A 72,089-nucleotide genomic window follows, 5' to 3' on the forward strand; every position below is an offset into this window, starting at 1 on the left:
CTTTTTACTCCTTTGTAAATATCAGGTCTGATTGGTTAATTGTTCCAGAGCCAGTACACGTGCCTCGAAGAAGAGTTCCTCCCAACAGAGCCAGCATCACCTTGGCCAGATTCTCCTTCACGGGGTGGTTGCATAATGAGAGTGCACTTTGGTCATTCTTTCTAGACAGGAAACTTTTCCTCACTTGCTCATGTAGTAACTGTCGGTTTAGTTAACACTAGACGCCACTTGTGCACATTGCGTGTCCGCTTGACTGGGTGCACACACTGCGGGAGAGCGCGGGGTGCCGACAGCATGTGAGTGAGCGAGGTGCACTGCCAGACCCTGCGCGTGGGGAGGAAGAGCGCTCACCGGACTCCTGCCCGGACCGTGAACATGACAGCTCAGTCTTGGTTCTGCAATTCTCTCAACTATGCATAAAGTCGTTAAATCCCGGATAGCAAACATGATGTGGCTCCAGAGAGTTTTTGGGCAAAGTGACAGTACAGACTTAACTAGAACAATTTTCTTTTACAGTAAATATAACAATATCCTTTAATGGATGAATGAATAAGGAAACTGTGACATATACATTTAAATACACCCCCCCCTCCCCACAACACAGAGCATGGAATACTACTCTGCCACAAAAAAGAATGACATACTCCCATTTGCAACAACATGGATGAGCCTGGAGAAATTTATGTTGAGTGAAATAAGCAAAGCACAGAGGTATAAATATCACATGTGCTCACTTATGTAAGGAGCTGTGAGAGAAAGAAGGAAGGAAAGAAAGTCCATAGCAGTGTGTTGGACTTGCAGAGGGACAGAGCATTCCATGGGCTACAAAGTGGAGTAAGGGGGTTGAGGGAGGGAGAGGGAGTTCGGGCATTATCGGGTGGGGGACACAGGGTACAAATGCAATTTGTGGTAATGGGCGTGCTGCCAGTAGGAATCTGGCCCTCACATCATGGGCACAAGGGCTGACAATCAGCTTTCTATCTCATGAATATTCATAAACAATATTCTCTCTCTCTCTCTCTGTGTGTGTGTTTGTGTGTCTGTATATATGTATATATAAAAAATGTCTTCTAACCATGAAAAAAGTATGTATTGCAAAATGGGAAAAACTATACACACAAAAAACCCCGCATTCTTTTCCAGATTTCTTCGAATTTCTGTCTTTCCCTCAGGGTCACTAACTTCTTTTCTCTCATTTCACTTCTACCGACTCCAGTATGGTTTCTGCTTATTCGTTCTACAAACCAAATGTCACTAAGGTTGCCAGTACGGTCTATTTTCCAATGTAGTGGGCAGTTTGAGTTCACACCTTCTGTGGAATCTACTGATTCCTCTTCTCAGCACATTTATTGTTTAGAAAAGACATTTATCGTCTTTGTCTCCAAAGGGTGAGTCTTTATAATGGATGGCTATTCCATCTTCTTCATCTGTGGCTCTTCTGTCCACTTCCTTTAAAGTTTGAAGGTCCTTAGAATCCAGACAATGTCTGTTTCTCCCTCTGTCATCTCTTCCCACATGACCAACTTCATTTCTGCACTTTCAGTTGCCATTATGATCCTCCAGGCATTGAATTCCTTGCCAATTGCAAATTCCTGTGTCCAACTAGTGCTGGACATTTGCACTTACATGTCTAGCAATTTGTGGGGCGTATCGGTAATTTTATTTCTATTTCCTGACATGCTTCCATCTACCTTCTGCAGAGAGAATTTTATTGGTTGTTTCATTTTCTCATTATACTGTTTCACATAACTGATATTAAGTATGAGTGTGTTTCTTTTGAGCTCTCTTTCCCTCCAAGAATCAAAGATAGAAGAGAGCATGTTCACATCCGTATTCTGAGGGGAACAAACAACCTCTTTTAGGTGAAGTTCATTTTTACCGATAGCTCGAATACACTAATGTTGAGGAGATGAATTGTACCATCTGTCTTTACGTCAGGTTGTAGAGACAGGCTTGGACTTTCTTTTTAAAGAATAAACAAATACAAGCATTTTTCTATAGTAAAAATTTAATGCAGAAAGCAATATAATAGTTTCACAAAATACAAAGAATATATTTTGTTCTATGAAGCACAGTATAAAGGCGTATTGACAAAAACAATTTCAATCTTGTCAACAGTTAGATAAATAAACATTTAAATAAATAAATAGATAGATACATTTGCACGGTCGTCTGTAAGTACCAGTCCCTGCAGGGTTGAACATGACGCTGCTGAACACCCTGAAGGCATCTGACAAACTTGAGGCACTTCATGTCATGATTGTAGCAGAAGTGACAGTCTTGGCGACCGGAGAGCTCAGGAAAGTGCGATAGTGTGTACTCGTCCATGAGAGTCGTTTCCACGTCGGACCAGGTCTCATTGCCTCCTCCCTAATCTTCCCCGCATGTTTATTGATGAAGAGAAGGATCTCACGATTTCTGCTCTCACGACCTCCCAGGCGCAAGGGCTGTGCCTCTTCTCTTTCAGGTAGAGACTGATTCTTTGGAAGTATTTCCTCACGGCCAGTGCGAAGTCCTCGTTCACCAGGGGAGTCTCTTCCACCCCCACCTCCGGCATCAGACAGGCTTCCAGGTCGTCCAGCTGCTGATAGAGTCCAGTGCAGAGTTTGTCCAAGAGGCTCTCATCCCAAGCAGCCGATGAGCCCTCTGTGCAGAAGAGGTTGAAGCTCTGCTGGGTCATCTCATGGAGGACAGAGATGGCTCGGGCCTTCTGCAGCTGGTGGCCATCCAAGTCTTCCTGGGGGAATCCGAAGTCATTTCTGTCCTTCAGGCAGGACAGAGGGGAGATTCTCCTCATTCGTCCCAGGAGTATCAAGGCCCTCCTGGTCCCCAGGCTGTGGGCCTGAGGCAGATCACAGCCCAGAGAGCAGGTCGCCTGGCAGCTGAGCACCAGCAGGGCCATCAGTAAAGGAAAGGGCAAGGCCATTGGGGATCTCGCAGATGCTGCTGGCCTGGCTGAGATGGGCGACTCTGAGCCTTAGCCGCTAGGTTCTCTGAAGAGCTTGCTTTGTGCATGTGTCTTAAATAGGGAACACACTAGTTTCCATTTTTTGGATGCCCGTGTCTTCCTTTCTACTTCTGTTTTTGCTTTCTTTATGCACTCTCTACATACTTTGAGAGCAGCGTTTCTCCACCTTTTTCTTTTCTCTTTTATTTCTTTCATGGTGGCCTGCTCATCCCTTTCCTCCAGAGCCTGGTTAAATTGTTTTTTCCGAATTGACCCTCCTGTGATAAGCTACAAAGGCGGGGGTATATCGTGCAATTATTTACGGACCGTATCTGTAGCTCAGGTTTATACGTAGAAAAGAAAGTGTGAAGTTAACTTTTTGCATTCAATGCATGTTTAAGAAGGTCTCTATAAAAATTTTAAGCCAAGACTTAAGTTTCAAAGTTATTGATTTGACTTGGCTTTATAAGTTTATTTGCTGAGCTCCTTTTTGTGTCATCTATTGACTTATATAAATTGTAATGAGTCAAATTTCACATGCAAATTCATGTTACAAAAATACACAATACCAATGTAATGACATACTTAAATATCTTTCAAAACTGCTAAAAATTATCTATCAATTCAATTATTTTCTTCCCATTAATTTCTAGTGTACCTAACTTTAAATTTTGTTCCATACGATAGAATACATTGTCACTGTGCCACCTCCCGGATGTTCCCCCAGGTGCGGTCAACTTTTATTTCTTTTTAGCACTCGACTTCATTATTGATGTGGCGAATAACTTTAGCAGAGCCACATAATAAAGCACAAATTCTTTGCATTTAATTCTCAAAGCCATTAACTCATTCAGTAGCACTCAGGAGCAAACCTCAGCTCCATCCACGAGACAGCCAAAGGCAGTCCATATGTATTCGTGTGGAGGCCACATCTCGAGACATGATTTTGAGATCAAGCGATCGTCTATTCACCGTAGGCTTGTATTGCTCATGCTGCATATGCTCTGTGGATCTTCCGAGAACTCAATGTCAGTGCTTCTTGATACACAAGAAAACCCGAGGGAAATAAAAATTAGTAATAAGGGACAGGTTTTCTTAGATTTGGGCTTTGGAGAACCACAAATTATTGTAATGACTAAGATTTGTTAACACCTCTAGGAACTAATTTTCACACTTTTGGGAGCAATACCATCCCAAGAAGAATGCACGATGGAGAGAACATCAATTTTATTTAAAAAGAAAATTTTGTTTTGCACCGAAGTTCAAATTTCCAACCAAACATCAGTCGGAGATTCCAATTCTAATGGAATCTTATTAAACCAAAGGAAGCCATCTTTGTCATAAATGGCAACAATGGGATGTAGGTGTGATGAAAATAAATGGCTGTTCAATTGTTGTGTACCGCTGGCGAGACACCAGAGATCTTTCTTTCCCATTTCCTTTTACATAGAAAGGAAAGTTGCTGCATTTTCCCTCCCAAGGAATGGGAATACCAAGAAAGCCAATATATGTACCTCAGTGTGATCAAACGTCACAAGGAAAGCAATATCCCACTGCAAAGGACACGACGAAGGATAATTTAGCTAAATTGAGCCCAGCCAAGGGGCAGATGAGGGGATGCGGCAGGGCAGAAGAAAAGTGGTGGAAGGGACGCAGGTCAAAGGTAGCAAACGGGCATGGGCTCCAGGAAAAGCAATCACTGCTGGTCCAGGGGTTGGTTTCAGCTTTGCTGGATCCAGCTTTCAAGAGAGTCAAGGGAGACACAACAACCACAAGAGTTTACACACAGAAAAGGCAAACTTGTGAGAGTGCAATATGCTCTCTGGATAACGGGGAAGCGAGAAATGCATCCCTTGTTTTCTCCTTGTGGATAAATGGACTCAGAAGTTGACTCATCGTCTTGTCATGTCTCCAGCAAGAAGCAAGGGAATTCACAATTTCAAAGGACACCCCTTCTTTACACATGGCTATATTATTTCTCCTAGCTGTCAGAGATGATGTCTTTATTACACTGAACCTTCGAATGAACTTCGTCCTAAGAATATAGGTCGCCATGAGTCCGTAAGTTACTCTTGGCCAGAGGAGTCGTCTTATGCGGTCTTGTTTCCTGGGCATCTTAGCCTAGTTCCTATCATTTCCGGAGCTCAGTCAATATTTATGAAAGGAATAATCATTATAATAACAGTGGAAAGAATAATACCAATACATACTGGAGACATGAATTGGGAAGACAATAGATCTAAAGAATTTGTAAGCTCTTCCCGCTTCATGCAGGGAAATTGTAATGGAAGATTTTGTGACGATTTAAAAAACAAAACACAAACACTTGATTGTAGAGATGCTTTCTTCCCATTTGTAGTTTTAATATTTAGAACCTCAGGATGTGCCACAGGGCCTGGTTGCAAATGGAAGACCCACCTTCCACTTTTACTTCAGTGCCCCTCAAGGAAGCGCAACGCCTTGCCTGATCGCACATTCCTTGTCTTTTCCGATAATACGGAGACGATGTGAATGTTACAATGTGTTTGGGGACCTTGTCCCTATACACTTGTCTGTTTTTCAATTTTGGCCTGTGCCTTTGGGAATCACTTAACTCTTCCCAAGATTCAGTCAGTGTCGCTGTGAACTTTAATGAATGACATCCGTGTCGTTTTCCCTGAGTCTAAATTGTGGAATCAGCGTTGGCATCAGATTTTGAAATAAACTGTGCCTAGCAAGAATGCCAGTTAATTTTCTCTTACAAATACTGTTAGTACACACAGTGTGAAAATAAAGAGTGGTCTTATTCAAAGAACATATATTCTCTTCTCACTAATCCCCCAGTCGGACTCTCTTTCCCCTCTCCTTTGCACTTAGGTATCCGACGAGCATGAATCCAGGCTGAGTAAATACGGGTGGAAGTGATGTTCACCCTGTGCAGCATGGGTCCTTCAAAGCATCCTACAAGTGATCCACCATATAATTTTTTCCATATCGACTGAGCACAGTAGCCTCAAGCGTCGCAAACCTGTTTGAACTTATATGTTGATGATGGCAAAGCTGCAAAATAGTAGGTTGTGAGGTCCCTGAAACCCCGCTCAGAGGAGGCCAACACTGAGCTCTTCTATAAAGGAAAGATAAGTTTGTATTATCATCTAACTACTGGTGGTTTTCTTTTGTTCTGTTACAGGAGCGAGCATCAACTTGACTGACAAATGCCCTTCACCAAATTCTAGACTGAAGAACCATGTCTGTAAACAATTAAACTTCCAACTTCGGAAACAACAAGCACCACTCAAGAATTGAAACAGATAATGAAAATTATAAATCATGACAGTATTTATTTAGGACAAGACACCATGTTATTCTCTCTAATCATTCTACTGTAAATTCACGATGTAGAACGTATGTTTTACATAATCCCATGATTTAGGATTCAGATGTTTTTCAGCTGGTGCAAATGTGTGAGTTTAGCTTGCTTTGGGGGGCCTGGTAAACAATCGTGTAATTGGTTAGGGAGGGTCCTGAGTATAACTTCTACGTCATTTCCTGACGTTGCTCTGAAGGCGGTGAATGAGGACTAAGCGCACCTCAATTTCCACTCTGACCACCTCCCAGGCACAGGGGCTGTATTTCTTTTCCCTCAGATAACCAATCATTTCTTGGAAATACTTCCGAACGTCATTTCCCAAATCAGGACAAGAGAGAGTTTCTCCATTTGTCATCTGCACTTGTCGCAGGCTCTTCTCAAGGCTGAAGAGTAGTTTATCGAGGAGGATCGCATCCCAAGCAGCATGGCTGTTCTCTCTTTTGAGGAGGCTGAGGATCTGCTGGAGCATCTGACCACGGAAACAGGTGGCATGTGTCTTCTGGATTGGGGTGATATTTTCTCCTGTCCAAGGAAAATTGAAGTTCTTCCTGTCCTTGAAGCATGAGTGAGATGGGATCTTTTTCATCCGTCTCACTAGCATGATGGCTTGCCGGTTTTCCAGGCCATGGCTGGAAGGCATGCCCCAGACAGATGAGCAGGCAGGGACGGAGCAGAGCACCACTCCCGCCATGAGCAGGCAGATGTGGACCATTGAGAATTTCAGTGATTCTCGAGGCGGCCGCGAGAGGGCGCGCGAACGGCCTTTTCTGAGCCTCCGGTTCCGGAAACGCGGACGGACTCGGCCGCTTTTGGTTTCAGAGGGTGCCACAGCCCGAGAGAGCAGACGTCGCCGCTTGTCGCGCCGAACCGGTGCTGCTTAAATAGTGTGGAGAACATTTTCCTCCGATGGCTGCGGAGAGAGCTCCGCCGCGGCTTGGCGCGACCCAGTTTTCTTCGGTGAGGGCCGTGAGTGTCTGAGCTGCTCCCTGTGCTCGGGGCTTTCTTTCGCGTAGAAGCCGCAGCGAGACTGAGTTTGACGGGGAAACCCATTGAGTCGGGACCCGAGGGCTCGCGACCGCACGGGCTGTGATGGTCACAGATTCCGCAGGAGTGGGGGACGCGAGGCCGGGACAGCCTGGGAAAGGGGAGCCGGGTAGACAGCGGGTCCGGGAGCAGCCCTAGTGCGGGAGCCTCGGGCGAGTGAGCGGGGACGACGGCGGTGATACCGCCGGGACCGTGACTGGGGCCGGGACCGGGGCCGGGGCCGGGGCCGGGCCGGGCCGGGCCGGGAACAGGGACGGAGCCGGGGCCGGGGCCGGGGCCGGGACCGGGGTCGGGGCCGGGGCCGGGGCTGGGGCCGGGAACAGGGATGGAGTCGGGGCCGGGGCCGGGGCCGGGGCCGGGGCCGGGAGGAGGGACGTGCGCCCCCCTGTGGGGTCGTCGGAGTTTTCAGTGGCCCATGTTTCTGAGTCAGGACGTTCAAGTCTTTGAAAAAAGGAATCTAGGCAAATTAAAGCGGCATTATTTGATTTAGATCGTTTTTATGTAATTTTACTTTCCTAGCATTAAAGGAGGGAAACTCCACGATATTTGCAAGGTGCTACTTTACTTTTCAACGGACAGAACTGCCATGTTTAGGTTTCTTGTGATTCAGGATTAATCTTCGATCATTGCTCTTTCACCTGAGGTTGCTGAAACTTCTTTCGCAGAACGCCACCGTGACTTGTGTTGCTAGGAAGAAAAAGGAGCAGTGTCGTGTAGGAGCAGTTGAGGGCATTTAGCCGGTCAGAACCTTCAACGCTCTTGGGTGAGAGTGGCATAGAGTGAGTGCAATTTGCCACACTTGATGACCATGCAATTGCCACAGTCTCCCTTCTCCCTGGTGAGACTCTGAGGGATTTGCAAGTGCACGGTCATTTCTGGTCTTTACTTAAAATTGTATGACTTTGTTTCTCCTGGATAGTTTTTCACTAATTTTCATTTTTCATACGGCATGGAAATATCATTTGTGTCGATTCCTTAGATTGCGGCCTCCTTAAATTTTTGGCTTGAGGAAAGTACTCCCTAATTCCAGCCCAGGAAACAGCTTTTGAATTAGTATTGTGATTATCCGTGGTTGAAAATCAAGGAATGTCCACTCACCCTCCCTTCAAAAAAAGCCCCAATACAAATAACTTATATATTTAAATGCATTTTATATATGCTTAAAATTATATATATTTTATATGCATAGGTAATTATATGTCAATGTAAATACTTTGTTTATATTATATGTAAAGATAATTATACATACAGTATTACATATTATCTAATATTTATATATTTATAATGTTGGATTATATATGTATATACAGTTAGATTCATAGGTATACTTATGTTTACATATATTTACATATATATTATTTTAGAATAAGAAGAAAATAGATATACTACATGTATTTTTATACAATATATATACTCCGTATATTTTTAAACCTTTTTTCTGTCCTTTCCAATTTTCTTTTTTTAGATCCCTGCTTCAAAATATATCACCAAACGTGGGTGAAACTGACTGACTGTGAAGGACAGATTAGTATTTCGTTTGTAAACTGTTCACAGAGCAGCCATTTTCTGTCACTCGACTTCCTGCCACACCGGTTCCCCGGAAGGTGCTTCAAGGGTGCTGGGCAGTTTCTCTTCTGCACCAGGCACTGCTCTAACACTGGCAGCCTGGGCTCTGCTCCTGCACAGGCCTGCAGACGGTCCCCCTCGTGGAGTTTCCATTTGAGAGGCACCAATGTGACTGGCCCTGAGCGTGTCAAGGGAGCTGCACTGAAAGCTTCTCTTGGCTTGACTCGGTTGAATGCAGACTCTACAGAGGATTACGATATTTGTTATATCAATACTCACGGTAACTATTGTTTACTATGTTCAGATTCTCAGCAAGTAACTTGCAAGTTTATGTGATTTAATCTCTCCAATTTCCACTGGAAAACTAGTACTGACAACTACTAAAGTTTTCTCACAGTTTCCCTGTCTCAGTTATAACTGGATCCACATTGCCAAGCATGTTATCACTCATGTATATGCAGTCAACACATTACTGGTGACAGACGAAGAGAACTAATGAATTAATGCCTCAGCTCTATGCTGCTATTATCTATCGATTATGTCGGAAAATATGAGCTATGGCTCCTGTGAAGAAAGGTGGAAGACATCAAATCTAGTGAATGAGTCCTTTAATAGGGAAATGCAGACAGAGGAGGCAACTTGTATTTCAGTGCAATCGAAGAAATTTAATAATGCTGTACAGGATCAAATCTCTAAGTGCTAGAATTTGAAAAGAGACATATATTGAGACGTATTTATTTCAACATTGGTTCTCATTTGTATGAATATTTCCTACTGGATTGAGATTTCTTTCATTTTTGATGAACGTGTTGAACTTCCAGTGTAATAACACGAGCGCAGTGTTGAAGTCATGACATTATCTGAGGCTCGTAAATGGAAGACAAAGTGAAAGGAAGTGGAAACAAAACTGGGACAAGCCCAAAAGCTGCAAACCCTGGGCTCGCCGTGTCAGACTCTCACATGCAAGAAGGTGCTGATAGCAGCTGGGTCGATGCCCGACACCTCCATCCCCCCAGTGGCCGCGCTACCTCCTCCCTGGTGCATTGGCCCATTTTGTGTTGCTCTAAGAGAATATCTGAGACTAGGTAATTTGGAAAGAACAGAGGTTTGTTTGTCTTATGATTCTGGGACAGCTGATTCTGGCATGGACCTCAGGCTTCCTCTACTCATGGTGGAAAACGGCAGGCACTGGCGGGTACAAGCAGATCACATGGTGAGAGGAAGCAAGAGAGGCAGGGAGGAGATGCCAGGGTCTTTTATACAACCAGCTCTCCAGGGAACTAATAGAGCAAGATTTCACTAGGGCCCCACTTCCCCCAGGGAGAACATGAATCCATTCATGAGGGATCCGCCCCCCATGACTCAGCTTCCAGCACTGCCACATTGAGGACCAGATTTCCGCATGAGTTTCGGTGGGGACCACACATCCAAATTCTATCACCTGGTGACACTGAAGATGATGTGCTCCAGTTCTCTCTGCACCGTTCGCTGTGACCTGACCCAGGTCCGTGACCTGCCAAGGCAGGAGACCGACCTCCACAGTTCTGCACCCAGGTGGGAGAATCTTCCTTTTTTCCCATCCGAAGGAGGAGAACGTATTCAGTTCCCCTGGAGCAGCTGGATGGTGGCAAATTCCAAAAGGCTCAAGCCACCTCTGTTCCCCATGAGATTATCCAACAGATCTCCAACTTCCCCCGCACGAGGGCTGAAATTCCTCACTGGACTCGATGACTCACTAGAGTCTCTGGAGCCCTGTGTGGTGCAGGAGATGGAAGAGACCCTGGGCAGGAGGAGGAAAACATACATTCCGATTTTAAATAGCCTTTCTCGATCATTTTCATGTTTGCTTTTTACTCCTTTGTAAATATCAGGTCTGATTGGTTAATTGTTCCAGAGCCAGTACACGTGCCTCGAAGAAGAGTTCCTCCCAACAGAGCCAGCATCACCTTGGCCAGATTCTCCTTCACGGGGTGGTTGCATAATGAGAGTGCACTTTGGTCATTCTTTCTAGACAGGAAACTTTTCCTCACTTGCTCATGTAGTAACTGTCGGTTTAGTTAACACTAGACGCCACTTGTACACATTGCGTGTCCGCTTGACTGGGTGCACACACTGCGGGAGAGCGCGGGGTGCCGACAGCATGTGAGTGAGCGAGGTGCACTGCCAGACCCTGCGCGTGGGGAGGAAGAGCGCTCACCGGACTCCTGCCCGGACCGTGAACATGACAGCTCAGTCTTGGTTCTGCAATTCTCTCAACTATGCATAAAGTCGTTAAATCCCGGATAGCAAACATGATGTGGCTCCAGAGAGTTTTTGGGCAAAGTGACAGTACAGACTTAACTAGAACAATTTTCTTTTACAGTAAATATAACAATATCCTTTAATGGATGAATGAATAAGGAAACTGTGACATATACATTTAAATACACCCCCCCCTCCCCACAACACAGAGCATGGAATACTACTCTGCCACAAAAAAGAATGACATACTCCCATTTGCAACAACATGGATGAGCCTGGAGAAATTTATATTGAGTGAAATAAGCAAAGCACAGAGGTATAAATATCACATGTGCTCACTTATGTAAGGAGCTGTGAGAGAAAGAAGGAAGGAAAGAAAGTCCATAGCAGTGTGTTGGACTTGCAGAGGGACAGAGCATTCCATGGGCTACAAAGTGGAGTAAGGGGGTTGAGGGAGGGAGAGGGAGTTCGGGCATTATCGGGTGGGGAACACAGGGTACAAATGCAATTTGTGGTAATGGGCGTGCTGCCAGTAGGAATCTGGCCCTCACATCATGGGCACAAGGGCTGACAATCAGCTTTCTATCTCATGAATATTCATAAACAATATTCTCTCTCTCTCTCTCTCTGTGTGTGTGTGTGTGTGTGTGTGTGTGTGTGTCTGTATATATGTACATATAAAAAATGTCTTCTAACCATGAAAAAAGTATGTATTGCAAAATGGGAAAAACTATACACACAAAAAACCCCGCATTCTTTTCCAGATTTCTTCGAATTTCTGTCTTTCCCTCAGGGTCACTAACTTCTTTTCTCTCATTTCACTTCTACCGACTCCAGTATGGTTTCTGCTTATTCGTTCTACAAACCAAATGTCACTAAGGTTGCCAGTACGGTCTATTTTCCAATGTAGTGGGCAGTTTGAGTTCACACCTTCTGTGGAATCTACTGATTCCTCTTCTCAGCACATTTATTGTTTAGAAAAGACATTTATCGTCTTTGTCTCCAAAGGGTGAGTCTTTATAATGGATGGCTATTCCATCTTCTTCATCTGTGGCTCTTCTGTCCACTTCCTTTAAAGTTTGAAGGTCCTTAGAATCCAGACAATGTCTGTTTCTCCCTCTGTCATCTCTTCCCACATGACCAACTTCATTTCTGCACTTTCAGTTGCCATTATGATCCTCCAGGCATTGAATTCCTTGCCAATTGCAAATTCCTGTGTCCAACTAGTGCTGGACATTTGCACTTACATGTCTAGCAATTTGTGGGGCGTATCGGTAATTTTATTTCTATTTCCTGACATGCTTCCATCTACCTTCTGCAGAGAGAATTTTATTGGTTGTTTCATTTTCTCATTATACTGTTTCACATAACTGATATTAAGTATGAGTGTGTTTCTTTTGAGCTCTCTTTCCCTCCAAGAATCAAAGATAGAAGAGAGCATGTTCACATCCGTATTCTGAGGGGAACAAACAACCTCTTTTAGGTGAAGTTCATTTTTACCGATAGCTCGAATACACTAATGTTGAGGAGATGAATTGTACCATCTGTCTTTACGTCAGGTTGTAGAGACAGGCTTGGACTTTCTTTTTAAAGAATAAACAAATACAAGCATTTTTCTATAGTAAAAATTTAATGCAGAAAGCAATATAATAGTTTCACAAAATACAAAGAATATATTTTGTTCTATGAAGCACAGTATAAAGGCGTATTGACAAAAACAATTTCAATCTTGTCAACAGTTAGATAAATAAACATTTAAATAAATAAATAGATAGATACATTTGCACGGTCGTCTGTAAGTACCAGTCCCTGCAGGGTTGAACATGACGCTGCTGAACACCCTGAAGGCATCTGACAAACTTGAGGCACTTCATGTCATGATTGTAGCAGAAGTGACAGTCTTGGCGACCGGAGAGCTCAGGAAAGTGCGATAGTGTGTACTCGTCCATGAGAGTCGTTTCCACGTCGGACCAGGTCTCATTGCCTCCTCCCTAATCTTCCCCGCATGTTTATTGATGAAGAGAAGGATCTCACGATTTCTGCTCTCACGACCTCCCAGGCGCAAGGGCTGTGCCTCTTCTCTTTCAGGTAGAGACTGATTCTTTGGAAGTATTTCCTCACGGCCAGTGCGAAGTCCTCGTTCACCAGGGGAGTCTCTTCCACCCCCACCTCCGGCATCAGACAGGCTTCCAGGTCGTCCAGCTGCTGATAGAGTCCAGTGCAGAGTTTGTCCAAGAGGCTCTCATCCCAAGCAGCCGATGAGCCCTCTGTGCAGAAGAGGTTGAAGCTCTGCTGGGTCATCTCATGGAGGACAGAGATGGCTCGGGCCTTCTGCAGCTGGTGGCCATCCAAGTCTTCCTGGGGGAATCCGAAGTCATTTCTGTCCTTCAGGCAGGACAGAGGGGAGATTCTCCTCATTCGTCCCAGGAGTATCAAGGCCCTCCTGGTCCCCAGGCTGTGGGCCTGAGGCAGATCACAGCCCAGAGAGCAGGTCGCCTGGCAGCTGAGCACCAGCAGGGCCATCAGTAAAGGAAAGGGCAAGGCCATTGGGGATCTCGCAGATGCTGCTGGCCTGGCTGAGATGGGCGACTCTGAGCCTTAGCCGCTAGGTTCTCTGAAGAGCTTGCTTTGTGCATGTGTCTTAAATAGGGAACACACTAGTTTCCATTTTTTGGATGCCCGTGTCTTCCTTTCTACTTCTGTTTTTGCTTTCTTTATGCACTCTCTACATACTTTGAGAGCAGCGTTTCTCCACCTTTTTCTTTTCTCTTTTATTTCTTTCATGGTGGCCTGCTCATCCCTTTCCTCCAGAGCCTGGTTAAATTGTTTTTTCCGAATTGACCCTCCTGTGATAAGCTACAAAGGCGGGGGTATATCGTGCAATTATTTACGGACCGTATCTGTAGCTCAGGTTTATACGTAGAAAAGAAAGTGTGAAGTTAACTTTTTGCATTCAATGCATGTTTAAGAAGGTCTCTATAAAAATTTTAAGCCAAGACTTAAGTTTCAAAGTTATTGATTTGACTTGGCTTTATAAGTTTATTTGCTGAGCTCCTTTTTGTGTCATCTATTGACTTATATAAATTGTAATGAGTCAAATTTCACATGCAAATTCATGTTACAAAAATACACAATACCAATGTAATGACATACTTAAATATCTTTCAAAACTGCTAAAAATTATCTATCAATTCAATTATTTTCTTCCCATTAATTTCTAGTGTACCTAACTTTAAATTTTGTTCCATACGATAGAATACATTGTCACTGTGCCACCTCCCGGATGTTCCCCCAGGTGCGGTCAACTTTTATTTCTTTTTAGCACTCGACTTCATTATTGATGTGGCGAATAACTTTAGCAGAGCCACATAATAAAGCACAAATTCTTTGCATTTAATTCTCAAAGCCATTAACTCATTCAGTAGCACTCAGGAGCAAACCTCAGCTCCATCCACGAGACAGCCAAAGGCAGGCCATATGTATTCGTGTGGAGGCCACATCTCGAGACATGATTTTGAGATCAAGCGATCGTCTATTCACCGTAGGCTTGTATTGCTCATGCTGCATATGCTCTGTGGATCTTCCGAGAACTCAATGTCAGTGCTTCTTGATACACAAGAAAACCCGAGGGAAATAAAAATTAGTAATAAGGGACAGGTTTTCTTAGATTTGGGCTTTGGAGAACCACAAATTATTGTAATGACTAAGATTTGTTAACACCTCTAGGAACTAATTTTCACACTTTTGGGAGCAATACCATCCCAAGAAGAATGCACGATGGAGAGAACATCAATTTTATTTAAAAAGAAAATTTTGTTTTGCACCGAAGTTCAAATTTCCAACCAAACATCAGTCGGAGATTCCAATTCTAATGGAATCTTATTAAACCAAAGGAAGCCATCTTTGTCATAAATGGCAACAATGGGATGTAGGTGTGATGAAAATAAATGGCTGTTCAATTGTTGTGTACCGCTGGCGAGACACCAGAGATCTTTCTTTCCCATTTCCTTTTACATAGAAAGGAAAGTTGCTGCATTTTCCCTCCCAAGGAATGGGAATACCAAGAAAGCCAATATATGTACCTCAGTGTGATCAAACGTCACAAGGAAAGCAATATCCCACTGCAAAGGACACGACGAAGGATAATTTAGCTAAATTGAGCCCAGCCAAGGGGCAGATGAGGGGATGCGGCAGGGCAGAAGAAAAGTGGTGGAAGGGACGCAGGTCAAAGGTAGCAAACGGGCATGGGCTCCAGGAAAAGCAATCACTGCTGGTCCAGGGGTTGGTTTCAGCTTTGCTGGATCCAGCTTTCAAGAGAGTCAAGGGAGACACAACAACCACAAGAGTTTACACACAGAAAAGGCAAACTTGTGAGAGTGCAATATGCTCTCTGGATAACGGGGAAGCGAGAAATGCATCCCTTGTTTTCTCCTTGTGGATAAATGGACTCAGAAGTTGACTCATCGTCTTGTCATGTCTCCAGCAAGAAGCAAGGGAATTCACAATTTCAAAGGACACCCCTTCTTTACACATGGCTATATTATTTCTCCTAGCTGTCAGAGATGATGTCTTTATTACACTGAACCTTCGAGTGAACTTCGTCCTAAGAATATAGGTCGCCATGAGTCCGTAAGTTACTCTTGGCCAGAGGAGTCGTCTTATGCGGTCTTGTTTCCTGGGCATCTTAGCCTAGTTCCTATCATTTCCGGAGCTCAGTCAATATTTATGAAAGGAATAATCATTATAATAACAGTGGAAAGAATAATACCAATACATACTGGAGACATGAATTGGGAAGACAATAGATCTAAAGAATTTGTAAGCTCTTCCCGCTTCATGCAGGGAAATTGTAATGGAAGATTTTGTGACGATTTAAAAAACAAAACACAAACACTTGATTGTAGAGATGCTTTCTTCCCATTTGTAGTTTTAATATTTAGAACCTCAGGATGTGCCACAGGGCCTGGTTGCAAATGGAAGACCCACCTTCCACTTTTACTTCAGTGCCCCTCAAGGAAGCGCAACGCCTTGCCTGATCGCACATTCCTTGTCTTTTCCGATAATACGGAGACGATGTGAATGTTACAATGTGTTTGGGGACCTTGTCCCTATACACTTGTCTGTTTTTCAATTTTGGCCTGTGCCTTTGGGAATCACTTAACTCTTCCCAAGATTCAGTCAGTGTCGCTGTGAACTTTAATGAATGACATCCGTGTCGTTTTCCCTGAGTCTAAATTGTGGAATCAGAGTTGGCATCAGATTTTGAAATAAACTGTGCCTAGCAAGAATGCCAGTTAATTTTCTCTTACAAATACTGTTAGTACACACAGTGTGAAAATAAAGAGTGGTCTTATTCAAAGAACATATATTCTCTTCTCACTAATCCCCCAGTCGGACTCTCTTTCCCCTCTCCTTTGCACTTAGGTATCCGACGAGCATGAATCCAGGCTGAGTAAATACGGGTGGAAGTGATGTTCACCCTGTGCAGCATGGGTCCTTCAAAGCATCCTACAAGTGATCCACCATATAATTTTTTCCATATCGACTGAGCACAGTAGCCTCAAGCGTCGCAAACCTGTTTGAACTTATATGTTGATGATGGCAAAGCTGCAAAATAGTAGGTTGTGAGGTCCCTGAAACCCCGCTCAGAGGAGGCCAACACTGAGCTCTTCTATAAAGGAAAGATAAGTTTGTATTATCATCTAACTACTGGTGGTTTTCTTTTGTTCTGTTACAGGAGCGAGCATCAACTTGACTGACAAATGCCCTTCACCAAATTCTAGACTGAAGAACCATGTCTGTAAACAATTAAACTTCCAACTTCGGAAACAACAAGCACCACTCAAGAATTGAAACAGATAATGAAAATTATAAATCATGACAGTATTTATTTAGGACAAGACACCATGTTATTCTCTCTAATCATTCTACTGTAAATTCACGATGTAGAACGTATGTTTTACATAATCCCATGATTTAGGATTCAGATGTTTTTCAGCTGGTGCAAATGTGTGAGTTTAGCTTGCTTTGGGGGGCCTGGTAAACAATCGTGTAATTGGTTAGGGAGGGTCCTGAGTATAACTTCTACGTCATTTCCTGACGTTGCTCTGAAGGCGGTGAATGAGGACTAAGCAGCACCTCAATTTCCACTCTGACCACCTCCCAGGCACAGGGGCTGTATTTCTTTTCCCTCAGATAACCAATCATTTCTTGGAAATACTTCCGAACGTCATTTCCCAAATCAGGACAAGAGAGAGTTTCTCCATTTGTCATCTGCACTTGTCGCAGGCTCTTCTCAAGGCTGAAGAGTAGTTTATCGAGGAGGATCGCATCCCAAGCAGCATGGCTGTTCTCTCTTTTGAGGAGGCTGAGGATCTGCTGGAGCATCTGACCACGGAAACAGGTGGCATGTGTCTTCTGGATTGGGGTGATATTTTCTCCTGTCCAAGGAAAATTGAAGTTCTTCCTGTCCTTGAAGCATGAGTGAGATGGGATCTTTTTCATCCGTCTCACTAGCATGATGGCTTGCCGGTTTTCCAGGCCATGGCTGGAAGGCATGCCCCAGACAGATGAGCAGGCAGGGACGGAGCAGAGCACCACTCCCGCCATGAGCAGGCAGATGTGGACCATTGAGAATTTCAGTGATTCTCGAGGCGGCCGCGAGAGGGCGCGCGAACGGCCTTTTCTGAGCCTCCGGTTCCGGAAACGCGGACGGACTCGGCCGCTTTTGGTTTCAGAGGGTGCCACAGCCCGAGAGAGCAGACGTCGCCGCTTGTCGCGCCGAACCGGTGCTGCTTAAATAGTGTGGAGAACATTTTCCTCCGATGGCTGCGGAGAGAGCTCCGCCGCGGCTTGGCGCGACCCAGTTTTCTTCGGTGAGGGCCGTGAGTGTCTGAGCTGCTCCCTGTGCTCGGGGCTTTCTTTCGCGTAGAAGCCGCAGCGAGACTGAGTTTGACGGGGAAACCCATTGAGTCGGGACCCGAGGGCTCGCGACCGCACGGGCTGTGATGGTCACAGATTCCGCAGGAGTGGGGGACGCGAGGCCGGGACAGCCTGGGAAAGGGGAGCCGGGTAGACAGCGGGTCCGGGAGCAGCCCTAGTGCGGGAGCCTCGGGCGAGTGAGCGGGGACGACGGCGGTGATACCGCCGGGACCGTGACTGGGGCCGGGACCGGGGCCGGGGCCGGGGCCGGGCCGGGCCGGGCCGGGAACAGGGACGGAGCCGGGGCCGGGGCCGGGGCCGGGACCGGGGTCGGGGCCGGGGCCGGGGCTGGGGCCGGGAACAGGGATGGAGTCGGGGCCGGGGCCGGGAGGAGGGACGTGCGCCCCCCTGTGGGGTCGTCGGAGTTTTCAGTGGCCCATGTTTCTGAGTCAGGACGTTCAAGTCTTTGAAAAAAGGAATCTAGGCAAATTAAAGCGGCATTATTTGATTTAGATCGTTTTTATGTAATTTTACTTTCCTAGCATTAAAGGAGGGAAACTCCACGATATTTGCAAGGTGCTACTTTACTTTTCAACGGACAGAACTGCCATGTTTAGGTTTCTTGTGATTCAGGATTAATCTTCGATCATTGCTCTTTCACCTGAGGTTGCTGAAACTTCTTTCGCAGAACGCCACCGTGACTTGTGTTGCTAGGAAGAAAAAGGAGCAGTGTCGTGTAGGAGCAGTTGAGGGCATTTAGCCGGTCAGAACCTTCAACGCTCTTGGGTGAGAGTGGCATAGAGTGAGTGCAATTTGCCACACTTGATGACCATGCAATTGCCACAGTCTCCCTTCTCCCTGGTGAGACTCTGAGGGATTTGCAAGTGCACGGTCATTTCTGGTCTTTACTTAAAATTGTATGACTTTGTTTCTCCTGGATAGTTTTTCACTAATTTTCATTTTTCATACGGCATGGAAATATCATTTGTGTCGATTCCTTAGATTGCGGCCTCCTTAAATTTTTGGCTTGAGGAAAGTACTCCCTAATTCCAGCCCAGGAAACAGCTTTTGAATTAGTATTGTGATTATCCGTGGTTGAAAATCAAGGAATGTCCACTCACCCTCCCTTCAAAAAAAGCCCCAATACAAATAACTTATATATTTAAATGCATTTTATATATGCTTAAAATTATATATATTTTATATGCATAGGTAATTATATGTCAATGTAAATACTTTGTTTATATTATATGTAAAGATAATTATACATACAGTATTACATATTATCTAATATTTATATATTTATAATGTTGGATTATATATGTATATACAGTTAGATTCATAGGTATACTTATGTTTACATATATTTACATATATATTATTTTAGAATAAGAAGAAAATAGATATACTACATGTATTTTTATACAATATATATACTCCGTATATTTTTAAACCTTTTTTCTGTCCTTTCCAATTTTCTTTTTTTAGATCCCTGCTTCAAAATATATCACCAAACGTGGGTGAAACTGACTGACTGTGAAGGACAGATTAGTATTTCGTTTGTAAACTGTTCACAGAGCAGCCATTTTCTGTCACTCGACTTCCTGCCACACCGGTTCCCCGGAAGGTGCTTCAAGGGTGCTGGGCAGTTTCTCTTCTGCACCAGGCACTGCTCTAACACTGGCAGCCTGGGCTCTGCTCCTGCACAGGCCTGCAGACGGTCCCCCTCGTGGAGTTTCCATTTGAGAGGCACCAATGTGACTGGCCCTGAGCGTGTCAAGGGAGCTGCACTGAAAGCTTCTCTTGGCTTGACTCGGTTGAATGCAGACTCTACAGAGGATTACGATATTTGTTATATCAATACTCACGGTAACTATTGTTTACTATGTTCAGATTCTCAGCAAGTAACTTGCAAGTTTATGTGATTTAATCTCTCCAATTTCCACTGGAAAACTAGTACTGACAACTACTAAAGTTTTCTCACAGTTTCCCTGTCTCAGTTATAACTGGATCCACATTGCCAAGCATGTTATCACTCATGTATATGCAGTCAACACATTACTGGTGACAGACGAAGAGAACTAATGAATTAATGCCTCAGCTCTATGCTGCTATTATCTATCGATTATGTCGGAAAATATGAGCTATGGCTCCTGTGAAGAAAGGTGGAAGACATCAAATCTAGTGAATGAGTCCTTTAATAGGGAAATGCAGACAGAGGAGGCAACTTGTATTTCAGTGCAATCGAAGAAATTTAATAATGCTGTACAGGATCAAATCTCTAAGTGCTAGAATTTGAAAAGAGACATATATTGAGACGTATTTATTTCAACATTGGTTCTCATTTGTATGAATATTTCCTACTGGATTGAGATTTCTTTCATTTTTGATGAACGTGTTGAACTTCCAGTGTAATAACACGAGCGCAGTGTTGAAGTCATGACATTATCTGAGGCTCGTAAATGGAAGACAAAGTGAAAGGAAGTGGAAACAAAACTGGGACAAGCCCAAAAGCTGCAAACCCTGGGCTCGCCGTGTCAGACTCTCACATGCAAGAAGGTGCTGATAGCAGCTGGGTCGATGCCCGACACCTCCATCCCCCCAGTGGCCGCGCTACCTCCTCCCTGGTGCATTGGCCCATTTTGTGTTGCTCTAAGAGAATATCTGAGACTAGGTAATTTGGAAAGAACAGAGGTTTGTTTGTCTTATGATTCTGGGACAGCTGATTCTGGCATGGACCTCAGGCTTCCTCTACTCATGGTGGAAAACGGCAGGCACTGGCGGGTACAAGCAGATCACATGGTGAGAGGAAGCAAGAGAGGCAGGGAGGAGATGCCAGGGTCTTTTATACAACCAGCTCTCCAGGGAACTAATAGAGCAAGATTTCACTAGGGCCCCACTTCCCCCAGGGAGAACATGAATCCATTCATGAGGGATCCGCCCCCCATGACTCAGCTTCCAGCACTGCCACATTGAGGACCAGATTTCCGCATGAGTTTCGGTGGGGACCACACATCCAAATTCTATCACCTGGTGACACTGAAGATGATGTGCTCCAGTTCTCTCTGCACCGTTCGCTGTGACCTGACCCAGGTCCGTGACCTGCCAAGGCAGGAGACCGACCTCCACAGTTCTGCACCCAGGTGGGAGAATCTTCCTTTTTTCCCATCCGAAGGAGGAGAACGTATTCAGTTCCCCTGGAGCAGCTGGATGGTGGCAAATTCCAAAAGGCTCAAGCCACCTCTGTTCCCCATGAGATTATCCAACAGATCTCCAACTTCCCCCGCACGAGGGCTGAAATTCCTCACTGGACTCGATGACTCACTAGAGTCTCTGGAGCCCTGTGTGGTGCAGGAGATGGAAGAGACCCTGGGCAGGAGGAGGAAAACATACATTCCGATTTTAAATAGCCTTTCTCGATCATTTTCATGTTTGCTTTTTACTCCTTTGTAAATATCAGGTCTGATTGGTTAATTGTTCCAGAGCCAGTACACGTGCCTCGAAGAAGAGTTCCTCCCAACAGAGCCAGCATCACCTTGGCCAGATTCTCCTTCACGGGGTGGTTGCATAATGAGAGTGCACTTTGGTCATTCTTTCTAGACAGGAAACTTTTCCTCACTTGCTCATGTAGTAACTGTCGGTTTAGTTAACACTAGACGCCACTTGTACACATTGCGTGTCCGCTTGACTGGGTGCACACACTGCGGGAGAGCGCGGGGTGCCGACAGCATGTGAGTGAGCGAGGTGCACTGCCAGACCCTGCGCGTGGGGAGGAAGAGCGCTCACCGGACTCCTGCCCGGACCGTGAACATGACAGCTCAGTCTTGGTTCTGCAATTCTCTCAACTATGCATAAAGTCGTTAAATCCCGGATAGCAAACATGATGTGGCTCCAGAGAGTTTTTGGGCAAAGTGACAGTACAGACTTAACTAGAACAATTTTCTTTTACAGTAAATATAACAATATCCTTTAATGGATGAATGAATAAGGAAACTGTGACATATACATTTAAATACACCCCCCCCTCCCCACAACACAGAGCATGGAATACTACTCTGCCACAAAAAAGAATGACATACTCCCATTTGCAACAACATGGATGAGCCTGGAGAAATTTATGTTGAGTGAAATAAGCAAAGCACAGAGGTATAAATATCACATGTGCTCACTTATGTAAGGAGCTGTGAGAGAAAGAAGGAAGGAAAGAAAGTCCATAGCAGTGTGTTGGACTTGCAGAGGGACAGAGCATTCCATGGGCTACAAAGTGGAGTAAGGGGGTTGAGGGAGGGAGAGGGAGTTCGGGCATTATCGGGTGGGGAACACAGGGTACAAATGCAATTTGTGGTAATGGGCGTGCTGCCAGTAGGAATCTGGCCCTCACATCATGGGCACAAGGGCTGACAATCAGCTTTCTATCTCATGAATATTCATAAACAATATTCTCTCTCTCTCTCTCTGTGTGTGTGTTTGTGTGTCTGTATATATGTATATATAAAAAATGTCTTCTAACCATGAAAAATGTATGTATTGCAAAATGGGAAAAACTATACACACAAAAAACCCCGCATTCTTTTCCAGATTTCTTCGAATTTCTGTCTTTCCCTCAGGGTCACTAACTTCTTTTCTCTCATTTCACTTCTACCGACTCCAGTATGGTTTCTGCTTATTCGTTCTACAAACCAAATGTCACTAAGGTTGCCAGTACGGTCTATTTTCCAATGTAGTGGGCAGTTTGAGTTCACACCTTCTGTGGAATCTACTGATTCCTCTTCTCAGCACATTTATTGTTTAGAAAAGACATTTATCGTCTTTGTCTCCAAAGGGTGAGTCTTTATAATGGATGGCTATTCCATCTTCTTCATCTGTGGCTCTTCTGTCCACTTCCTTTAAAGTTTGAAGGTCCTTAGAATCCAGACAATGTCTGTTTCTCCCTCTGTCATCTCTTCCCACATGACCAACTTCATTTCTGCACTTTCAGTTGCCATTATGATCCTCCAGGCATTGAATTCCTTGCCAATTGCAAATTCCTGTGTCCAACTAGTGCTGGACATTTGCACTTACATGTCTAGCAATTTGTGGGGCGTATCGGTAATTTTATTTCTATTTCCTGACATGCTTCCATCTACCTTCTGCAGAGAGAATTTTATTGGTTGTTTCATTTTCTCATTATACTGTTTCACATAACTGATATTAAGTATGAGTGTGTTTCTTTTGAGCTCTCTTTCCCTCCAAGAATCAAAGATAGAAGAGAGCATGTTCACATCCGTATTCTGAGGGGAACAAACAACCTCTTTTAGGTGAAGTTCATTTTTACCGATAGCTCGAATACACTAATGTTGAGGAGATGAATTGTACCATCTGTCTTTACGTCAGGTTGTAGAGACAGGCTTGGACTTTCTTTTTAAAGAATAAACAAATACAAGCATTTTTCTATAGTAAAAATTTAATGCAGAAAGCAATATAATAGTTTCACAAAATACAAAGAATATATTTTGTTCTATGAAGCACAGTATAAAGGCGTATTGACAAAAACAATTTCAATCTTGTCAACAGTTAGATAAATAAACATTTAAATAAATAAATAGATAGATACATTTGCACGGTCGTCTGTAAGTACCAGTCCCTGCAGGGTTGAACATGACGCTGCTGAACACCCTGAAGGCATCTGACAAACTTGAGGCACTTCATGTCATGATTGTAGCAGAAGTGACAGTCTTGGCGACCGGAGAGCTCAGGAAAGTGCGATAGTGTGTACTCGTCCATGAGAGTCGTTTCCACGTCGGACCAGGTCTCATTGCCTCCTCCCTAATCTTCCCCGCATGTTTATTGATGAAGAGAAGGATCTCACGATTTCTGCTCTCACGACCTCCCAGGCGCAAGGGCTGTGCCTCTTCTCTTTCAGGTAGAGACTGATTCTTTGGAAGTATTTCCTCACGGCCAGTGCGAAGTCCTCGTTCACCAGGGGAGTCTCTTCCACCCCCACCTCCGGCATCAGACAGGCTTCCAGGTCGTCCAGCTGCTGATAGAGTCCAGTGCAGAGTTTGTCCAAGAGGCTCTCATCCCAAGCAGCCGATGAGCCCTCTGTGCAGAAGAGGTTGAAGCTCTGCTGGGTCATCTCATGGAGGACAGAGATGGCTCGGGCCTTCTGCAGCTGGTGGCCATCCAAGTCTTCCTGGGGGAATCCGAAGTCATTTCTGTCCTTCAGGCAGGACAGAGGGGAGATTCTCCTCATTCGTCCCAGGAGTATCAAGGCCCTCCTGGTCCCCAGGCTGTGGGCCTGAGGCAGATCACAGCCCAGAGAGCAGGTCGCCTGGCAGCTGAGCACCAGCAGGGCCATCAGTAAAGGAAAGGGCAAGGCCATTGGGGATCTCGCAGATGCTGCTGGCCTGGCTGAGATGGGCGACTCTGAGCCTTAGCCGCTAGGTTCTCTGAAGAGCTTGCTTTGTGCATGTGTCTTAAATAGGGAACACACTAGTTTCCATTTTTTGGATGCCCGTGTCTTCCTTTCTACTTCTGTTTTTGCTTTCTTTATGCACTCTCTACATACTTTGAGAGCAGCGTTTCTCCACCTTTTTCTTTTCTCTTTTATTTCTTTCATGGTGGCCTGCTCATCCCTTTCCTCCAGAGCCTGGTTAAATTGTTTTTTCCGAATTGACCCTCCTGTGATAAGCTACAAAGGCGGGGGTATATCGTGCAATTATTTACGGACCGTATCTGTAGCTCAGGTTTATACGTAGAAAAGAAAGTGTGAAGTTAACTTTTTGCATTCAATGCATGTTTAAGAAGGTCTCTATAAAAATTTTAAGCCAAGACTTAAGTTTCAAAGTTATTGATTTGACTTGGCTTTATAAGTTTATTTGCTGAGCTCCTTTTTGTGTCATCTATTGACTTATATAAATTGTAATGAGTCAAATTTCACATGCAAATTCATGTTACAAAAATACACAATACCAATGTAATGACATACTTAAATATCTTTCAAAACTGCTAAAAATTATCTATCAATTCAATTATTTTCTTCCCATTAATTTCTAGTGTACCTAACTTTAAATTTTGTTCCATACGATAGAATACATTGTCACTGTGCCACCTCCCGGATGTTCCCCCAGGTGCGGTCAACTTTTATTTCTTTTTAGCACTCGACTTCATTATTGATGTGGCGAATAACTTTAGCAGAGCCACATAATAAAGCACAAATTCTTTGCATTTAATTCTCAAAGCCATTAACTCATTCAGTAGCACTCAGGAGCAAACCTCAGCTCCATCCACGAGACAGCCAAAGGCAGTCCATATGTATTCGTGTGGAGGCCACATCTCGAGACATGATTTTGAGATCAAGCGATCGTCTATTCACCGTAGGCTTGTATTGCTCATGCTGCATATGCTCTGTGGATCTTCCGAGAACTCAATGTCAATGCTTCTTGATACACAAGAAAACCCGAGGGAAATAAAAATTAGTAATAAGGGACAGGTTTTCTTAGATTTGGGCTTTGGAGAACCACAAATTATTGTAATGACTAAGATTTGTTAACACCTCTAGGAACTAATTTTCACACTTTTGGGAGCAATACCATCCCAAGAAGAATGCACGATGGAGAGAACATCAATTTTATTTAAAAAGAAAATTTTGTTTTGCACCGAAGTTCAAATTTCCAACCAAACATCAGTCGGAGATTCCAATTCTAATGGAATCTTATTAAACCAAAGGAAGCCATCTTTGTCATAAATGGCAACAATGGGATGTAGGTGTGATGAAAATAAATGGCTGTTCAATTGTTGTGTACCGCTGGCGAGACACCAGAGATCTTTCTTTCCCATTTCCTTTTACATAGAAAGGAAAGTTGCTGCATTTTCCCTCCCAAGGAATGGGAATACCAAGAAAGCCAATATATGTACCTCAGTGTGATCAAACGTCACAAGGAAAGCAATATCCCACTGCAAAGGACACGACGAAGGATAATTTAGCTAAATTGAGCCCAGCCAAGGGGCAGATGAGGGGATGCGGCAGAGCAGAAGAAAAGTGGTGGAAGGGACGCAGGTCAAAGGTAGCAAACGGGCATGGGCTCCAGGAAAAGCAATCACTGCTGGTCCAGGGGTTGGTTTCAGCTTTGCTGGATCCAGCTTTCAAGAGAGTCAAGGGAGACACAACAACCACAAGAGTTTACACACAGAAAAGGCAAACTTGTGAGAGTGCAATATGCTCTCTGGATAACGGGGAAGCGAGAAATGCATCCCTTGTTTTCTCCTTGTGGATAAATGGACTCAGAAGTTGACTCATCGTCTTGTCATGTCTCCAGCAAGAAGCAAGGGAATTCACAATTTCAAAGGACACCCCTTCTTTACACATGGCTATATTATTTCTCCTAGCTGTCAGAGATGATGTCTTTATTACACTGAACCTTCGAATGAACTTCGTCCTAAGAATATAGGTCGCCATGAGTCCGTAAGTTACTCTTGGCCAGAGGAGTCGTCTTATGCGGTCTTGTTTCCTGGGCATCTTAGCCTAGTTCCTATCATTTCCGGAGCTCAGTCAATATTTATGAAAGGAATAATCATTATAATAACAGTGGAAAGAATAATACCAATACATACTGGAGACATGAATTGGGAAGACAATAGATCTAAAGAATTTGTAAGCTCTTCCCGCTTCATGCAGGGAAATTGTAATGGAAGATTTTGTGACGATTTAAAAAACAAAACACAAACACTTGATTGTAGAGATGCTTTCTTCCCATTTGTAGTTTTAATATTTAGAACCTCAGGATGTGCCACAGGGCCTGGTTGCAAATGGAAGACCCACCTTCCACTTTTACTTCAGTGCCCCTCAAGGAAGCGCAACGCCTTGCCTGATCGCACATTCCTTGTCTTTTCCGATAATACGGAGACGATGTGAATGTTACAATGTGTTTGGGGACCTTGTCCCTATACACTTGTCTGTTTTTCAATTTTGGCCTGTGCCTTTGGGAATCACTTAACTCTTCCCAAGATTCAGTCAGTGTCGCTGTGAACTTTAATGAATGACATCCGTGTCGTTTTCCCTGAGTCTAAATTGTGGAATCAGAGTTGGCATCAGATTTTGAAATAAACTGTGCCTAGCAAGAATGCCAGTTAATTTTCTCTTACAAATACTGTTAGTACACACAGTGTGAAAATAAAGAGTGGTCTTATTCAAAGAACATATATTCTCTTCTCACTAATCCCCCAGTCGGACTCTCTTTCCCCTCTCCTTTGCACTTAGGTATCCGACGAGCATGAATCCAGGCTGAGTAAATACGGGTGGAAGTGATGTTCACCCTGTGCAGCATGGGTCCTTCAAAGCATCCTACAAGTGATCCACCATATAATTTTTTCCATATCGACTGAGCACAGTAGCCTCAAGCGTCGCAAACCTGTTTGAACTTATATGTTGATGATGGCAAAGCTGCAAAATAGTAGGTTGTGAGGTCCCTGAAACCCCGCTCAGAGGAGGCCAACACTGAGCTCTTCTATAAAGGAAAGATAAGTTTGTATTATCATCTAACTACTGGTGGTTTTCTTTTGTTCTGTTACAGGAGCGAGCATCAACTTGACTGACAAATGCCCTTCACCAAATTCTAGACTGAAGAACCATGTCTGTAAACAATTAAACTTCCAACTTCGGAAACAACAAGCACCACTCAAGAATTGAAACAGATAATGAAAATTATAAATCATGACAGTATTTATTTAGGACAAGACACCATGTTATTCTCTCTAATCATTCTACTGTAAATTCACGATGTAGAACGTATGTTTTACATAATCCCATGATTTAGGATTCAGATGTTTTTCAGCTGGTGCAAATGTGTGAGTTTAGCTTGCTTTGGGGGGCCTGGTAAACAATCGTGTAATTGGTTAGGGAGGGTCCTGAGTATAACTTCTACGTCATTTCCTGACGTTGCTCTGAAGGCGGTGAATGAGGACTAAGCAGCACCTCAATTTCCACTCTGACCACCTCCCAGGCACAGGGGCTGTATTTCTTTTCCCTCAGATAACCAATCATTTCTTGGAAATACTTCCGAACGTCATTTCCCAAATCAGGACAAGAGAGAGTTTCTCCATTTGTCATCTGCACTTGTCGCAGGCTCTTCTCAAGGCTGAAGAGTAGTTTATCGAGGAGGATCGCATCCCAAGCAGCATGGCTGTTCTCTCTTTTGAGGAGGCTGAGGATCTGCTGGAGCATCTGACCACGGAAACAGGTGGCATGTGTCTTCTGGATTGGGGTGATATTTTCTCCTGTCCAAGGAAAATTGAAGTTCTTCCTGTCCTTGAAGCATGAGTGAGATGGGATCTTTTTCATCCGTCTCACTAGCATGATGGCTTGCCGGTTTTCCAGGCCATGGCTGGAAGGCATGCCCCAGACAGATGAGCAGGCAGGGACGGAGCAGAGCACCACTCCCGCCATGAGCAGGCAGATGTGGACCATTGAGAATTTCAGTGATTCTCGAGGCGGCCGCGAGAGGGCGCGCGAACGGCCTTTTCTGAGCCTCCGGTTCCGGAAACGCGGACGGACTCGGCCGCTTTTGGTTTCAGAGGGTGCCACAGCCCGAGAGAGCAGACGTCGCCGCTTGTCGCGCCGAACCGGTGCTGCTTAAATAGTGTGGAGAACATTTTCCTCCGATGGCTGCGGAGAGAGCTCCGCCGCGGCTTGGCGCGACCCAGTTTTCTTCGGTGAGGGCCGTGAGTGTCTGAGCTGCTCCCTGTGCTCGGGGCTTTCTTTCGCGTAGAAGCCGCAGCGAGACTGAGTTTGACGGGGAAACCCATTGAGTCGGGACCCGAGGGCTCGCGACCGCACGGGCTGTGATGGTCACAGATTCCGCAGGAGTGGGGGACGCGAGGCCGGGACAGCCTGGGAAAGGGGAGCCGGGTAGACAGCGGGTCCGGGAGCAGCCCTAGTGCGGGAGCCTCGGGCGAGTGAGCGGGGACGACGGCGGTGATACCGCCGGGACCGTGACTGGGGCCGGGACCGGGGCCGGGGCCGGGGCCGGGCCGGGCCGGGCCGGGAACAGGGACGGAGCCGGGGCCGGGGCCGGGGCCGGGACCGGGGTCGGGGCCGGGGCCGGGGCTGGGGCCGGGAACAGGGATGGAGTCGGGGCCGGGGCCGGGAGGAGGGACGTGCGCCCCCCTGTGGGGTCGTCGGAGTTTTCAGTGGCCCATGTTTCTGAGTCAGGACGTTCAAGTCTTTGAAAAAAGGAATCTAGGCAAATTAAAGCGGCATTATTTGATTTAGATCGTTTTTATGTAATTTTACTTTCCTAGCATTAAAGGAGGGAAACTCCACGATATTTGCAAGGTGCTACTTTACTTTTCAACGGACAGAACTGCCATGTTTAGGTTTCTTGTGATTCAGGATTAATCTTCGATCATTGCTCTTTCACCTGAGGTTGCTGAAACTTCTTTCGCAGAACGCCACCGTGACTTGTGTTGCTAGGAAGAAAAAGGAGCAGTGTCGTGTAGGAGCAGTTGAGGGCATTTAGCCGGTCAGAACCTTCAACGCTCTTGGGTGAGAGTGGCATAGAGTGAGTGCAATTTGCCGCACTTGATGACCATGCAATTGCCACAGTCTCCCTTCTCCCTGGTGAGACTCTGAGGGATTTGCAAGTGCACGGTCATTTCTGGTCTTTACTTAAAATTGTATTACTTTGTTTCTCCTGGATTGTTTTTCACTAATTTTCATTTTTCATACGGCATGGAAATATCATTTGTGTCGATTCCTTAGATTGCGGCCTCCTTAAATTTTTGGCTTGAGGAAAGTACTCCCTAATTCCAGCCCAGGAAACAGCTTTTGAATTAGTATTGTGATTATCCGTGGTTGAAAATCAAGGAATGTCCACTCACCCTCCCTTCAAAAAAAGCCCCAATACAAATAACTTATATATTTAAATGCATTTTATATATGCTTAAAATTATATATATTTTATATGCATAGGTAATTATATGTCAATGTAAATACTTTGTTTATATTATATGTAAAGATAATTATACATACAGTATTACATATTATCTAATATTTATATATTTATAATGTTGGATTATATATGTATATACAGTTAGATTCATAGGTATACTTATGTTTACATATATTTACATATATATTATTTTAGAATAAGAAGAAAATAGATATACTACATGTATTTTTATACAATATATATACTCCGTATATTTTTAAACCTTTTTTCTGTCCTTTCCAATTTTCTTTTTTTAGATCCCTGCTTCAAAATATATCACCAAACGTGGGTGAAACTGACTGACTGTGAAGGACAGATTAGTATTTCGTTTGTAAACTGTTCACAGAGCAGCCATTTTCTGTCACTCGACTTCCTGCCACACCGGTTCCCCGGAAGGTGCTTCAAGGGTGCTGGGCAGTTTCTCTTCTGCACCAGGCACTGCTCTAACACTGGCAGCCTGGGCTCTGCTCCTGCACAGGCCTGCAGACGGTCCCCCTCGTGGAGTTTCCATTTGAGAGGCACCAATGTGACTGGCCCTGAGCGTGTCAAGGGAGCTGCACTGAAAGCTTCTCTTGGCTTGACTCGGTTGAATGCAGACTCTACAGAGGATTACGATATTTGTTATATCAATACTCACGGTAACTATTGTTTACTATGTTCAGATTCTCAGCAAGTAACTTGCAAGTTTATGTGATTTAATCTCTCCAATTTCCACTGGAAAACTAGTACTGACAACTACTAAAGTTTTCTCACAGTTTCCCTGTCTCAGTTATAACTGGATCCACATTGCCAAGCATGTTATCACTCATGTATATGCAGTCAACACATTACTGGTGACAGACGAAGAGAACTAATGAATTAATGCCTCAGCTCTATGCTGCTATTATCTATCGATTATGTCGGAAAATATGAGCTATGGCTCCTGTGAAGAAAGGTGGAAGACATCAAATCTAGTGAATGAGTCCTTTAATAGGGAAATGCAGACAGAGGAGGCAACTTGTATTTCAGTGCAATCGAAGAAATTTAATAATGCTGTACAGGATCAAATCTCTAAGTGCTAGAATTTGAAAAGAGACATATATTGAGACGTATTTATTTCAACATTGGTTCTCATTTGTATGAATATTTCCTACTGGATTGAGATTTCTTTCATTTTTGATGAACGTGTTGAACTTCCAGTGTAATAACACGAGCGCAGTGTTGAAGTCATGACATTATCTGAGGCTCGTAAATGGAAGACAAAGTGAAAGGAAGTGGAAACAAAACTGGGACAAGCCCAAAAGCTGCAAACCCTGGGCTCGCCGTGTCAGACTCTCACATGCAAGAAGGTGCTGATAGCAGCTGGGTCGATGCCCGACACCTCCATCCCCCCAGTGGCCGCGCTACCTCCTCCCTGGTGCATTGGCCCATTTTGTGTTGCTCTAAGAGAATATCTGAGACTAGGTAATTTGGAAAGAACAGAGGTTTGTTTGTCTTATGATTCTGGGACAGCTGATTCTGGCATGGACCTCAGGCTTCCTCTACTCATGGTGGAAAACGGCAGGCACTGGCGGGTACAAGCAGATCACATGGTGAGAGGAAGCAAGAGAGGCAGGGAGGAGATGCCAGGGTCTTTTATACAACCAGCTCTCCAGGGAACTAATAGAGCAAGATTTCACTAGGGCCCCACTTCCCCCAGGGAGAACATGAATCCATTCATGAGGGATCCGCCCCCCATGACTCAGCTTCCAGCACTGCCACATTGAGGACCAGATTTCCGCATGAGTTTCGGTGGGGACCACACATCCAAATTCTATCACCTGGTGACACTGAAGATGATGTGCTCCAGTTCTCTCTGCACCGTTCGCTGTGACCTGACCCAGGTCCGTGACCTGCCAAGGCAGGAGACCGACCTCCACAGTTCTGCACCCAGGTGGGAGAATCTTCCTTTTTTCCCATCCGAAGGAGGAGAACGTATTCAGTTCCCCTGGAGCAGCTGGATGGTGGCAAATTCCAAAAGGCTCAAGCCACCTCTGTTCCCCATGAGATTATCCAACAGATCTCCAACTTCCCCCGCACGAGGGCTGAAATTCCTCACTGGACTCGATGACTCACTAGAGTCTCTGGAGCCCTGTGTGGTGCAGGAGATGGAAGAGACCCTGGGCAGGAGGAGGAAAACATACATTCCGATTTTAAATAGCCTTTCTCGATCATTTTCATGTTTGCTTTTTACTCCTTTGTAAATATCAGGTCTGATTGGTTAATTGTTCCAGAGCCAGTACACGTGCCTCGAAGAAGAGTTCCTCCCAACAGAGCCAGCATCACCTTGGCCAGATTCTCCTTCACGGGGTGGTTGCATAATGAGAGTGCACTTTGGTCATTCTTTCTAGACAGGAAACTTTTCCTCACTTGCTCATGTAGTAACTGTCGGTTTAGTTAACACTAGACGCCACTTGTACACATTGCGTGTCCGCTTGACTGGGTGCACACACTGCGGGAGAGCGCGGGGTGCCGACAGCATGTGAGTGAGCGAGGTGCACTGCCAGACCCTGCGCGTGGGGAGGAAGAGCGCTCACCGGACTCCTGCCCGGACCGTGAACATGACAGCTCAGTCTTGGTTCTGCAATTCTCTCAACTATGCATAAAGTCGTTAAATCCCGGATAGCAAACATGATGTGGCTCCAGAGAGTTTTTGGGCAAAGTGACAGTACAGACTTAACTAGAACAATTTTCTTTTACAGTAAATATAACAATATCCTTTAATGGATGAATGAATAAGGAAACTGTGACATATACATTTAAATACACCCCCCCCTCCCCACAACACAGAGCATGGAATACTACTCTGCCACAAAAAAGAATGACATACTCCCATTTGCAACAACATGGATGAGCCTGGAGAAATTTATGTTGAGTGAAATAAGCAAAGCACAGAGGTATAAATATCACATGTGCTCACTTATGTAAGGAGCTGTGAGAGAAAGAAGGAAGGAAAGAAAGTCCATAGCAGTGTGTTGGACTTGCAGAGGGACAGAGCATTCCATGGGCTACAAAGTGGAGTAAGGGGGTTGAGGGAGGGAGAGGGAGTTCGGGCATTATCGGGTGGGGAACACAGGGTACAAATGCAATTTGTGGTAATGGGCGTGCTGCCAGTAGGAATCTGGCCCTCACATCATGGGCACAAGGGCTGACAATCAGCTTTCTATCTCATGAATATTCATAAACAATATTCTCTCTCTCTCTCTCTCTGTGTGTGTTTGTGTGTCTGTATATATGTATATATAAAAAATGTCTTCTAACCATGAAAAAAGTATGTATTGCAAAATGGGAAAAACTATACACACAAAAAACCCCGCATTCTTTTCCAGATTTCTTCGAATTTCTGTCTTTCCCTCAGGGTCACTAACTTCTTTTCTCTCATTTCACTTCTACCGACTCCAGTATGGTTTCTGCTTATTCGTTCTACAAACCAAATGTCACTAAGGTTGCCAGTACGGTCTATTTTCCAATGTAGTGGGCAGTTTGAGTTCACACCTTCTGTGGAATCTACTGATTCCTCTTCTCAGCACATTTATTGTTTAGAAAAGACATTTATCGTCTTTGTCTCCAAAGGGTGAGTCTTTATAATGGATGGCTATTCCATCTTCTTCATCTGTGGCTCTTCTGTCCACTTCCTTTAAAGTTTGAAGGTCCTTAGAATCCAGACAATGTCTGTTTCTCCCTCTGTCATCTCTTCCCACATGACCAACTTCATTTCTGCACTTTCAGTTGCCATTATGATCCTCCAGGCATTGAATTCCTTGCCAATTGCAAATTCCTGTGTCCAACTAGTGCTGGACATTTGCACTTACATGTCTAGCAATTTGTGGGGCGTATCGGTAATTTTATTTCTATTTCCTGACATGCTTCCATCTACCTTCTGCAGAGAGAATTTTATTGGTTGTTTCATTTTCTCATTATACTGTTTCACATAACTGATATTAAGTATGAGTGTGTTTCTTTTGAGCTCTCTTTCCCTCCAAGAATCAAAGATAGAAGAGAGCATGTTCACATCCATATTCTGAGGGGAACAAACAACCTCTTTTAGGTGAAGTTCATTTTTACCGATAGCTCGAATACACTAATGTTGAGGAGATGAATTGTACCATCTGTCTTTACGTCAGGTTGTAGAGACAGGCTTGGACTTTCTTTTTAAAGAATAAACAAATACAAGCATTTTTCTATAGTAAAAATTTAATGCAGAAAGCAATATAATAGTTTCACAAAATACAAAGAATATATTTTGTTCTATGAAGCACAGTATAAAGGCGTATTGACAAAAACAATTTCAATCTTGTCAACAGTTAGATAAATAAACATTTAAATAAATAAATAGATAGATACATTTGCACGGTCGTCTGTAAGTACCAGTCCCTGCAGGGTTGAACATGACGCTGCTGAACACCCTGAAGGCATCTGACAAACTTGAGGCACTTCATGTCATGATTGTAGCAGAAGTGACAGTCTTGGCGACCGGAGAGCTCAGGAAAGTGCGATAGTGTGTACTCGTCCATGAGAGTCGTTTCCACGTCGGACCAGGTCTCATTGCCTCCTCCCTAATCTTCCCCGCATGTTTATTGATGAAGAGAAGGATCTCACGATTTCTGCTCTCACGACCTCCCAGGCGCAAGGGCTGTGCCTCTTCTCTTTCAGGTAGAGACTGATTCTTTGGAAGTATTTCCTCACGGCCAGTGCGAAGTCCTCGTTCACCAGGGGAGTCTCTTCCACCCCCACCTCCGGCATCAGACAGGCTTCCAGGTCGTCCAGCTGCTGATAGAGTCCAGTGCAGAGTTTGTCCAAGAGGCTCTCATCCCAAGCAGCCGATGAGCCCTCTGTGCAGAAGAGGTTGAAGCTCTGCTGGGTCATCTCATGGAGGACAGAGATGGCTCGGGCCTTCTGCAGCTGGTGGCCATCCAAGTCTTCCTGGGGGAATCCGAAGTCATTTCTGTCCTTCAGGCAGGACAGAGGGGAGATTCTCCTCATTCGTCCCAGGAGTATCAAGGCCCTCCTGGTCCCCAGGCTGTGGGCCTGAGGCAGATCACAGCCCAGAGAGCAGGTCGCCTGGCAGCTGAGCACCAGCAGGGCCATCAGTAAAGGAAAGGGCAAGGCCATTGGGGATCTCGCAGATGCTGCTGGCCTGGCTGAGATGGGCGACTCTGAGCCTTAGCCGCTAGGTTCTCTGAAGAGCTTGCTTTGTGCATGTGTCTTAAATAGGGAACACACTAGTTTCCATTTTTTGGATGCCCGTGTCTTCCTTTCTACTTCTGTTTTTGCTTTCTTTATGCACTCTCTACATACTTTGAGAGCAGCGTTTCTCCACCTTTTTCTTTTCTCTTTTATTTCTTTCATGGTGGCCTGCTCATCCCTTTCCTCCAGAGCCTGGTTAAATTGTTTTTTCCGAATTGACCCTCCTGTGATAAGCTACAAAGGCGGGGGTATATCGTGCAATTATTTACGGACCGTATCTGTAGCTCAGGTTTATACGTAGAAAAGAAAGTGTGAAGTTAACTTTTTGCATTCAATGCATGTTTAAGAAGGTCTCTATAAAAATTTTAAGCCAAGACTTAAGTTTCAAAGTTATTGATTTGACTTGGCTTTATAAGTTTATTTGCTGAGCTCCTTTTTGTGTCATCTATTGACTTATATAAATTGTAATGAGTCAAATTTCACATGCAAATTCATGTTACAAAAATACACAATACCAATGTAATGACATACTTAAATATCTTTCAAAACTGCTAAAAATTATCTATCAATTCAATTATTTTCTTCCCATTAATTTCTAGTGTACCTAACTTTAAATTTTGTTCCATACGATAGAATACATTGTCACTGTGCCACCTCCCGGATGTTCCCCCAGGTGCGGTCAACTTTTATTTCTTTTTAGCACTCGACTTCATTATTGATGTGGCGAATAACTTTAGCAGAGCCACATAATAAAGCACAAATTCTTTGCATTTAATTCTCAAAGCCATTAACTCATTCAGTAGCACTCAGGAGCAAACCTCAGCTCCATCCACGAGACAGCCAAAGGCAGGCCATATGTATTCGTGTGGAGGCCACATCTCGAGACATGATTTTGAGATCAAGCGATCGTCTATTCACCGTAGGCTTGTATTGCTCATGCTGCATATGCTCTGTGGATCTTCCAAGAACTCAATGTCAATGCTTCTTGATACACAAGAAAACCCGAGGGAAATAAAAATTAGTAATAAGGGACAGGTTTTCTTAGATTTGGGCTTTGGAGAACCACAAATTATTGTAATGACTAAGATTTGTTAACACCTCTAGGAACTAATTTTCACACTTTTGGGAGCAATACCATCCCAAGAAGAATGCACGATGGAGAGAACATCAATTTTATTTAAAAAGAAAATTTTGTTTTGCACCGAAGTTCAAATTTCCAACCAAACATCAGTCGGAGATTCCAATTCTAATGGAATCTTATTAAACCAAAGGAAGCCATCTTTGTCATAAATGGCAACAATGGGATGTAGGTGTGATGAAAATAAATGGCTGTTCAATTGTTGTGTACCGCTGGCGAGACACCAGAGATCTTTCTTTCCCATTTCCTTTTACATAGAAGGGAAAGTTGCTGCATTTTCCCTCCCAAGGAATGGGAATACCAAGAAAGCCAATATATGTACCTCAGTGTGATCAAACGTCACAAGGAAAGCAATATCCCACTGCAAAGGACACGACGAAGGATAATTTAGCTAAATTGAGCCCAGCCAAGGGGCAGATGAGGGGATGCGGCAGAGCAGAAGAAAAGTGGTGGAAGGGACGCAGGTCAAAGGTAGCAAACGGGCATGGGCTCCAGGAAAAGCAATCACTGCTGGTCCAGGGGTTGGTTTCAGCTTTGCTGGATCCAGCTTTCAAGAGAGTCAAGGGAGACACAACAACCACAAGAGTTTACACACAGAAAAGGCAAACTTGTGAGAGTGCAATATGCTCTCTGGATAACGGGGAAGCGAGAAATGCATCCCTTGTTTTCTCCTTGTGGATAAATGGACTCAGAAGTTGACTCATCGTCTTGTCATGTCTCCAGCAAGAAGCAAGGGAATTCACAATTTCAAAGGACACCCCTTCTTTACACATGGCTATATTATTTCTCCTAGCTGTCAGAGATGATGTCTTTATTACACTGAACCTTCGAATGAACTTCGTCCTAAGAATATAGGTCGCCATGAGTCCGTAAGTTACTCTTGGCCAGAGGAGTCGTCTTATGCGGTCTTGTTTCCTGGGCATCTTAGCCTAGTTCCTATCATTTCCGGAGCTCAGTCAATATTTATGAAAGGAATAATCATTATAATAACAGTGGAAAGAATAATACCAATACATACTGGAGACATGAATTGGGAAGACAATAGATCTAAAGAATTTGTAAGCTCTTCCCGCTTCATGCAGGGAAATTGTAATGGAAGATTTTGTGACGATTTAAAAAACAAAACACAAACACTTGATTGTAGAGATGCTTTCTTCCCATTTGTAGTTTTAATATTTAGAACCTCAGGATGTGCCACAGGGCCTGGTTGCAAATGGAAGACCCACCTTCCACTTTTACTTCAGTGCCCCTCAAGGAAGCGCAACGCCTTGCCTGATCGCACATTCCTTGTCTTTTCCGATAATACGGAGACGATGTGAATGTTACAATGTGTTTGGGGACCTTGTCCCTATACACTTGTCTGTTTTTCAATTTTGGCCTGTGCCTTTGGGAATCACTTAACTCTTCCCAAGATTCAGTCAGTGTCGCTGTGAACTTTAATGAATGACATCCGTGTCGTTTTCCCTGAGTCTAAATTGTGGAATCAGAGTTGGCATCAGATTTTGAAATAAACTGTGCCTAGCAAGAATGCCAGTTAATTTTCTCTTACAAATACTGTTAGTACACACAGTGTGAAAATAAAGAGTGGTCTTATTCAAAGAACATATATTCTCTTCTCACTAATCCCCCAGTCGGACTCTCTTTCCCCTCTCCTTTGCACTTAGGTATCCGACGAGCATGAATCCAGGCTGAGTAAATACGGGTGGAAGTGATGTTCACCCTGTGCAGCATGGGTCCTTCAAAGCATCCTACAAGTGATCCACCATATAATTTTTTCCATATCGACTGAGCACAGTAGCCTCAAGCGTCGCAAACCTGTTTGAACTTATATGTTGATGATGGCAAAGCTGCAAAATAGTAGGTTGTGAGGTCCCTGAAACCCCGCTCAGAGGAGGCCAACACTGAGCTCTTCTATAAAGGAAAGATAAGTTTGTATTATCATCTAACTACTGGTGGTTTTCTTTTGTTCTGTTACAGGAGCGAGCATCAACTTGACTGACAAATGCCCTTCACCAAATTCTAGACTGAAGAACCATGTCTGTAAACAATTAAACTTCCAACTTCGGAAACAACAAGCACCACTCAAGAATTGAAACAGATAATGAAAATTATAAATCATGACAGTATTTATTTAGGACAAGACACCATGTTATTCTCTCTAATCATTCTACTGTAAATTCACGATGTAGAACGTATGTTTTACATAATCCCATGATTTAGGATTCAGATGTTTTTCAGCTGGTGCAAATGTGTGAGTTTAGCTTGCTTTGGGGGGCCTGGTAAACAATCGTGTAATTGGTTAGGGAGGGTCCTGAGTATAACTTCTACGTCATTTCCTGACGTTGCTCTGAAGGCGGTGAATGAGGACTAAGCAGCACCTCAATTTCCACTCTGACCACCTCCCAGGCACAGGGGCTGTATTTCTTTTCCCTCAGATAACCAATCATTTCTTGGAAATACTTCCGAACGTCATTTCCCAAATCAGGACAAGAGAGAGTTTCTCCATTTGTCATCTGCACTTGTCGCAGGCTCTTCTCAAGGCTGAAGAGTAGTTTATCGAGGAGGATCGCATCCCAAGCAGCATGGCTGTTCTCTCTTTTGAGGAGGCTGAGGATCTGCTGGAGCATCTGACCACGGAAACAGGTGGCATGTGTCTTCTGGATTGGGGTGATATTTTCTCCTGTCCAAGGAAAATTGAAGTTCTTCCTGTCCTTGAAGCATGAGTGAGATGGGATCTTTTTCATCCGTCTCACTAGCATGATGGCTTGCCGGTTTTCCAGGCCATGGCTGGAAGGCATGCCCCAGACAGATGAGCAGGCAGGGACGGAGCAGAGCACCACTCCCGCCATGAGCAGGCAGATGTGGACCATTGAGAATTTCAGTGATTCTCGAGGCGGCCGCGAGAGGGCGCGCGAACGGCCTTTTCTGAGCCTCCGGTTCCGGAAACGCGGACGGACTCGGCCGCTTTTGGTTTCAGAGGGTGCCACAGCCCGAGAGAGCAGACGTCGCCGCTTGTCGCGCCGAACCGGTGCTGCTTAAATAGTGTGGAGAACATTTTCCTCCGATGGCTGCGGAGAGAGCTCCGCCGCGGCTTGGCGCGACCCAGTTTTCTTCGGTGAGGGCCGTGAGTGTCTGAGCTGCTCCCTGTGCTCGGGGCTTTCTTTCGCGTAGAAGCCGCAGCGAGACTGAGTTTGACGGGGAAACCCATTGAGTCGGGACCCGAGGGCTCGCGACCGCACGGGCTGTGATGGTCACAGATTCCGCAGGAGTGGGGGACGCGAGGCCGGGACAGCCTGGGAAAGGGGAGCCGGGTAGACAGCGGGTCCGGGAGCAGCCCTAGTGCGGGAGCCTCGGGCGAGTGAGCGGGGACGACGGCGGTGATACCGCCGGGACCGTGACTGGGGCCGGGACCGGGGCCGGGGCCGGGGCCGGGCCGGGCCGGGCCGGGAACAGGGACGGAGCCGGGGCCGGGGCCGGGGCCGGGACCGGGGTCGGGGCCGGGGCCGGGGCTGGGGCCGGGAACAGGGATGGAGTCGGGGCCGGGGCCGGGAGGAGGGACGTGCGCCCCCCTGTGGGGTCGTCGGAGTTTTCAGTGGCCCATGTTTCTGAGTCAGGACGTTCAAGTCTTTGAAAAAAGGAATCTAGGCAAATTAAAGCGGCATTATTTGATTTAGATCGTTTTTATGTAATTTTACTTTCCTAGCATTAAAGGAGGGAAACTCCACGATATTTGCAAGGTGCTACTTTACTTTTCAACGGACAGAACTGCCATGTTTAGGTTTCTTGTGATTCAGGATTAATCTTCGATCATTGCTCTTTCACCTGAGGTTGCTGAAACTTCTTTCGCAGAACGCCACCGTGACTTGTGTTGCTAGGAAGAAAAAGGAGCAGTGTCGTGTAGGAGCAGTTGAGGGCATTTAGCCGGTCAGAACCTTCAACGCTCTTGGGTGAGAGTGGCATAGAGTGAGTGCAATTTGCCGCACTTGATGACCATGCAATTGCCACAGTCTCCCTTCTCCCTGGTGAGACTCTGAGGGATTTGCAAGTGCACGGTCATTTCTGGTCTTTACTTAAAATTGTATTACTTTGTTTCTCCTGGATTGTTTTTCACTAATTTTCATTTTTCATACGGCATGGAAATATCATTTGTGTCGATTCCTTAGATTGCGGCCTCCTTAAATTTTTGGCTTGAGGAAAGTACTCCCTAATTCCAGCCCAGGAAACAGCTTTTGAATTAGTATTGTGATTATCCGTGGTTGAAAATCAAGGAATGTCCACTCACCCTCCCTTCAAAAAAAGCCCCAATACAAATAACTTATATATTTAAATGCATTTTATATATGCTTAAAATTATATATATTTTATATGCATAGGTAATTATATGTCAATGTAAATACTTTGTTTATATTATATGTAAAGATAATTATACATACAGTATTACATATTATCTAATATTTATATATTTATAATGTTGGATTATATATGTATATACAGTTAGATTCATAGGTATACTTATGTTTACATATATTTACATATATATTATTTTAGAATAAGAAGAAAATAGATATACTACATGTATTTTTATACAATATATATACTCCGTATATTTTTAAACCTTTTTTCTGTCCTTTCCAATTTTCTTTTTTTAGATCCCTGCTTCAAAATATATCACCAAACGTGGGTGAAACTGACTGACTGTGAAGGACAGATTAGTATTTCGTTTGTAAACTGTTCACAGAGCAGCCATTTTCTGTCACTCGACTTCCTGCCACACCGGTTCCCCGGAAGGTGCTTCAAGGGTGCTGGGCAGTTTCTCTTCTGCACCAGGCACTGCTCTAACACTGGCAGCCTGGGCTCTGCTCCTGCACAGGCCTGCAGACGGTCCCCCTCGTGGAGTTTCCATTTGAGAGGCACCAATGTGACTGGCCCTGAGCGTGTCAAGGGAGCTGCACTGAAAGCTTCTCTTGGCTTGACTCGGTTGAATGCAGACTCTACAGAGGATTACGATATTTGTTATATCAATACTCACGGTAACTATTGTTTACTATGTTCAGATTCTCAGCAAGTAACTTGCAAGTTTATGTGACTTAATCTCTCCAATTTCCACTGGAAAACTAGTACTGACAACTACTAAAGTTTTCTCACAGTTTCCCTGTCTCAGTTATAACTGGATCCACATTGCCAAGCATGTTATCACTCATGTATATGCAGTCAACACATTACTGGTGACAGACGAAGAGAACTAATGAATTAATGCCTCAGCTCTATGCTGCTATTATCTATCGATTATGTCGGAAAATATGAGCTATGGCTCCTGTGAAGAAAGGTGGAAGACATCAAATCTAGTGAATGAGTCCTTTAATAGGGAAATGCAGACAGAGGAGGCAACTTGTATTTCAGTGCAATCGAAGAAATTTAATAATGCTGTACAGGATCAAATCTCTAAGTGCTAGAATTTGAAAAGAGACATATATTGAGACGTATTTATTTCAACATTGGTTCTCATTTGTATGAATATTTCCTACTGGATTGAGATTTCTTTCATTTTTGATGAACGTGTTGAACTTCCAGTGTAATAACACGAGCGCAGTGTTGAAGTCATGACATTATCTGAGGCTCGTAAATGGAAGACAAAGTGAAAGGAAGTGGAAACAAAACTGGGACAAGCCCAAAAGCTGCAAACCCTGGGCTCGCCGTGTCAGACTCTCACATGCAAGAAGGTGCTGATAGCAGCTGGGTCGATGCCCGACACCTCCATCCCCCCAGTGGCCGCGCTACCTCCTCCCTGGTGCATTGGCCCATTTTGTGTTGCTCTAAGAGAATATCTGAGACTAGGTAATTTGGAAAGAACAGAGGTTTGTTTGTCTTATGATTCTGGGACAGCTGATTCTGGCATGGACCTCAGGCTTCCTCTACTCATGGTGGAAAACGGCAGGCACTGGCGGGTACAAGCAGATCACATGGTGAGAGGAAGCAAGAGAGGCAGGGAGGAGATGCCAGGGTCTTTTATACAACCAGCTCTCCAGGGAACTAATAGAGCAAGATTTCACTAGGGCCCCACTTCCCCCAGGGAGAACATGAATCCATTCATGAGGGATCCGCCCCCCATGACTCAGCTTCCAGCACTGCCACATTGAGGACCAGATTTCCGCATGAGTTTCGGTGGGGACCACACATCCAAATTCTATCACCTGGTGACACTGAAGATGATGTGCTCCAGTTCTCTCTGCACCGTTCGCTGTGACCTGACCCAGGTCCGTGACCTGCCAAGGCAGGAGACCGACCTCCACAGTTCTGCACCCAGGTGGGAGAATCTTCCTTTTTTCCCATCCGAAGGAGGAGAACGTATTCAGTTCCCCTGGAGCAGCTGGATGGTGGCAAATTCCAAAAGGCTCAAGCCACCTCTGTTCCCCATGAGATTATCCAACAGATCTCCAACTTCCCCCGCACAAGGGCTGAAATTCCTCACTGGACTCGATGACTCACTAGAGTCTCTGGAGCCCTGTGTGGTGCAGGAGATGGAAGAGACCCTGGGCAGGAGGAGGAAAACATACATTCCGATTTTAAATAGCCTTTCTCGATCATTTTCATGTTTGCTTTTTACTCCTTTGTAAATATCAGGTCTGATTGGTTAATTGTTCCAGAGCCAGTACACGTGCCTCGAAGAAGAGTTCCTCCCAACAGAGCCAGCATCACCTTGGCCAGATTCTCCTTCACGGGGTGGTTGCATAATGAGAGTGCACTTTGGTCATTCTTTCTAGACAGGAAACTTTTCCTCACTTGCTCATGTAGTAACTGTCGGTTTAGTTAACACTAGACGCCACTTGTACACATTGCGTGTCCGCTTGACTGGGTGCACACACTGCGGGAGAGCGCGGGGTGCCGACAGCATGTGAGTGAGCGAGGTGCACTGCCAGACCCTGCGCGTGGGGAGGAAGAGCGCTCACCGGACTCCTGCCCGGACCGTGAACATGACAGCTCAGTCTTGGTTCTGCAATTCTCTCAACTATGCATAAAGTCGTTAAATCCCGGATAGCAAACATGATGTGGCTCCAGAGAGTTTTTGGGCAAAGTGACAGTACAGACTTAACTAGAACAATTTTCTTTTACAGTAAATATAACAATATCCTTTAATGGATGAATGAATAAGGAAACTGTGACATATACATTTAAATACACCCCCCCCTCCCCACAACACAGAGCATGGAATACTACTCTGCCACAAAAAAGAATGACATACTCCCATTTGCAACAACATGGATGAGCCTGGAGAAATTTATGTTGAGTGAAATAAGCAAAGCACAGAGGTATAAATATCACATGTGCTCACTTATGTAAGGAGCTGTGAGAGAAAGAAGGAAGGAAAGAAAGTCCATAGCAGTGTGTTGGACTTGCAGAGGGACAGAGCATTCCATGGGCTACAAAGTGGAGTAAGGGGGTTGAGGGAGGGAGAGGGAGTTCGGGCATTATCGGGTGGGGAACACAGGGTACAAATGCAATTTGTGGTAATGGGCGTGCTGCCAGTAGGAATCTGGCCCTCACATCATGGGCACAAGGGCTGACAATCAGCTTTCTATCTCATGAATATTCATAAACAATATTCTCTCTCTCTCTCTCTGTGTGTGTGTTTGTGTGTCTGTATATATGTATATATAAAAAATGTCTTCTAACCATGAAAAAAGTATGTATTGCAAAATGGGAAAAACTATACACACAAAAAACCCCGCATTCTTTTCCAGATTTCTTCGAATTTCTGTCTTTCCCTCAGGGTCACTAACTTCTTTTCTCTCATTTCACTTCTACCGACTCCAGTATGGTTTCTGCTTATTCGTTCTACAAACCAAATGTCACTAAGGTTGCCAGTACGGTCTATTTTCCAATGTAGTGGGCAGTTTGAGTTCACACCTTCTGTGGAATCTACTGATTCCTCTTCTCAGCACATTTATTGTTTAGAAAAGACATTTATCGTCTTTGTCTCCAAAGGGTGAGTCTTTATAATGGATGGCTATTCCATCTTCTTCATCTGTGGCTCTTCTGTCCACTTCCTTTAAAGTTTGAAGGTCCTTAGAATCCAGACAATGTCTGTTTCTCCCTCTGTCATCTCTTCCCACATGACCAACTTCATTTCTGCACTTTCAGTTGCCATTATGATCCTCCAGGCATTGAATTCCTTGCCAATTGCAAATTCCTGTGTCCAACTAGTGCTGGACATTTGCACTTACATGTCTAGCAATTTGTGGGGCGTATCGGTAATTTTATTTCTATTTCCTGACATGCTTCCATCTACCTTCTGCAGAGAGAATTTTATTGGTTGTTTCATTTTCTCATTATACTGTTTCACATAACTGATATTAAGTATGAGTGTGTTTCTTTTGAGCTCTCTTTCCCTCCAAGAATCAAAGATAGAAGAGAGCATGTTCACATCCATATTCTGAGGGGAACAAACAACCTCTTTTAGGTGAAGTTCATTTTTACCGATAGCTCGAATACACTAATGTTGAGGAGATGAATTGTACCATCTGTCTTTACGTCAGGTTGTAGAGACAGGCTTGGACTTTCTTTTTAAAGAATAAACAAATACAAGCATTTTTCTATAGTAAAAATTTAATGCAGAAAGCAATATAATAGTTTCACAAAATACAAAGAATATATTTTGTTCTATGAAGCACAGTATAAAGGCGTATTGACAAAAACAATTTCAATCTTGTCAACAGTTAGATAAATAAACATTTAAATAAATAAATAGATAGATACATTTGCACGGTCGTCTGTAAGTACCAGTCCCTGCAGGGTTGAACATGACGCTGCTGAACACCCTGAAGGCATCTGACAAACTTGAGGCACTTCATGTCATGATTGTAGCAGAAGTGACAGTCTTGGCGACCGGAGAGCTCAGGAAAGTGCGATAGTGTGTACTCGTCCATGAGAGTCGTTTCCACGTCGGACCAGGTCTCATTGCCTCCTCCCTAATCTTCCCCGCATGTTTATTGATGAAGAGAAGGATCTCACGATTTCTGCTCTCACGACCTCCCAGGCGCAAGGGCTGTGCCTCTTCTCTTTCAGGTAGAGACTGATTCTTTGGAAGTATTTCCTCACGGCCAGTGCGAAGTCCTCGTTCACCAGGGGAGTCTCTTCCACCCCCACCTCCGGCATCAGACAGGCTTCCAGGTCGTCCAGCTGCTGATAGAGTCCAGTGCAGAGTTTGTCCAAGAGGCTCTCATCCCAAGCAGCCGATGAGCCCTCTGTGCAGAAGAGGTTGAAGCTCTGCTGGGTCATCTCATGGAGGACAGAGATGGCTCGGGCCTTCTGCAGCTGGTGGCCATCCAAGTCTTCCTGGGGGAATCCGAAGTCATTTCTGTCCTTCAGGCAGGACAGAGGGGAGATTCTCCTCATTCGTCCCAGGAGTATCAAGGCCCTCCTGGTCCCCAGGCTGTGGGCCTGAGGCAGATCACAGCCCAGAGAGCAGGTCGCCTGGCAGCTGAGCACCAGCAGGGCCATCAGTAAAGGAAAGGGCAAGGCCATTGGGGATCTCGCAGATGCTGCTGGCCTGGCTGAGATGGGCGACTCTGAGCCTTAGCCGCTAGGTTCTCTGAAGAGCTTGCTTTGTGCATGTGTCTTAAATAGGGAACACACTAGTTTCCATTTTTTGGATGCCCGTGTCTTCCTTTCTACTTCTGTTTTTGCTTTCTTTATGCACTCTCTACATACTTTGAGAGCAGCGTTTCTCCACCTTTTTCTTTTCTCTTTTATTTCTTTCATGGTGGCCTGCTCATCCCTTTCCTCCAGAGCCTGGTTAAATTGTTTTTTCCGAATTGACCCTCCTGTGATAAGCTACAAAGGCGGGGGTATATCGTGCAATTATTTACGGACCGTATCTGTAGCTCAGGTTTATACGTAGAAAAGAAAGTGTGAAGTTAACTTTTTGCATTCAATGCATGTTTAAGAAGGTCTCTATAAAAATTTTAAGCCAAGACTTAAGTTTCAAAGTTATTGATTTGACTTGGCTTTATAAGTTTATTTGCTGAGCTCCTTTTTGTGTCATCTATTGACTTATATAAATTGTAATGAGTCAAATTTCACATGCAAATTCATGTTACAAAAATACACAATACCAATGTAATGACATACTTAAATATCTTTCAAAACTGCTAAAAATTATCTATCAATTCAATTATTTTCTTCCCATTAATTTCTAGTGTACCTAACTTTAAATTTTGTTCCATACGATAGAATACATTGTCACTGTGCCACCTCCCGGATGTTCCCCCAGGTGCGGTCAACTTTTATTTCTTTTTAGCACTCGACTTCATTATTGATGTGGCGAATAACTTTAGCAGAGCCACATAATAAAGCACAAATTCTTTGCATTTAATTCTCAAAGCCATTAACTCATTCAGTAGCACTCAGGAGCAAACCTCAGCTCCATCCACGAGACAGCCAAAGGCAGGCCATATGTATTCGTGTGGAGGCCACATCTCGAGACATGATTTTGAGATCAAGCGATCGTCTATTCACCGTAGGCTTGTATTGCTCATGCTGCATATGCTCTGTGGATCTTCCAAGAACTCAATGTCAATGCTTCTTGATACACAAGAAAACCCGAGGGAAATAAAAATTAGTAATAAGGGACAGGTTTTCTTAGATTTGGGCTTTGGAGAACCACAAATTATTGTAATGACTAAGATTTGTTAACACCTCTAGGAACTAATTTTCACACTTTTGGGAGCAATACCATCCCAAGAAGAATGCACGATGGAGAGAACATCAATTTTATTTAAAAAGAAAATTTTGTTTTGCACCGAAGTTCAAATTTCCAACCAAACATCAGTCGGAGATTCCAATTCTAATGGAATCTTATTAAACCAAAGGAAGCCATCTTTGTCATAAATGGCAACAATGGGATGTAGGTGTGATGAAAATAAATGGCTGTTCAATTGTTGTGTACCGCTGGCGAGACACCAGAGATCTTTCTTTCCCATTTCCTTTTACATAGAAGGGAAAGTTGCTGCATTTTCCCTCCCAAGGAATGGGAATACCAAGAAAGCCAATATATGTACCTCAGTGTGATCAAACGTCACAAGGAAAGCAATATCCCACTGCAAAGGACACGACGAAGGATAATTTAGCTAAATTGAGCCCAGCCAAGGGGCAGATGAGGGGATGCGGCAGAGCAGAAGAAAAGTGGTGGAAGGGACGCAGGTCAAAGGTAGCAAACGGGCATGGGCTCCAGGAAAAGCAATCACTGCTGGTCCAGGGGTTGGTTTCAGCTTTGCTGGATCCAGCTTTCAAGAGAGTCAAGGGAGACACAACAACCACAAGAGTTTACACACAGAAAAGGCAAACTTGTGAGAGTGCAATATGCTCTCTGGATAACGGGGAAGCGAGAAATGCATCCCTTGTTTTCTCCTTGTGGATAAATGGACTCAGAAGTTGACTAATCGTCTTGTCATGTCTCCAGCAAGAAGCAAGGGAATTCACAATTTCAAAGGACACCCCTTCTTTACACATGGCTATATTATTTCTCCTAGCTGTCAGAGATGATGTCTTTATTACACTGAACCTTCGAATGAACTTCGTCCTAAGAATATAGGTCGCCATGAGTCCGTAAGTTACTCTTGGCCAGAGGAGTCGTCTTATGCGGTCTTGTTTCCTGGGCATCTTAGCCTAGTTCCTATCATTTCCGGAGCTCAGTCAATATTTATGAAAGGAATAATCATTATAATAACAGTGGAAAGAATAATACCAATACATACTGGAGACATGAATTGGGAAGACAATAGATCTAAAGAATTTGTAAGCTCTTCCCGCTTCATGCAGGGAAATTGTAATGGAAGATTTTGTGACGATTTAAAAAACAAAACACAAACACTTGATTGTAGAGATGCTTTCTTCCCATTTGTAGTTTTAATATTTAGAACCTCAGGATGTGCCACAGGGCCTGGTTGCAAATGGAAGACCCACCTTCCACTTTTACTTCAGTGCCCCTCAAGGAAGCGCAACGCCTTGCTTGATCGCACATTCCTTGTCTTTTCCGATAATACGGAGACGATGTGAATGTTACAATGTGTTTGGGGACCTTGTCCCTATACACTTGTCTGTTTTTCAATTTTGGCCTGTGCCTTTGGGAATCACTTAACTCTTCCCAAGATTCAGTCAGTGTCGCTGTGAACTTTAATGAATGACATCCGTGTCGTTTTCCCTGAGTCTAAATTGTGGAATCAGAGTTGGCATCAGATTTTGAAATAAACTGTGCCTAGCAAGAATGCCAGTTAATTTTCTCTTACAAATACTGTTAGTACACACAGTGTGAAAATAAAGAGTGGTCTTATTCAAAGAACATATATTCTCTTCTCACTAATCCCCCAGTCGGACTCTCTTTCCCCTCTCCTTTGCACTTAGGTATCCGACGAGCATGAATCCAGGCTGAGTAAATACGGGTGGAAGTGATGTTCACCCTGTGCAGCATGGGTCCTTCAAAGCATCCTACAAGTGATCCACCATATAATTTTTTCCATATCGACTGAGCACAGTAGCCTCAAGCGTCGCAAACCTGTTTGAACTTATATGTTGATGATGGCAAAGCTGCAAAATAGTAGGTTGTGAGGTCCCTGAAACCCCGCTCAGAGGAGGCCAACACTGAGCTCTTCTATAAAGGAAAGATAAGTTTGTATTATCATCTAACTACTGGTGGTTTTCTTTTGTTCTGTTACAGGAGCGAGCATCAACTTGACTGACAAATGCCCTTCACCAAATTCTAGACTGAAGAACCATGTCTGTAAACAATTAAACTTCCAACTTCGGAAACAACAAGCACCACTCAAGAATTGAAACAGATAATGAAAATTATAAATCATGACAGTATTTATTTAGGACAAGACACCATGTTATTCTCTCTAATCATTCTACTGTAAATTCACGATGTAGAACGTATGTTTTACATAATCCCATGATTTAGGATTCAGATGTTTTTCAGCTGGTGCAAATGTGTGAGTTTAGCTTGCTTTGGGGGGCCTGGTAAACAATCGTGTAATTGGTTAGGGAGGGTCCTGAGTATAACTTCTACGTCATTTCCTGACGTTGCTCTGAAGGCGGTGAATGAGGACTAAGCAGCACCTCAATTTCCACTCTGACCACCTCCCAGGCACAGGGGCTGTATTTCTTTTCCCTCAGATAACCAATCATTTCTTGGAAATACTTCCGAACGTCATTTCCCAAATCAGGACAAGAGAGAGTTTCTCCATTTGTCATCTGCACTTGTCGCAGGCTCTTCTCAAGGCTGAAGAGTAGTTTATCGAGGAGGATCGCATCCCAAGCAGCATGGCTGTTCTCTCTTTTGAGGAGGCTGAGGATCTGCTGGAGCATCTGACCACGGAAACAGGTGGCATGTGTCTTCTGGATTGGGGTGATATTTTCTCCTGTCCAAGGAAAATTGAAGTTCTTCCTGTCCTTGAAGCATGAGTGAGATGGGATCTTTTTCATCCGTCTCACTAGCATGATGGCTTGCCGGTTTTCCAGGCCATGGCTGGAAGGCATGCCCCAGACAGATGAGCAGGCAGGGACGGAGCAGAGCACCACTCCCGCCATGAGCAGGCAGATGTGGACCATTGAGAATTTCAGTGATTCTCGAGGCGGCCGCGAGAGGGCGCGCGAACGGCCTTTTCTGAGCCTCCGGTTCCGGAAACGCGGACGGACTCGGCCGCTTTTGGTTTCAGAGGGTGCCACAGCCCGAGAGAGCAGACGTCGCCGCTTGTCGCGCCGAACCGGTGCTGCTTAAATAGTGTGGAGAACATTTTCCTCCGATGGCTGCGGAGAGAGCTCCGCCGCGGCTTGGCGCGACCCAGTTTTCTTCGGTGAGGGCCGTGAGTGTCTGAGCTGCTCCCTGTGCTCGGGGCTTTCTTTCGCGTAGAAGCCGCAGCGAGACTGAGTTTGACGGGGAAACCCATTGAGTCGGGACCCGAGGGCTCGCGACCGCACGGGCTGTGATGGTCACAGATTCCGCAGGAGTGGGGGACGCGAGGCCGGGACAGCCTGGGAAAGGGGAGCCGGGTAGACAGCGGGTCCGGGAGCAGCCCTAGTGCGGGAGCCTCGGGCGAGTGAGCGGGGACGACGGCGGTGATACCGCCGGGACCGTGACTGGGGCCGGGACCGGGGCCGGGGCCGGGGCCGGGCCGGGGCCGGGACCGGGGTCGGGGCCGGGGCCGGGGCTGGGGCCGGGAACAGGGATGGAGTCGGGGCCGGGGCCGGGGCCGGGGCCGGGGCCGGGAGGAGGGACGTGCGCCCCCCTGTGGGGTCGTCGGAGTTTTCAGTGGCCCATGTTTCTGAGTCAGGACGTTCAAGTCTTTGAAAAAAGGAATCTAGGCAAATTAAAGCGGCATTATTTGATTTAGATCGTTTTTATGTAATTTTACTTTCCTAGCATTAAAGGAGGGAAACTCCACGATATTTGCAAGGTGCTACTTTACTTTTCAACGGACAGAACTGCCATGTTTAGGTTTCTTGTGATTCAGGATTAATCTTCGATCATTGCTCTTTCACCTGAGGTTGCTGAAACTTCTTTCGCAGAACGCCACCGTGACTTGTGTTGCTAGGAAGAAAAAGGAGCAGTGTCGTGTAGGAGCAGTTGAGGGCATTTAGCCGGTCAGAACCTTCAACGCTCTTGGGTGAGAGTGGCATAGAGTGAGTGCAATTTGCCACACTTGATGACCATGCAATTGCCACAGTCTCCCTTCTCCCTGGTGAGACTCTGAGGGATTTGCAAGTGCACGGTCATTTCTGGTCTTTACTTAAAATTGTATTACTTTGTTTCTCCTGGATAGTTTTTCACTAATTTTCATTTTTCATACGGCATGGAAATATCATTTGTGTCGATTCCTTAGATTGCGGCCTCCTTAAATTTTTGGCTTGAGGAAAGTACTCCCTAATTCCAGCCCAGGAAACAGCTTTTGAATTAGTATTGTGATTATCCGTGGTTGAAAATCAAGGAATGTCCACTCACCCTCCCTTCAAAAAAAGCCCCAATACAAATAACTTATATATTTAAATGCATTTTATATATGCTTAAAATTATATATATTTTATATGCATAGGTAATTATATGTCAATGTAAATACTTTGTTTATATTATATGTAAAGATAATTATACATACAGTATTACATATTATCTAATATTTATATATTTATAATGTTGGATTATATATGTATATACAGTTAGATTCATAGGTATACTTATGTTTACATATATTTACATATATATTATTTTAGAATAAGAAGAAAATAGATATACTACATGTATTTTTATACAATATATATACTCCGTATATTTTTAAACCTTTTTTCTGTCCTTTCCAATTTTCTTTTTTTAGATCCCTGCTTCAAAATATATCACCAAACGTGGGTGAAACTGACTGACTGTGAAGGACAGATTAGTATTTCGTTTGTAAACTGTTCACAGAGCAGCCATTTTCTGTCACTCGACTTCCTGCCACACCGGTTCCCCGGAAGGTGCTTCAAGGGTGCTGGGCAGTTTCTCTTCTGCACCAGGCACTGCTCTAACACTGGCAGCCTGGGCTCTGCTCCTGCACAGGCCTGCAGACGGTCCCCCTCGTGGAGTTTCCATTTGAGAGGCACCAATGTGACTGGCCCTGAGCGTGTCAAGGGAGCTGCACTGAAAGCTTCTCTTGGCTTGACTCGGTTGAATGCAGACTCTACAGAGGATTACGATATTTGTTATATCAATACTCACGGTAACTATTGTTTACTATGTTCAGATTCTCAGCAAGTAACTTGCAAGTTTATGTGACTTAATCTCTCCAATTTCCACTGGAAAACTAGTACTGACAACTACTAAAGTTTTCTCACAGTTTCCCTGTCTCAGTTATAACTGGATCCACATTGCCAAGCATGTTATCACTCATGTATATGCAGTCAACACATTACTGGTGACAGACGAAGAGAACTAATGAATTAATGCCTCAGCTCTATGCTGCTATTATCTATCGATTATGTCGGAAAATATGAGCTATGGCTCCTGTGAAGAAAGGTGGAAGACATCAAATCTAGTGAATGAGTCCTTTAATAGGGAAATGCAGACAGAGGAGGCAACTTGTATTTCAGTGCAATCGAAGAAATTTAATAATGCTGTACAGGATCAAATCTCTAAGTGCTAGAATTTGAAAAGAGACATATATTGAGACGTATTTATTTCAACATTGGTTCTCATTTGTATGAATATTTCCTACTGGATTGAGATTTCTTTCATTTTTGATGAACGTGTTGAACTTCCAGTGTAATAACACGAGCGCAGTGTTGAAGTCATGACATTATCTGAGGCTCGTAAATGGAAGACAAAGTGAAAGGAAGTGGAAACAAAACTGGGACAAGCCCAAAAGCTGCAAACCCTGGGCTCGCCGTGTCAGACTCTCACATGCAAGAAGGTGCTGATAGCAGCTGGGTCGATGCCCGACACCTCCATCCCCCCAGTGGCCGCGCTACCTCCTCCCTGGTGCATTGGCCCATTTTGTGTTGCTCTAAGAGAATATCTGAGACTAGGTAATTTGGAAAGAACAGAGGTTTGTTTGTCTTATGATTCTGGGACAGCTGATTCTGGCATGGACCTCAGGCTTCCTCTACTCATGGTGGAAAACGGCAGGCACTGGCGGGTACAAGCAGATCACATGGTGAGAGGAAGCAAGAGAGGCAGGGAGGAGATGCCAGGGTCTTTTATACAACCAGCTCTCCAGGGAACTAATAGAGCAAGATTTCACTAGGGCCCCACTTCCCCCAGGGAGAACATGAATCCATTCATGAGGGATCCGCCCCCCATGACTCAGCTTCCAGCACTGCCACATTGAGGACCAGATTTCCGCATGAGTTTCGGTGGGGACCACACATCCAAATTCTATCACCTGGTGACACTGAAGATGATGTGCTCCAGTTCTCTCTGCACCGTTCGCTGTGACCTGACCCAGGTCCGTGACCTGCCAAGGCAGGAGACCGACCTCCACAGTTCTGCACCCAGGTGGGAGAATCTTCCTTTTTTCCCATCCGAAGGAGGAGAACGTATTCAGTTCCCCTGGAGCAGCTGGATGGTGGCAAATTCCAAAAGGCTCAAGCCACCTCTGTTCCCCATGAGATTATCCAACAGATCTCCAACTTCCCCCGCACGAGGGCTGAAATTCCTCACTGGACTCGATGACTCACTAGAGTCTCTGGAGCCCTGTGTGGTGCAGGAGATGGAAGAGACCCTGGGCAGGAGGAGGAAAACATACATTCCGATTTTAAATAGCCTTTCTCGATCATTTTCATGTTTGCTTTTTACTCCTTTGTAAATATCAGGTCTGATTGGTTAATTGTTCCAGAGCCAGTACACGTGCCTCGAAGAAGAGTTCCTCCCAACAGAGCCAGCATCACCTTGGCCAGATTCTCCTTCACGGGGTGGTTGCATAATGAGAGTGCACTTTGGTCATTCTTTCTAGACAGGAAACTTTTCCTCACTTGCTCATGTAGTAACTGTCGGTTTAGTTAACACTAGACGCCACTTGTACACATTGCATGTCCGCTTGACTGGGTGCACACACTGCGGGAGAGCGCGGGGTGCCGACAGCATGTGAGTGAGCGAGGTGCACTGCCAGACCCTGCGCGTGGGGAGGAAGAGCGCTCACCGGACTCCTGCCCGGACCGTGAACATGACAGCTCAGTCTTGGTTCTGCAATTCTCTCAACTATGCATAAAGTCGTTAAATCCCGGATAGCAAACATGATGTGGCTCCAGAGAGTTTTTGGGCAAAGTGACAGTACAGACTTAACTAGAACAATTTTCTTTTACAGTAAATATAACAATATCCTTTAATGGATGAATGAATAAGGAAACTGTGACATATACATTTAAATACACCCCCCCCTCCCCACAACACAGAGCATGGAATACTACTCTGCCACAAAAAAGAATGACATACTCCCATTTGCAACAACATGGATGAGCCTGGAGAAATTTATGTTGAGTGAAATAAGCAAAGCACAGAGGTATAAATATCACATGTGCTCACTTATGTAAGGAGCTGTGAGAGAAAGAAGGAAGGAAAGAAAGTCCATAGCAGTGTGTTGGACTTGCAGAGGGACAGAGCATTCCATGGGCTACAAAGTGGAGTAAGGGGGTTGAGGGAGGGAGAGGGAGTTCGGGCATTATCGGGTGGGGAACACAGGGTACAAATGCAATTTGTGGTAATGGGCGTGCTGCCAGTAGGAATCTGGCCCTCACATCATGGGCACAAGGGCTGACAATCAGCTTTCTATCTCATGAATATTCATAAACAATATTCTCTCTCTCTCTCTCTGTGTGTGTGTTTGTGTGTCTGTATATATGTATATATAAAAAATGTCTTCTAACCATGAAAAAAGTATGTATTGCAAAATGGGAAAAACTATACACACAAAAAACCCCGCATTCTTTTCCAGATTTCTTCGAATTTCTGTCTTTCCCTCAGGGTCACTAACTTCTTTTCTCTCATTTCACTTCTACCGACTCCAGTATGGTTTCTGCTTATTCGTTCTACAAACCAAATGTCACTAAGGTTGCCAGTACGGTCTATTTTCCAATGTAGTGGGCAGTTTGAGTTCACACCTTCTGTGGAATCTACTGATTCCTCTTCTCAGCACATTTATTGTTTAGAAAAGACATTTATCGTCTTTGTCTCCAAAGGGTGAGTCTTTATAATGGATGGCTATTCCATCTTCTTCATCTGTGGCTCTTCTGTCCACTTCCTTTAAAGTTTGAAGGTCCTTAGAATCCAGACAATGTCTGTTTCTCCCTCTGTCATCTCTTCCCACATGACCAACTTCATTTCTGCACTTTCAGTTGCCATTATGATCCTCCAGGCATTGAATTCCTTGCCAATTGCAAATTCCTGTGTCCAACTAGTGCTGGACATTTGCACTTACATGTCTAGCAATTTGTGGGGCGTATCGGTAATTTTATTTCTATTTCCTGACATGCTTCCATCTACCTTCTGCAGAGAGAATTTTATTGGTTGTTTCATTTTCTCATTATACTGTTTCACATAACTGATATTAAGTATGAGTGTGTTTCTTTTGAGCTCTCTTTCCCTCCAAGAATCAAAGATAGAAGAGAGCATGTTCACATCCATATTCTGAGGGGAACAAACAACCTCTTTTAGGTGAAGTTCATTTTTACCGATAGCTCGAATACACTAATGTTGAGGAGATGAATTGTACCATCTGTCTTTACGTCAGGTTGTAGAGACAGGCTTGGACTTTCTTTTTAAAGAATAAACAAATACAAGCATTTTTCTATAGTAAAAATTTAATGCAGAAAGCAATATAATAGTTTCACAAAATACAAAGAATATATTTTGTTCTATGAAGCACAGTATAAAGGCGTATTGACAAAAACAATTTCAATCTTGTCAACAGTTAGATAAATAAACATTTAAATAAATAAATAGATAGATACATTTGCACGGTCGTCTGTAAGTACCAGTCCCTGCAGGGTTGAACATGACGCTGCTGAACACCCTGAAGGCATCTGACAAACTTGAGGCACTTCATGTCATGATTGTAGCAGAAGTGACAGTCTTGGCGACCGGAGAGCTCAGGAAAGTGCGATAGTGTGTACTCGTCCATGAGAGTCGTTTCCACGTCGGACCAGGTCTCATTGCCTCCTCCCTAATCTTCCCCGCATGTTTATTGATGAAGAGAAGGATCTCACGATTTCTGCTCTCACGACCTCCCAGGCGCAAGGGCTGTGCCTCTTCTCTTTCAGGTAGAGACTGATTCTTTGGAAGTATTTCCTCACGGCCAGTGCGAAGTCCTCGTTCACCAGGGGAGTCTCTTCCACCCCCACCTCCGGCATCAGACAGGCTTCCAGGTCGTCCAGCTGCTGATAGAGTCCAGTGCAGAGTTTGTCCAAGAGGCTCTCATCCCAAGCAGCCGATGAGCCCTCTGTGCAGAAGAGGTTGAAGCTCTGCTGGGTCATCTCATGGAGGACAGAGATGGCTCGGGCCTTCTGCAGCTGGTGGCCATCCAAGTCTTCCTGGGGGAATCCGAAGTCATTTCTGTCCTTCAGGCAGGACAGAGGGGAGATTCTCCTCATTCGTCCCAGGAGTATCAAGGCCCTCCTGGTCCCCAGGCTGTGGGCCTGAGGCAGATCACAGCCCAGAGAGCAGGTCGCCTGGCAGCTGAGCACCAGCAGGGCCATCAGTAAAGGAAAGGGCAAGGCCATTGGGGATCTCGCAGATGCTGCTGGCCTGGCTGAGATGGGCGACTCTGAGCCTTAGCCGCTAGGTTCTCTGAAGAGCTTGCTTTGTGCATGTGTCTTAAATAGGGAACACACTAGTTTCCATTTTTTGGATGCCCGTGTCTTCCTTTCTACTTCTGTTTTTGCTTTCTTTATGCACTCTCTACATACTTTGAGAGCAGCGTTTCTCCACCTTTTTCTTTTCTCTTTTATTTCTTTCATGGTGGCCTGCTCATCCCTTTCCTCCAGAGCCTGGTTAAATTGTTTTTTCCGAATTGACCCTCCTGTGATAAGCTACAAAGGCGGGGGTATATCGTGCAATTATTTACGGACCGTATCTGTAGCTCAGGTTTATACGTAGAAAAGAAAGTGTGAAGTTAACTTTTTGCATTCAATGCATGTTTAAGAAGGTCTCTATAAAAATTTTAAGCCAAGACTTAAGTTTCAAAGTTATTGATTTGACTTGGCTTTATAAGTTTATTTGCTGAGCTCCTTTTTGTGTCATCTATTGACTTATATAAATTGTAATGAGTCAAATTTCACATGCAAATTCATGTTACAAAAATACACAATACCAATGTAATGACATACTTAAATATCTTTCAAAACTGCTAAAAATTATCTATCAATTCAATTATTTTCTTCCCATTAATTTCTAGTGTACCTAACTTTAAATTTTGTTCCATACGATAGAATACATTGTCACTGTGCCACCTCCCGGATGTTCCCCCAGGTGCGGTCAACTTTTATTTCTTTTTAGCACTCGACTTCATTATTGATGTGGCGAATAACTTTAGCAGAGCCACATAATAAAGCACAAATTCTTTGCATTTAATTCTCAAAGCCATTAACTCATTCAGTAGCACTCAGGAGCAAACCTCAGCTCCATCCACGAGACAGCCAAAGGCAGGCCATATGTATTCGTGTGGAGGCCACATCTCGAGACATGATTTTGAGATCAAGCGATCGTCTATTCACCGTAGGCTTGTATTGCTCATGCTGCATATGCTCTGTGGATCTTCCAAGAACTCAATGTCAATGCTTCTTGATACACAAGAAAACCCGAGGGAAATAAAAATTAGTAATAAGGGACAGGTTTTCTTAGATTTGGGCTTTGGAGAACCACAAATTATTGTAATGACTAAGATTTGTTAACACCTCTAGGAACTAATTTTCACACTTTTGGGAGCAATACCATCCCAAGAAGAATGCACGATGGAGAGAACATCAATTTTATTTAAAAAGAAAATTTTGTTTTGCACCGAAGTTCAAATTTCCAACCAAACATCAGTCGGAGATTCCAATTCTAATGGAATCTTATTAAACCAAAGGAAGCCATCTTTGTCATAAATGGCAACAATGGGATGTAGGTGTGATGAAAATAAATGGCTGTTCAATTGTTGTGTACCGCTGGCGAGACACCAGAGATCTTTCTTTCCCATTTCCTTTTACATAGAAGGGAAAGTTGCTGCATTTTCCCTCCCAAGGAATGGGAATACCAAGAAAGCCAATATATGTACCTCAGTGTGATCAAACGTCACAAGGAAAGCAATATCCCACTGCAAAGGACACGACGAAGGATAATTTAGCTAAATTGAGCCCAGCCAAGGGGCAGATGAGGGGATGCGGCAGAGCAGAAGAAAAGTGGTGGAAGGGACGCAGGTCAAAGGTAGCAAACGGGCATGGGCTCCAGGAAAAGCAATCACTGCTGGTCCAGGGGTTGGTTTCAGCTTTGCTGGATCCAGCTTTCAAGAGAGTCAAGGGAGACACAACAACCACAAGAGTTTACACACAGAAAAGGCAAACTTGTGAGAGTGCAATATGCTCTCTGGATAACGGGGAAGCGAGAAATGCATCCCTTGTTTTCTCCTTGTGGATAAATGGACTCAGAAGTTGACTAATCGTCTTGTCATGTCTCCAGCAAGAAGCAAGGGAATTCACAATTTCAAAGGACACCCCTTCTTTACACATGGCTATATTATTTCTCCTAGCTGTCAGAGATGATGTCTTTATTACACTGAACCTTCGAATGAACTTCGTCCTAAGAATATAGGTCGCCATGAGTCCGTAAGTTACTCTTGGCCAGAGGAGTCGTCTTATGCGGTCTTGTTTCCTGGGCATCTTAGCCTAGTTCCTATCATTTCCGGAGCTCAGTCAATATTTATGAAAGGAATAATCATTATAATAACAGTGGAAAGAATAATACCAATACATACTGGAGACATGAATTGGGAAGACAATAGATCTAAAGAATTTGTAAGCTCTTCCCGCTTCATGCAGGGAAATTGTAATGGAAGATTTTGTGACGATTTAAAAAACAAAACACAAACACTTGATTGTAGAGATGCTTTCTTCCCATTTGTAGTTTTAATATTTAGAACCTCAGGATGTGCCACAGGGCCTGGTTGCAAATGGAAGACCCACCTTCCACTTTTACTTCAGTGCCCCTCAAGGAAGCGCAACGCCTTGCTTGATCGCACATTCCTTGTCTTTTCCGATAATACGGAGACGATGTGAATGTTACAATGTGTTTGGGGACCTTGTCCCTATACACTTGTCTGTTTTTCAATTTTGGCCTGTGCCTTTGGGAATCACTTAACTCTTCCCAAGATTCAGTCAGTGTCGCTGTGAACTTTAATGAATGACATCCGTGTCGTTTTCCCTGAGTCTAAATTGTGGAATCAGAGTTGGCATCAGATTTTGAAATAAACTGTGCCTAGCAAGAATGCCAGTTAATTTTCTCTTACAAATACTGTTAGTACACACAGTGTGAAAATAAAGAGTGGTCTTATTCAAAGAACATATATTCTCTTCTCACTAATCCCCCAGTCGGACTCTCTTTCCCCTCTCCTTTGCACTTAGGTATCCGACGAGCATGAATCCAGGCTGAGTAAATACGGGTGGAAGTGATGTTCACCCTGTGCAGCATGGGTCCTTCAAAGCATCCTACAAGTGATCCACCATATAATTTTTTCCATATCGACTGAGCACAGTAGCCTCAAGCGTCGCAAACCTGTTTGAACTTATATGTTGATGATGGCAAAGCTGCAAAATAGTAGGTTGTGAGGTCCCTGAAACCCCGCTCAGAGGAGGCCAACACTGAGCTCTTCTATAAAGGAAAGATAAGTTTGTATTATCATCTAACTACTGGTGGTTTTCTTTTGTTCTGTTACAGGAGCGAGCATCAACTTGACTGACAAATGCCCTTCACCAAATTCTAGACTGAAGAACCATGTCTGTAAACAATTAAACTTCCAACTTCGGAAACAACAAGCACCACTCAAGAATTGAAACAGATAATGAAAATTATAAATCATGACAGTATTTATTTAGGACAAGACACCATGTTATTCTCTCTAATCATTCTACTGTAAATTCACGATGTAGAACGTATGTTTTACATAATCCCATGATTTAGGATTCAGATGTTTTTCAGCTGGTGCAAATGTGTGAGTTTAGCTTGCTTTGGGGGGCCTGGTAAACAATCGTGTAATTGGTTAGGGAGGGTCCTGAGTATAACTTCTACGTCATTTCCTGACGTTGCTCTGAAGGCGGTGAATGAGGACTAAGCAGCACCTCAATTTCCACTCTGACCACCTCCCAGGCACAGGGGCTGTATTTCTTTTCCCTCAGATAACCAATCATTTCTTGGAAATACTTCCGAACGTCATTTCCCAAATCAGGACAAGAGAGAGTTTCTCCATTTGTCATCTGCACTTGTCGCAGGCTCTTCTCAAGGCTGAAGAGTAGTTTATCGAGGAGGATCGCATCCCAAGCAGCATGGCTGTTCTCTCTTTTGAGGAGGCTGAGGATCTGCTGGAGCATCTGACCACGGAAACAGGTGGCATGTGTCTTCTGGATTGGGGTGATATTTTCTCCTGTCCAAGGAAAATTGAAGTTCTTCCTGTCCTTGAAGCATGAGTGAGATGGGATCTTTTTCATCCGTCTCACTAGCATGATGGCTTGCCGGTTTTCCAGGCCATGGCTGGAAGGCATGCCCCAGACAGATGAGCAGGCAGGGACGGAGCAGAGCACCACTCCCGCCATGAGCAGGCAGATGTGGACCATTGAGAATTTCAGTGATTCTCGAGGCGGCCGCGAGAGGGCGCGCGAACGGCCTTTTCTGAGCCTCCGGTTCCGGAAACGCGGACGGACTCGGCCGCTTTTGGTTTCAGAGGGTGCCACAGCCCGAGAGAGCAGACGTCGCCGCTTGTCGCGCCGAACCGGTGCTGCTTAAATAGTGTGGAGAACATTTTCCTCCGATGGCTGCGGAGAGAGCTCCGCCGCGGCTTGGCGCGACCCAGTTTTCTTCGGTGAGGGCCGTGAGTGTCTGAGCTGCTCCCTGTGCTCGGGGCTTTCTTTCGCGTAGAAGCCGCAGCGAGACTGAGTTTGACGGGGAAACCCATTGAGTCGGGACCCGAGGGCTCGCGACCGCACGGGCTGTGATGGTCACAGATTCCGCAGGAGTGGGGGACGCGAGGCCGGGACAGCCTGGGAAAGGGGAGCCGGGTAGACAGCGGGTCCGGGAGCAGCCCTAGTGCGGGAGCCTCGGGCGAGTGAGCGGGGACGACGGCGGTGATACCGCCGGGACCGTGACTGGGGCCGGGACCGGGGCCGGGGCCGGGGCCGGGCCGGGGCCGGGACCGGGGTCGGGGCCGGGGCCGGGGCTGGGGCCGGGAACAGGGATGGAGTCGGGGCCGGGGCCGGGGCCGGGGCCGGGGCCGGGAGGAGGGACGTGCGCCCCCCTGTGGGGTCGTCGGAGTTTTCAGTGGCCCATGTTTCTGAGTCAGGACGTTCAAGTCTTTGAAAAAAGGAATCTAGGCAAATTAAAGCGGCATTATTTGATTTAGATCGTTTTTATGTAATTTTACTTTCCTAGCATTAAAGGAGGGAAACTCCACGATATTTGCAAGGTGCTACTTTACTTTTCAACGGACAGAACTGCCATGTTTAGGTTTCTTGTGATTCAGGATTAATCTTCGATCATTGCTCTTTCACCTGAGGTTGCTGAAACTTCTTTCGCAGAACGCCACCGTGACTTGTGTTGCTAGGAAGAAAAAGGAGCAGTGTCGTGTAGGAGCAGTTGAGGGCATTTAGCCGGTCAGAACCTTCAACGCTCTTGGGTGAGAGTGGCATAGAGTGAGTGCAATTTGCCACACTTGATGACCATGCAATTGCCACAGTCTCCCTTCTCCCTGGTGAGACTCTGAGGGATTTGCAAGTGCACGGTCATTTCTGGTCTTTACTTAAAATTGTATTACTTTGTTTCTCCTGGATAGTTTTTCACTAATTTTCATTTTTCATACGGCATGGAAATATCATTTGTGTCGATTCCTTAGATTGCGGCCTCCTTAAATTTTTGGCTTGAGGAAAGTACTCCCTAATTCCAGCCCAGGAAACAGCTTTTGAATTAGTATTGTGATTATCCGTGGTTGAAAATCAAGGAATGTCCACTCACCCTCCCTTCAAAAAAAGCCCCAATACAAATAACTTATATATTTAAATGCATTTTATATATGCTTAAAATTATATATATTTTATATGCATAGGTAATTATATGTCAATGTAAATACTTTGTTTATATTATATGTAAAGATAATTATACATACAGTATTACATATTATCTAATATTTATATATTTATAATGTTGGATTATATATGTATATACAGTTAGATTCATAGGTATACTTATGTTTACATATATTTACATATATATTATTTTAGAATAAGAAGAAAATAGATATACTACATGTATTTTTATACAATATATATACTCCGTATATTTTTAAACCTTTTTTCTGTCCTTTCCAATTTTCTTTTTTTAGATCCCTGCTTCAAAATATATCACCAAACGTGGGTGAAACTGACTGACTGTGAAGGACAGATTAGTATTTCGTTTGTAAACTGTTCACAGAGCAGCCATTTTCTGTCACTCGACTTCCTGCCACACCGGTTCCCCGGAAGGTGCTTCAAGGGTGCTGGGCAGTTTCTCTTCTGCACCAGGCACTGCTCTAACACTGGCAGCCTGGGCTCTGCTCCTGCACAGGCCTGCAGACGGTCCCCCTCGTGGAGTTTCCATTTGAGAGGCACCAATGTGACTGGCCCTGAGCGTGTCAAGGGAGCTGCACTGAAAGCTTCTCTTGGCTTGACTCGGTTGAATGCAGACTCTACAGAGGATTACGATATTTGTTATATCAATACTCACGGTAACTATTGTTTACTATGTTCAGATTCTCAGCAAGTAACTTGCAAGTTTATGTGACTTAATCTCTCCAATTTCCACTGGAAAACTAGTACTGACAACTACTAAAGTTTTCTCACAGTTTCCCTGTCTCAGTTATAACTGGATCCACATTGCCAAGCATGTTATCACTCATGTATATGCAGTCAACACATTACTGGTGACAGACGAAGAGAACTAATGAATTAATGCCTCAGCTCTATGCTGCTATTATCTATCGATTATGTCGGAAAATATGAGCTATGGCTCCTGTGAAGAAAGGTGGAAGACATCAAATCTAGTGAATGAGTCCTTTAATAGGGAAATGCAGACAGAGGAGGCAACTTGTATTTCAGTGCAATCGAAGAAATTTAATAATGCTGTACAGGATCAAATCTCTAAGTGCTAGAATTTGAAAAGAGACATATATTGAGACGTATTTATTTCAACATTGGTTCTCATTTGTATGAATATTTCCTACTGGATTGAGATTTCTTTCATTTTTGATGAACGTGTTGAACTTCCAGTGTAATAACACGAGCGCAGTGTTGAAGTCATGACATTATCTGAGGCTCGTAAATGGAAGACAAAGTGAAAGGAAGTGGAAACAAAACTGGGACAAGCCCAAAAGCTGCAAACCCTGGGCTCGCCGTGTCAGACTCTCACATGCAAGAAGGTGCTGATAGCAGCTGGGTCGATGCCCGACACCTCCATCCCCCCAGTGGCCGCGCTACCTCCTCCCTGGTGCATTGGCCCATTTTGTGTTGCTCTAAGAGAATATCTGAGACTAGGTAATTTGGAAAGAACAGAGGTTTGTTTGTCTTATGATTCTGGGACAGCTGATTCTGGCATGGACCTCAGGCTTCCTCTACTCATGGTGGAAAACGGCAGGCACTGGCGGGTACAAGCAGATCACATGGTGAGAGGAAGCAAGAGAGGCAGGGAGGAGATGCCAGGGTCTTTTATACAACCAGCTCTCCAGGGAACTAATAGAGCAAGATTTCACTAGGGCCCCACTTCCCCCAGGGAGAACATGAATCCATTCATGAGGGATCCGCCCCCCATGACTCAGCTTCCAGCACTGCCACATTGAGGACCAGATTTCCGCATGAGTTTCGGTGGGGACCACACATCCAAATTCTATCACCTGGTGACACTGAAGATGATGTGCTCCAGTTCTCTCTGCACCGTTCGCTGTGACCTGACCCAGGTCCGTGACCTGCCAAGGCAGGAGACCGACCTCCACAGTTCTGCACCCAGGTGGGAGAATCTTCCTTTTTTCCCATCCGAAGGAGGAGAACGTATTCAGTTCCCCTGGAGCAGCTGGATGGTGGCAAATTCCAAAAGGCTCAAGCCACCTCTGTTCCCCATGAGATTATCCAACAGATCTCCAACTTCCCCCGCACGAGGGCTGAAATTCCTCACTGGACTCGATGACTCACTAGAGTCTCTGGAGCCCTGTGTGGTGCAGGAGATGGAAGAGACCCTGGGCAGGAGGAGGAAAACATACATTCCGATTTTAAATAGCCTTTCTCGATCATTTTCATGTTTGCTTTTTACTCCTTTGTAAATATCAGGTCTGATTGGTTAATTGTTCCAGAGCCAGTACACGTGCCTCGAAGAAGAGTTCCTCCCAACAGAGCCAGCATCACCTTGGCCAGATTCTCCTTCACGGGGTGGTTGCATAATGAGAGTGCACTTTGGTCATTCTTTCTAGACAGGAAACTTTTCCTCACTTGCTCATGTAGTAACTGTCGGTTTAGTTAACACTAGACGCCACTTGTACACATTGCATGTCCGCTTGACTGGGTGCACACACTGCGGGAGAGCGCGGGGTGCCGACAGCATGTGAGTGAGCGAGGTGCACTGCCAGACCCTGCGCGTGGGGAGGAAGAGCGCTCACCGGACTCCTGCCCGGACCGTGAACATGACAGCTCAGTCTTGGTTCTGCAATTCTCTCAACTATGCATAAAGTCGTTAAATCCCGGATAGCAAACATGATGTGGCTCCAGAGAGTTTTTGGGCAAAGTGACAGTACAGACTTAACTAGAACAATTTTCTTTTACAGTAAATATAACAATATCCTTTAATGGATGAATGAATAAGGAAACTGTGACATATACATTTAAATACACCCCCCCCTCCCCACAACACAGAGCATGGAATACTACTCTGCCACAAAAAAGAATGACATACTCCCATTTGCAACAACATGGATGAGCCTGGAGAAATTTATGTTGAGTGAAATAAGCAAAGCACAGAGGTATAAATATCACATGTGCTCACTTATGTAAGGAGCTGTGAGAGAAAGAAGGAAGGAAAGAAAGTCCATAGCAGTGTGTTGGACTTGCAGAGGGACAGAGCATTCCATGGGCTACAAAGTGGAGTAAGGGGGTTGAGGGAGGGAGAGGGAGTTCGGGCATTATCGGGTGGGGAACACAGGGTACAAATGCAATTTGTGGTAATGGGCGTGCTGCCAGTAGGAATCTGGCCCTCACATCATGGGCACAAGGGCTGACAATCAGCTTTCTATCTCATGAATATTCATAAACAATATTCTCTCTCTCTCTCTCTGTGTGTGTGTTTGTGTGTCTGTATATATGTATATATAAAAAATGTCTTCTAACCATGAAAAAAGTATGTATTGCAAAATGGGAAAAACTATACACACAAAAAACCCCGCATTCTTTTCCAGATTTCTTCGAATTTCTGTCTTTCCCTCAGGGTCACTAACTTCTTTTCTCTCATTTCACTTCTACCGACTCCAGTATGGTTTCTGCTTATTCGTTCTACAAACCAAATGTCACTAAGGTTGCCAGTACGGTCTATTTTCCAATGTAGTGGGCAGTTTGAGTTCACACCTTCTGTGGAATCTACTGATTCCTCTTCTCAGCACATTTATTGTTTAGAAAAGACATTTATCGTCTTTGTCTCCAAAGGGTGAGTCTTTATAATGGATGGCTATTCCATCTTCTTCATCTGTGGCTCTTCTGTCCACTTCCTTTAAAGTTTGAAGGTCCTTAGAATCCAGACAATGTCTGTTTCTCCCTCTGTCATCTCTTCCCACATGACCAACTTCATTTCTGCACTTTCAGTTGCCATTATGATCCTCCAGGCATTGAATTCCTTGCCAATTGCAAATTCCTGTGTCCAACTAGTGCTGGACATTTGCACTTACATGTCTAGCAATTTGTGGGGCGTATCGGTAATTTTATTTCTATTTCCTGACATGCTTCCATCTACCTTCTGCAGAGAGAATTTTATTGGTTGTTTCATTTTCTCATTATACTGTTTCACATAACTGATATTAAGTATGAGTGTGTTTCTTTTGAGCTCTCTTTCCCTCCAAGAATCAAAGATAGAAGAGAGCATGTTCACATCCGTATTCTGAGGGGAACAAACAACCTCTTTTAGGTGAAGTTCATTTTTACCGATAGCTCGAATACACTAATGTTGAGGAGATGAATTGTACCATCTGTCTTTACGTCAGGTTGTAGAGACAGGCTTGGACTTTCTTTTTAAAGAATAAACAAATACAAGCATTTTTCTATAGTAAAAATTTAATGCAGAAAGCAATATAATAGTTTCACAAAATACAAAGAATATATTTTGTTCTATGAAGCACAGTATAAAGGCGTATTGACAAAAACAATTTCAATCTTGTCAACAGTTAGATAAATAAACATTTAAATAAATAAATAGATAGATACATTTGCACGGTCGTCTGTAAGTACCAGTCCCTGCAGGGTTGAACATGACGCTGCTGAACACCCTGAAGGCATCTGACAAACTTGAGGCACTTCATGTCATGATTGTAGCAGAAGTGACAGTCTTGGCGACCGGAGAGCTCAGGAAAGTGCGATAGTGTGTACTCGTCCATGAGAGTCGTTTCCACGTCGGACCAGGTCTCATTGCCTCCTCCCTAATCTTCCCCGCATGTTTATTGATGAAGAGAAGGATCTCACGATTTCTGCTCTCACGACCTCCCAGGCGCAAGGGCTGTGCCTCTTCTCTTTCAGGTAGAGACTGATTCTTTGGAAGTATTTCCTCACGGCCAGTGCGAAGTCCTCGTTCACCAGGGGAGTCTCTTCCACCCCCACCTCCGGCATCAGACAGGCTTCCAGGTCGTCCAGCTGCTGATAGAGTCCAGTGCAGAGTTTGTCCAAGAGGCTCTCATCCCAAGCAGCCGATGAGCCCTCTGTGCAGAAGAGGTTGAAGCTCTGCTGGGTCATCTCATGGAGGACAGAGATGGCTCGGGCCTTCTGCAGCTGGTGGCCATCCAAGTCTTCCTGGGGGAATCCGAAGTCATTTCTGTCCTTCAGGCAGGACAGAGGGGAGATTCTCCTCATTCGTCCCAGGAGTATCAAGGCCCTCCTGGTCCCCAGGCTGTGGGCCTGAGGCAGATCACAGCCCAGAGAGCAGGTCGCCTGGCAGCTGAGCACCAGCAGGGCCATCAGTAAAGGAAAGGGCAAGGCCATTGGGGATCTCGCAGATGCTGCTGGCCTGGCTGAGATGGGCGACTCTGAGCCTTAGCCGCTAGGTTCTCTGAAGAGCTTGCTTTGTGCATGTGTCTTAAATAGGGAACACACTAGTTTCCATTTTTTGGATGCCCGTGTCTTCCTTTCTACTTCTGTTTTTGCTTTCTTTATGCACTCTCTACATACTTTGAGAGCAGCGTTTCTCCACCTTTTTCTTTTCTCTTTTATTTCTTTCATGGTGGCCTGCTCATCCCTTTCCTCCAGAGCCTGGTTAAATTGTTTTTTCCGAATTGACCCTCCTGTGATAAGCTACAAAGGCGGGGGTATATCGTGCAATTATTTACGGACCGTATCTGTAGCTCAGGTTTATACGTAGAAAAGAAAGTGTGAAGTTAACTTTTTGCATTCAATGCATGTTTAAGAAGGTCTCTATAAAAATTTTAAGCCAAGACTTAAGTTTCAAAGTTATTGATTTGACTTGGCTTTATAAGTTTATTTGCTGAGCTCCTTTTTGTGTCATCTATTGACTTATATAAATTGTAATGAGTCAAATTTCACATGCAAATTCATGTTACAAAAATACACAATACCAATGTAATGACATACTTAAATATCTTTCAAAACTGCTAAAAATTATCTATCAATTCAATTATTTTCTTCCCATTAATTTCTAGTGTACCTAACTTTAAATTTTGTTCCATACGATAGAATACATTGTCACTGTGCCACCTCCCGGATGTTCCCCCAGGTGCGGTCAACTTTTATTTCTTTTTAGCACTCGACTTCATTATTGATGTGGCGAATAACTTTAGCAGAGCCACATAATAAAGCACAAATTCTTTGCATTTAATTCTCAAAGCCATTAACTCATTCAGTAGCACTCAGGAGCAAACCTCAGCTCCATCCACGAGACAGCCAAAGGCAGTCCATATGTATTCGTGTGGAGGCCACATCTCGAGACATGATTTTGAGATCAAGCGATCGTCTATTCACCGTAGGCTTGTATTGCTCATGCTGCATATGCTCTGTGGATCTTCCGAGAACTCAATGTCAGTGCTTCTTGATACACAAGAAAACCCGAGGGAAATAAAAATTAGTAATAAGGGACAGGTTTTCTTAGATTTGGGCTTTGGAGAACCACAAATTATTGTAATGACTAAGATTTGTTAACACCTCTAGGAACTAATTTTCACACTTTTGGGAGCAATACCATCCCAAGAAGAATGCACGATGGAGAGAACATCAATTTTATTTAAAAAGAAAATTTTGTTTTGCACCGAAGTTCAAATTTCCAACCAAACATCAGTCGGAGATTCCAATTCTAATGGAATCTTATTAAACCAAAGGAAGCCATCTTTGTCATAAATGGCAACAATGGGATGTAGGTGTGATGAAAATAAATGGCTGTTCAATTGTTGTGTACCGCTGGCGAGACACCAGAGATCTTTCTTTCCCATTTCCTTTTACATAGAAAGGAAAGTTGCTGCATTTTCCCTCCCAAGGAATGGGAATACCAAGAAAGCCAATATATGTACCTCAGTGTGATCAAACGTCACAAGGAAAGCAATATCCCACTGCAAAGGACACGACGAAGGATAATTTAGCTAAATTGAGCCCAGCCAAGGGGCAGATGAGGGGATGCGGCAGGGCAGAAGAAAAGTGGTGGAAGGGACGCAGGTCAAAGGTAGCAAACGGGCATGGGCTCCAGGAAAAGCAATCACTGCTGGTCCAGGGGTTGGTTTCAGCTTTGCTGGATCCAGCTTTCAAGAGAGTCAAGGGAGACACAACAACCACAAGAGTTTACACACAGAAAAGGCAAACTTGTGAGAGTGCAATATGCTCTCTGGATAACGGGGAAGCGAGAAATGCATCCCTTGTTTTCTCCTTGTGGATAAATGGACTCAGAAGTTGACTCATCGTCTTGTCATGTCTCCAGCAAGAAGCAAGGGAATTCACAATTTCAAAGGACACCCCTTCTTTACACATGGCTATATTATTTCTCCTAGCTGTCAGAGATGATGTCTTTATTACACTGAACCTTCGAATGAACTTCGTCCTAAGAATATAGGTCGCCATGAGTCCGTAAGTTACTCTTGGCCAGAGGAGTCGTCTTATGCGGTCTTGTTTCCTGGGCATCTTAGCCTAGTTCCTATCATTTCCGGAGCTCAGTCAATATTTATGAAAGGAATAATCATTATAATAACAGTGGAAAGAATAATACCAATACATACTGGAGACATGAATTGGGAAGACAATAGATCTAAAGAATTTGTAAGCTCTTCCCGCTTCATGCAGGGAAATTGTAATGGAAGATTTTGTGACGATTTAAAAAACAAAACACAAACACTTGATTGTAGAGATGCTTTCTTCCCATTTGTAGTTTTAATATTTAGAACCTCAGGATGTGCCACAGGGCCTGGTTGCAAATGGAAGACCCACCTTCCACTTTTACTTCAGTGCCCCTCAAGGAAGCGCAACGCCTTGCCTGATCGCACATTCCTTGTCTTTTCCGATAATACGGAGACGATGTGAATGTTACAATGTGTTTGGGGACCTTGTCCCTATACACTTGTCTGTTTTTCAATTTTGGCCTGTGCCTTTGGGAATCACTTAACTCTTCCCAAGATTCAGTCAGTGTCGCTGTGAACTTTAATGAATGACATCCGTGTCGTTTTCCCTGAGTCTAAATTGTGGAATCAGAGTTGGCATCAGATTTTGAAATAAACTGTGCCTAGCAAGAATGCCAGTTAATTTTCTCTTACAAATACTGTTAGTACACACAGTGTGAAAATAAAGAGTGGTCTTATTCAAAGAACATATATTCTCTTCTCACTAATCCCCCAGTCGGACTCTCTTTCCCCTCTCCTTTGCACTTAGGTATCCGACGAGCATGAATCCAGGCTGAGTAAATACGGGTGGAAGTGATGTTCACCCTGTGCAGCATGGGTCCTTCAAAGCATCCTACAAGTGATCCACCATATAATTTTTTCCATATCGACTGAGCACAGTAGCCTCAAGCGTCGCAAACCTGTTTGAACTTATATGTTGATGATGGCAAAGCTGCAAAATAGTAGGTTGTGAGGTCCCTGAAACCCCGCTCAGAGGAGGCCAACACTGAGCTCTTCTATAAAGGAAAGATAAGTTTGTATTATCATCTAACTACTGGTGGTTTTCTTTTGTTCTGTTACAGGAGCGAGCATCAACTTGACTGACAAATGCCCTTCACCAAATTCTAGACTGAAGAACCATGTCTGTAAACAATTAAACTTCCAACTTCGGAAACAACAAGCACCACTCAAGAATTGAAACAGATAATGAAAATTATAAATCATGACAGTATTTATTTAGGACAAGACACCATGTTATTCTCTCTAATCATTCTACTGTAAATTCACGATGTAGAACGTATGTTTTACATAATCCCATGATTTAGGATTCAGATGTTTTTCAGCTGGTGCAAATGTGTGAGTTTAGCTTGCTTTGGGGGGCCTGGTAAACAATCGTGTAATTGGTTAGGGAGGGTCCTGAGTATAACTTCTACGTCATTTCCTGACGTTGCTCTGAAGGCGGTGAATGAGGACTAAGCGCACCTCAATTTCCACTCTGACCACCTCCCAGGCACAGGGGCTGTATTTCTTTTCCCTCAGATAACCAATCATTTCTTGGAAATACTTCCGAACGTCATTTCCCAAATCAGGACAAGAGAGAGTTTCTCCATTTGTCATCTGCACTTGTCGCAGGCTCTTCTCAAGGCTGAAGAGTAGTTTATCGAGGAGGATCGCATCCCAAGCAGCATGGCTGTTCTCTCTTTTGAGGAGGCTGAGGATCTGCTGGAGCATCTGACCACGGAAACAGGTGGCATGTGTCTTCTGGATTGGGGTGATATTTTCTCCTGTCCAAGGAAAATTGAAGTTCTTCCTGTCCTTGAAGCATGAGTGAGATGGGATCTTTTTCATCCGTCTCACTAGCATGATGGCTTGCCGGTTTTCCAGGCCATGGCTGGAAGGCATGCCCCAGACAGATGAGCAGGCAGGGACGGAGCAGAGCACCACTCCCGCCATGAGCAGGCAGATGTGGACCATTGAGAATTTCAGTGATTCTCGAGGCGGCCGCGAGAGGGCGCGCGAACGGCCTTTTCTGAGCCTCCGGTTCCGGAAACGCGGACGGACTCGGCCGCTTTTGGTTTCAGAGGGTGCCACAGCCCGAGAGAGCAGACGTCGCCGCTTGTCGCGCCGAACCGGTGCTGCTTAAATAGTGTGGAGAACATTTTCCTCCGATGGCTGCGGAGAGAGCTCCGCCGCGGCTTGGCGCGACCCAGTTTTCTTCGGTGAGGGCCGTGAGTGTCTGAGCTGCTCCCTGTGCTCGGGGCTTTCTTTCGCGTAGAAGCCGCAGCGAGACTGAGTTTGACGGGGAAACCCATTGAGTCGGGACCCGAGGGCTCGCGACCGCACGGGCTGTGATGGTCACAGATTCCGCAGGAGTGGGGGACGCGAGGCCGGGACAGCCTGGGAAAGGGGAGCCGGGTAGACAGCGGGTCCGGGAGCAGCCCTAGTGCGGGAGCCTCGGGCGAGTGAGCGGGGACGACGGCGGTGATACCGCCGGGACCGTGACTGGGGCCGGGACCGGGGCCGGGGCCGGGGCCGGGCCGGGCCGGGCCGGGAACAGGGACGGAGCCGGGGCCGGGGCCGGGGCCGGGACCGGGGTCGGGGCCGGGGCCGGGGCTGGGGCCGGGAACAGGGATGGAGTCGGGGCCGGGGCCGGGAG

General features: G+C 44.7%; 5 protein-coding genes across 5 annotated transcripts; all 5 read right to left on the bottom strand.

Annotated features, from left to right (window-relative positions):
* Positions 1-2,356: 2,356 nt before the first annotated feature.
* LOC134365193 (interferon alpha-4-like) lies at positions 2,357-2,926 on the bottom strand. The gene has a single exon (XM_063081400.1). It carries the CDS (start codon positions 2,924-2,926, stop codon positions 2,357-2,359), a length of 570 nt encoding a protein of 189 aa, XP_062937470.1.
* Positions 2,927-13,124: 10,198 nt separating this feature from the next.
* Positions 13,125-13,694, bottom strand: LOC134365202 (interferon alpha-4-like). Its single transcript, XM_063081412.1, has one exon. It carries the CDS (start codon positions 13,692-13,694, stop codon positions 13,125-13,127), a length of 570 nt encoding a protein of 189 aa, XP_062937482.1.
* A 10,213-nt stretch (positions 13,695-23,907) lies between these two features.
* LOC134364374 (interferon alpha-4-like) lies at positions 23,908-24,429 on the bottom strand (the record flags this gene model as incomplete). The annotated part of the gene is made up of 1 exon (XM_063080274.1): positions 23,908-24,429. A coding segment is annotated over exon 1 (522 nt), but the record flags the coding sequence as incomplete, so codon positions are not given.
* Positions 24,430-34,678: 10,249 nt separating this feature from the next.
* On the bottom strand, positions 34,679-35,164 carry LOC134364382 (interferon alpha-4-like; the record flags this gene model as incomplete). The annotated part of the gene is made up of 1 exon (XM_063080280.1): positions 34,679-35,164. A coding segment is annotated over exon 1 (486 nt), but the record flags the coding sequence as incomplete, so codon positions are not given.
* A 1,050-nt stretch (positions 35,165-36,214) lies between these two features.
* Positions 36,215-45,899, bottom strand: LOC134364539 (interferon alpha-4-like). The gene is made up of 2 exons (XM_063080427.1): positions 45,414-45,899; positions 36,215-36,223 (listed from the first exon to the last, which is right to left on the bottom strand). The coding sequence occupies exons 1-2, from the start codon at positions 45,897-45,899 to the stop codon at positions 36,215-36,217; spliced, it is 495 nt and encodes a 164-aa protein (XP_062936497.1).
* Positions 45,900-72,089: the final 26,190 nt, after the last annotated feature.

The sequence above is a fragment of the Cynocephalus volans genome, chromosome 16 (genome assembly GCF_027409185.1).
Source record: "Cynocephalus volans isolate mCynVol1 chromosome 16, mCynVol1.pri, whole genome shotgun sequence".
Taxonomy (NCBI): domain Eukaryota; kingdom Metazoa; phylum Chordata; class Mammalia; order Dermoptera; family Cynocephalidae; genus Cynocephalus; species Cynocephalus volans.

What these genes read in the sequence shown, in the direction of transcription:
- LOC134364539 (XM_063080427.1), bottom strand. Translation starts at nt 45,899, where the DNA reads ATGGCCTTGCCCTTTCCTTTACTGATGGCCCTGCTGGTGCTCAGCTGC.
- LOC134365202 (XM_063081412.1), bottom strand. Translation starts at nt 13,694, where the DNA reads ATGGCCTTGCCCTTTCCTTTACTGATGGCCCTGCTGGTGCTCAGCTGC.
- LOC134365193 (XM_063081400.1), bottom strand. Translation starts at nt 2,926, where the DNA reads ATGGCCTTGCCCTTTCCTTTACTGATGGCCCTGCTGGTGCTCAGCTGC.